Here is a 71431-nt window from a genome sequence, read left to right as displayed (position 1 = left end):
GTATATGGAACTGTACAGGACAGATAACTATCCCCTCAAGATTTTCTCCTCAATAACACAAAATTTTATTTACTCTGGGAATCTCATTTGAGACTTTTGCTGAAAGTATATCAGACAGACAGAATAGTGAACTCAAACAGTATGTCACAAAAGAACATCAGAGAAAGTTACAGATACCGGAATTAACTTTAACAGAGGTTTATCATATCATGTAGCTCGTGTTATGGTGGTGGAGCACTACAAGTGGGTCCACAGTCTCCAAGAGATAATAACAGACTGAGATCTGGAAAGTCTGTAGCTACAGAGTTAATTCATGTTATTTTTCATATTTATTAAATCATAATTTCCACATCATCTTTGATTGCCAGTTTTGTAAGCAGGGTTTCCACCGAATCAACTGCCTTTTTTTTTTTTTTTTTACACACCGCAACATATGGTTCACGTCATAACTTCATATTTTGGCCATTCAAGCTTCCATAGTCCATAGTTCACTTGTTTGTTTGATAGTTCAAAGACTTTTGGTTAAGTAGCCATGGATAGCTACCCCGCCGTCATTGCGGCCATCGCCGGCCATCGCTGGCCAAGTGTGTTCTGTTTCCTCATGATAACAAGATAAATCTTATTTTAAGAAGAAAAGTTTTGTTATCCTGAGAGAGCAATATGCACACATCTTGTCACCTTTGATTTTAGGGAATTTCCATCTGTCATTTGAAGGGTTAAAATCCTGTTTATGATGATGGAGATTATTTTATGATCAAGACTGAATGTGGGAAAAAAAATATAAAAAAAATACACTCATTATATTTTTATTCATATTTATGAATATGTACACAAAATGTATATGAGGGTTTTTTGAGAATGCACTTGTTGGAACTGTGAAAATATGTTCAGGTGTTAGGGTCAGCCTTCATCAGAAAGGCAGAGCAGTAACAGAGTTGTTGAGAGCTGCTGGAGAAGCAGAAGCTGGGGCCTCTGCTAATTAATGGCCCATCAACAGCAGCCAATCAGAGCGCAAGGTGAAAAGTTCAAATCGGTCCTCACTCTGATGGTTAAAAACTTTTTTCCTGAAACTTTGTTTTTCACACAATCTGAACGAATGTATAGTTTGTTGGTTCCCCCTAGTGTTCAGACATATGTTTCCTGTGTTGACATGAGGTCTAGAAATGCCGGTCCTCACTTTGCAGGAAATTCACTCGGTCCTCACTATGCAGCAAGTACAAGAATGTGTGTGTGTGTGTGTGTGTGTGTGTGTGAGAGAGAGAGAGAGAGAGTATTGTAGAGGTCTGAGCTCTAGCTGAAGAAAGGTCATCACAGGGGGGGAGACACTGATACACCTGGCCCCTATCTATGTATCTATGTATCTATCTATGTATCTATGTATGTATGTATCTATGTATCTATGTACTGTATCTATGTAGATAGATAGATAGATAGATAGATAGATAGATAGATAGATAGATAGATAGATAGATAGATAGATAGATAGATAGATAGATAGATAGATAGATAGATAGATAGATAGATAGATAAGCTTTATTTCGGTGTCACTCCACAACACACAATAAAAATCCAGAGACAATATAAAAATACAATATTCATTACAAAATGACCCGTTCCCCCTTGACAAAATTAAAAGTGTTGGGGACCACTCAAAAAGAGAGTTGTGAGACACCAACTAATAAAATCATGAATAAAAACGCACATTATAGTACCATACAAACAAAACAAAACAAAACAATTGTTTTATGAACTGGAACTCATGAGAGAGAGTCTTCTATTGAGGATGAGGTGGCAGGCTTTGGCACATTCGTTAATGCAGTGTTTGCCAGCTAGAAGTACACACAATTTATTCGTATCATCAAGATCATTAAAATTGTATGTATGTATGTATGTATGTATGTATGTATGTATGTATGTATGTATGTATGTATGTATGTATGTATGTATGTATCTATCTATCTGTCTATCTATATATATATCTATATATATATCTATATATCTAATTAGCAGAAAACAGAAAGGACAGCTGAGACATCATTCGTGTTGCTGGTATTACAGTAAAGACCGAGTGCAAGACGACATAAGTTTTGAATCTAAAATGAAGAGAAAACTTAATTTATTATGACAAATCTTAAGTCAATGAATCCACCACATCTCATGACAGTCCATCACAACACAGTGGAGGGATCTGAGCCTGAACCAAAGGTTTTTATCTATGTTTTATTTTATTTTAGGGTTACTACATTTGATATAATACTCACTGTGAGGCAATGTCAACATCTAAATTTGTCAACTGGCAGAAACAGTGCCGCTTTGTTAAAACCAGGGTTAACATATCCCTTCCCTCATATTTCTGGATATATTAGTCTATACTCAACCTTTTCCACCTTAGAAAAAGTTACTAATAATAACACCAACAATGGCTCCACAGTGTCCCAGTGTGTCAGTGAGTCAACATGCACAGTTAGAAGATAAATTCAATTCAGCCGTCATTCATTTTGATTATATGTTACTGCAACATGTCAATTATTTAAAAAATGGCTTATTCTGGGAAATGTTGCAGATATTAGAATAAGGTTGTATTTCATTATGATGATGATTTTACATTACTCTGTCAATTTTGTTGGCAATTGTAGGATTTCATTTGATTCTATTCATTTTTTCTTTAGCTGATTTTTTTTGGTTTATGTTTTGCTTTTCTTTGCTTTATTTCGAACATGTATGCGTAACCATAGTGCGAATTACAGGGGGGTTTGGGGGGGTTTGACCCCCCTAATTACGACTTCAACCCCCCTAAAAGAGGTACAAATAACAGATAGGGGGGGTTGAAACATGTATCTTTCTTATTAGTAATCATAAATACTACAATATACAGTATTTCCATAGTCATGCCAGGAAGATGCTTGTAGTAAAATTTCAGACACCCCTAGTGGACTAAACCATTTAATTGTCTTTGCTAGGGTGTGTGTGCATGGGTCTGAATTTCGGCAGTTTAGATCTAGAATATTTTGTTGGTGACTACAAAAATTGTTTGTGTGGTACATTATGTGCCGCATGAACTGTAAAATTGTGTAAAATTTGGTCTACAGACTGTAGACATTTCATTGAACAAGCAAGATACTGTAAGACTTCTGTTAACTCAAGCACGCGTCTGCGCTGTACTGCGCGCTGTGTAAAATGTTGACCCCCCCAATTGTCATTGTATAATTCGCACTATGTGCGTAACACAAGAAAGTAATGTGAGAAACAAACAAACAAACAAACAAAACCAATGATAATAGTCAAAACAACAATAATAAGATGAACTCAACATGTCAGAAAAGGAGTAGGATGAATCATATGCTTATTTAAACCTACCCCTTCTCCACAAGTCAATTAACAATCAGTCTCCCCAAACATACATATTTACAAAAAATAGAAAATAAATAAAATAAATAAACAGATACATAAATCATTTTTGAAAACACACGACTGTTAAAGCCCCTCGCCTCCCTATACTTTGTGAAAACCATGTGTTTGTACTGCTTTTTGAACTGGGTCATGCTTGGACCTTGCTTGAGCTCCTCATCCAATTTGTTCCACAACCTCACTCCACAAACAGAAACACAAAAACTTTTTGATGTTGTGCGTGCCCGCTGATGTTTTAAGTTGAACTCCCCCTTCAGATTATAACCCCAAACTCTGTTAAAAAACATTTTTTGAATATTTTTGACAAGAAATTACATATAGCCTGTTAGGATTTCATCTATATTTGTCACTCTTAGTGACTTTTGTTCCCTGTTTGAAGTTTGCTTTGTCACATGATCTAGGACAGCACACACTCAAGTTAACAAGTGTGTGCAGCAGTATAATTATTATATAGGTTATGCAGAATTAGTTACTAGCATTGGTTAATTACAATGTCACTGCTCCGGGGATCAACATGATGACCCCCCGGCTGGCTGCTCAGTAAAAGACAAAGAGCCTCAACATGAGTTACTCCTTAACCATTGTCACGTCTGTGGTGGAAACACCCACTTCCAGTGAAGATAAAAGTGGCTTATTAATTCTCAAATTGAGGCAGCCTCCCTTTAGATGGCCGAGATGGAGCTTTTGGTCAGTGTGCTGGTCGAGCTCAGGGGTCCCTTTGTTCCAGCTGCCACAGCAGATTTAGGCGTCTGTACGGAGGCCTGTCAGAAACAGGCTTATCTCTTGGGGGCCTCCCAGCACAAAGACCCATTTAGATGCTCACAGAGAGTGAAATCTTCATTATATACCTCTTGAAAGAGAGACAGACCTTTGCTCTTTAAGAAAATTAATTGGAGACAAGTAGTTTGTTTGGGCTGCGAGGAAAAGCTCCAGAACAAAGAAGGAGAAAGATCTTGTACAGTCGAACACCCCCTCCTTTTTTTATTCTGTTAGCTTGTGTTCATGTTTGCTATCGACTTTTACATAAATATTGTCCTTAAGGCACAAAAGACACTGAAGGATTTAGTGTTTTATCCCTTTTTTGGTCCTAATTGTTCCATTTACACCCCTTTTTCTTGAAGTATCCTAATTACTACATAATCATCACAGGAAATGACGAAACAATATCTAAAAAAAGAAAGAATCCAAAGCATCAATATCAATATTTTCCATCCACTCATGCAATTATCCATCTATCTGTCTCTCTATCATCCCTCCATCCATCCATCCATCCATCCAATCTATCCATCTATCCATCCATCCACCTGTCCATCCATCTGCTGGCCTTTCCCAGCCATGCCTGTAGTAAGAGTGTCAGTATATCTGCCATGGCGTCCTGCTGATGTGTATTGTGATGGAGTTGAATACTCCAGCTACCAATATGGCCCGCACCAATACTGGATTAGCCACAGTGGATTAGCTGGCTGCCCTCCTGCTGCTTATTCAAATATTGTTTCACGTATTGTCATCATTGCGGGCTAGAGCTGTGGCCCAGTAGCCTGCGAGCTACAGAATATACTCAAAGAAAATCACACCCAAAAAGAAAAAGAAAAAATGTCTCCTCACAAAAGAATCTGATTTCATTTTTCAGCGAATGTGGATTTTTGGACGACCGAGCGTTGGGAGAAAACGTCGACGGGGTTTTGGAGAGCGCCGCCAAGCCCCTAGACCGGCGAGAAAAAAGGGAGGATGGAAAGATGATGGAAAGCAACACACACACACAAAAAAAAACCCAACCACGGGCCAAAATCAGGCATGAAAGCGTGCCTTGATCTTTGATACATGGTGTTCTTCTTTTTTTTTTTTTTCCTCCTCTCTCCCTTTCTCTCTTTCACCCTCACACATACACTTGGGAGTCAAGGCAATTGATGTGCTGCCTTTGATGGCAAAGAGAGGCCTATATTAACGGCCAAAAGACCATGATGAAAGGGGCCGAGAAAAAGAAAAGAAAATGGGTAGAAAATGTGTTATTAGAAAAGAACGGCAAGTCGTGATAAAATAGTTGGGATGGAGCGACGGTAACCAGACATCGGAGGAGGAGGCGCCGCCGAGGGTTTGATGGTTTAAACGGCAGCGGCGGAGGAAGAGGAAGAGGCTAAAGGTAGACGGAGACGGAGGGAAGCTTACCGTGCTAGCCCGGCGGTACTGGTGGTGGCTGCGGTTGGCTTGGTGGTGGTTCCAGTGTGTCATTCTGGTGGTCGTCCTCTTCAGAATAAGGGAAGTGAATGATGCACCTGCAGCCCCCCCCCCACCCACCCTCCACCATCCCACCACCCCACCCCTCCCACCCCGGCCCGGCCCAGCTCTGGCTCCGGCTCTGGCTCTGCGTGTTTCCTCCAGAGGTCCAGACTCTGGTGGTGGTGGTGGTGGTGGACGTCCCATAGCAAAGAAGCAGTCGCCATCTTTGTCCCGTGGTTGTTGTCTTGGATATATCCTCTCCTGCGTCTTCATCCCTCCCTCGCCTCCTTTGATCATGCCTCCCTCCCCTTGCTCTGTGCCGTATGACATCATCACGCAGCAGCGGTATCGACAGGCATCAAAGAAACCTCTGGGCAGGGCTGTAGTGTGTATCTGTCCGTCTCTGTGCGTTTGAAACCCTAAATATGGAGCATAAAGAGTCCTGTAACCCCCCCCCCACCACACCACCAACACCACCAACACCACCACACCACCACCACCACCAGCTCCCTGCATCCACTGTTCTCCTCTCCCTGCAGATGGATGGTTTATTAGACCAATACAAAACTATACACACACACACACACACACAGACATGCACACACCCCTACACCACCACCACCACCCATCTCTCAGACGGGTGTGTATCCCGCGGCCCCCTGCTGTGCCTGTAGCGTTTGATGATGTGTTTAACGGCTTCATTCATCCCAAAGCTTGGAGCCCCCCCCTCCCTTCACCGTCTATTCATTTCATTTCATCTTCCTCCCTCCATCTTCCCAAGCTGTTGCAGCACAAACACAAACTTTTTTCTTTCTTTTTTTTTTAAATGACACTTAATTCCCTCTCGAACTGATCTACCACCAACTCTCCTCCTTGAGTATAGCCGAGCCGACCCCTCCTTCCTCCCACTTGTTTGACTCTCATCCCCTGCTCTTTCTCTCTTACCTCTTTACAGCTGGTCGCCACCATTTCCAATCCTGTTAAAGCTGTATGTCGTCTTTAAGGAGCCCCCTTCTGTTTGTCTGTCATCTGCCTGAAAATCACACATACATGTTTCACTGTCACACTCGCAGCGCTCGGCGGCAGCTGTTGTCCGATCCAGTGAGATCTTCCCCCCTCCTGGAAAAAAACACACACATAATTAACAACAGATCAAGCTCAACATTAAATGAATGTACCAGCAAACACAATGTCTTGTTAGGATGTATATTATTGTACATATAAACATTTGTTTTGATACTTAAAGAATAATGCACCACTTGCATACTTTCTGCTAAGTTTTACTCTTTGCTCCCATATCCAGAATTACAATATCATCTTGACTCTAATGAATAATTGTTTATACACCTTCCTACAATAATTTCCAGTTTGTTTATATTGTGAAGGATGCTCCATTTTTTTTTTTCACTAAACTGGACGGTAGGACTTATGTTCTTTCTCAGGACCCAGGATTTTGTAAGAAAGTTAAATTAGGAACATTTGGTCATTAATATTTTCTTTGTATAGTTTTTTATAGCATTTTATATTAAACCACAGTATTTTGCATCAAACCACAGTGTTTTGCATCAAATTAGATGTTTTCCAAATACAAAAAAACTTGAGAAAAAATGTTTTAGCGAAGGGTGCAAGGTAGATTTATGTATATGTCTCTTGTTTTAGGTATCTTAGCTGTTTCCTGAAGTTTGGATTTTCACTTTATCTCATATTTACTGTCAATTTGATTTGCTCCTTTCTCTAAAATGACAGATTTCTTTGGCACATATTCAATACTGTGAATACTGACTCTTAGGTTTAAACTTGAAATTATGCTACACCTCTATGTGTAACTCTGTGTACAGAAACATGTGGTAGGTTTACTATTTGTTTTTATTTTCTACCCTTTGTTTTGTTATTATTTGTATAATTGTAGTGTTGAAGCATTCACTCTAAACATAACTAATTCTATATAAATAGTTAGTTCAAAAATCCAGTTACACCAACACTATCATCTGTATTTCAAGCGAACAAGCTATACAGAAGCAGCAATGCTGAATTTAACCCACCATAAATCTGATTTCTTATTTATAATCCCATATAAGTAACATTGTAGTCTGTAGGTTTGTATAGGTTTAAAAAGACATTTAAAGAGACACGATGAAAAGCTGGTAACATGATTGAAGATGCACCAGCAACATAGCTGCAATGTTTACCAGGGAAATAGATCTTCTTTTGTTTTGTTTTGTTTTTTTTATATTGACTCATATCACATCTTAAAGAGTTTAGTGCCACTACGTCACACACAGAGCTCCCTCCCTGTGTTCATACATGTGTGTCAGGCGAGTATCAGCTCTAATTAGTGAGACGGGGTCTTGATGTCTTCCTTTTAAGCACTGACTGTAACACGGAGAAAAAGAAAAAGAAAAGTAATTACAGCATCTTAGAGTCACACATTGACGTCCCACTTCTTCCTTCTCCCTTGAGCCTCCATGTTCTTCTGTTTTTTTTGTCTCAGAGGTTTTTATTCACATCCCTGCTCCGCTCGCTGCCCTCCTGCCTCTCTGCCCCCCGAGTCCCCCCCCCTGCTGTCTATCTAATTGTCAAGGTCCTTGTTAGCATTATGCTAAAATGCGTCTCACTGCAGCAAAAGCCACACAGTGATATGGAAAGTAACCCCCCCCCTCACCCTCACCACCACCCCTTCCTCAGAGAGGAGTTGAGGACAAGACCGCTGATGAGATTGAGTGAGTAAATGTGAGGGTTTGTGTGTGGACAGACGGAGGATGGATAGAAAACTCCTCCTGAATCTGTTGTTCACTCACTTTCGTCCTTTTTTTCCACCTCCCTCTCCACTAAACTGTCCTAAAACTGCAGCCCCTTATTTTTCTTGTCCACGTTTCACATAAATCACATAAACAGTCATTTAAATTCAAACAGCAACTTCATCCCAGGTATTAAAAAAAAACTAATTTCAACACATTAATAGAGAGGCCTTAAAAAATAACCCACTTATTTCCTCCATAAATTACTTGTACCATAATCCTAATCAACTAAATCCGTCTGCTGATTGCTGCCTTTCTGCGGGGACAAATACGAGTGTTTGGAGTCAATTCGAGCACTCTTGGCCTACCTGTAGGATTGTTGGGGGTAACGGCTAATAGCAGCGAGCTGACAGACTGTAGACGGTTGATAAGCATTTCTCATTATCGAACCCCATTCACAGCTGGCTGCCACACACACACACACACACACACACACACACACATACACACATAGTATACATACACACACACACAATCTCTCAGAGAAACAGATGCTCTCCAGAACATATCCCCCCCTCCCTGTAACAATAGATAGAAATAAATAAATAAATATAAACCAACCAACGTGCATCTATTGACTATGCATGTACGTGACAAAAGCATCTGGAGAGCTACGCACTGATACATACCTAGAGAGGACAGACAAAATAGCAGAAAAGCAGCAGCAGCAGCCGCAGAAACACTACACAATAGCCCTGCAGGGGAAAAAAAGCAGCTTAGCAAAGCTCATAATCACTTTCTGTTGTAGCAGTCAGACGTGTGTGGATTCAACTCAGTGGTCATTTCTGAGGCCGTGAGTTGTTATCAAGCAGAAACCACATTTTGTGTCAGTATTGGTCAGTTTATGAGTTCCTATACGTGAAACTGTTCAATCTTTCTTGATATTTGGGACGACCTTATCTTTCATAGCCTACTGATCTGATCTCCAAATCTCGTTACCAACTTATGCAGATGCTGAGCTACTACTCCTGTATCTCGGCTATTAGAGGTCTGAGGGATTCATGCAAATGAGCTATAGGTAACGCCGGCCACCTCATTTCAAATCTGTTCATTAGTCTGTTCGGTGTGTACAGTGTGTACTTGTTGTGTTGTAGAGGGGAAGACACTTGATGTACTATTACATTCACAATGACTCCGGTCTATTGACGGGTCTCAGTATTGTAAATAAGGACAATGTGGCAGTGGAGCCAGCATCCGTTTCATTATTTACAATGATAATGTGTCCACATGTCGTGAAAAAGGCCCATTATATAGACTAGTGTTTGAGTAAATAGGGTAAAGGTGAATTCAAGTCAAGTCAATTAATTTATAGAGTGCTTTTACAAACAAATGTCAAATGAAATTATTATTAAGATAACTGTATTGATGAAACCAATAAAATAAAACCACAGATATAATTTGGAAAGTACCGTATAAGTAAATTAATCAAATAATGTTAATACACAACATCCTTTTATGCTTGTGCAAATAGTAATTTCATTATTCCTAACGCTCAGCTGTCACAAGATAAAACTTGTGGGATCATAAAACGATTAAGAGGACAAGTAACAAGGAGTTTATTTGTGGTTGAAATAACCCCAACTCAACGTCCACTTATTTATTTGTTCTGGAGATTTTTTAGCAGATAGACTCGTCATGAATGGTGTGGCTCGGTTTATCTCTAAATGCTGCAGTCCGACATTCCTCAGACGTTTTCTTTTTCTGTATGAATGCATTTATTGTGCTGGGTTGGATCACGTAATTTGTGTTGATAAAGAAAAGGATGGAAGGACAAGGACGAACTGTAAATGTAGCTGCGATGCTGAATTATGGCTGAAGCTCCGTCACCTTCTCGTCTCTGTGTCTATTTTTCTGTCAAATTACTGTGTGAGTCTCTCTCACTCCAACACTTAAATACAAATTCACAGGCATCCACAAGGTTATGCTCGTTTTGGTACAGCTTAATGTTCGTATAGCAGCTTTCATACAATACAGACATCCATCATATCCTACTCTCTAATTCTAGATTTCATTCATTTTTATAATAATGACCAGATAAGCCACTCAATCAAGGTAATACAAAGTATTGCAAACAAATGTTATCATCTTCTCTCTATGAATGTTAGTCTCTTTATCTTCATCGTTTTCTCTCTGGCTAGCAGGGGTGAGTGGATCAGAAAAGGTGATCTCTATGCAATCACCTTGCAATGTCAGTTGTTGTTTATGACACCCAGCAACTGTCAATCAAATTTGATTAAACCACACTTATCACTTCGGTTCTGTTGGCTAATTTAGTTATAAATATGGATGGTTATAATGTAATACGTAAAGGGATAGTTCAACATTTTGGCAAATTGGCCCATTGCCATAATTCGTTACTAATGAGGCTAATGGGATTTCTTGATTTCCCTCATCAAACTCATCAAATACACAATCCAACAACTCCAAAACGCTCTCGTGGACAAGTTGTGACCTGCACATTCACCACACTATGAGATAATAACGAAACATTACGAGACGGAGTTGTTTTCAAGGCAAATGCAGAGACTGCTTGCCAAAAAACTGCCCCGACAGGAACGCACATCAGCGGTTTTTCATGAATTTACCTCTAAAACAACTCTGTCTCGTAACGTTCCGTTATTATCTCATAGCGTGGTGAATGTGAAGGTCACAACTTGTCCATGAGAGCGTTTTGGAGTTGTTGGATTGTGTATTTGATGAGTTTGATGAGGGAAACCAAGAAATCCCATGAGCCTCCGTAGCGTAGCTCTGAGCAGCTTGCCGCTCTGCTCTGCCATTCTAAAAATAACTTGCACCGACAATTAAAGGTAACAAACCTATACTCCTAAAACTATAGGGATTATGGCAATGGGCCAATTTGCCAAAATGTTAAACTATCCCTTTAAATTCTGAATGCTAATTTTCAGTGGCTTTGACCACAGTCAGTTTAACCACATTTACGCTCAGTGAAAAATTGAAGCTCATGGTCCTTGAAAACCTTTGAGGTTCAACAATTTGAGCCTCGCCGTGTTCATTCTGCAGCGAGACAGAGAGAGAGAGGGACACGGCTACAGTTGTAAATGGGCTGAGGCCATTGTTTGGGTAAAGTGAGACAAATGAGACCCTGGAGAGCACTACTTATCTACTCATAAAGGTCAGATATGGAGTCACACCAGTGGATGCTAATCCTGACCCCAGGGACCGTGTGTGCACATGCGCCCGTGGATGCAATTGTTTCACAGGCCTGTGACATTTAAACCTGAATGAGCGGTACAGTCCTGGGTGGCAGAACAGTGCGTACGTGCCTCTGTGCCTGGTTTTTTGGCTGAAAAGCATTGGGCTTTCACGCCCATGGAGGTTTAATTAGACATGGCCTTGGGGGCAATTAAAACATCAGAGGCTGCTTTCTCATGTGGACAACACCGAGTGGTTACCACTGTAAATATTGTCTTGATTTTGATTATGCTAAACATTTCAAACTGCCAGCCTCCACTGAGTCTGTTTAACGAACTGAATGTGCCATCTCCCCAAAAATCCCATTGTTAGAATAAAAACTGTTGTTGCATCTATAGCAAATTTTGTTCGTATGTCTTCTATATACTGACAGCAGAGATATCATTAAGGTGAGGGCAATATCATCGCGAGGCATCATTGTACTTTAGCCATCCTGTAGGCTCGACACACAGTCTAATTGGTATTGTACTAATAACACACTGGCTAGGGCTGAAAACATGTAGTAATCCTTTCCCCTTGTGTTGGCGCTATAAGCTCAGGTCACACTGATTGGGGCACCTAGAGTCAGTGGCATTGTAATTTGTGAGTTTTTAGTTGAATGCAGTGGAGATAATGAGTGGAGGGTCACGGCTACAGTCCCAGCCCAAGTGTAATGAGCAGAAAAGGAATTCACAATTCAGTTAATCCGCATGTGTGTTGTTGTGTATGTTGTGTATATTGTGTACTGTATACGTGACCGAGCTACAGAGCCGCATATGCTGCTGCTCCACACGGTGATTATTGCAACCACTGTGACTAAGACATTGTTTACTGCACTGTTATAAAAAAACAAAAAAACAATAGATTTATTATCTGTTTTTAAAGTTTCTCTTAATTTTAGACGTCCAGCTATGATGTGTCTATCCACGAATGTATGAACAAAGCCAAGTTCTCCTGGTGATCTCTTTAAAAAGACAAACCATAAAACCGTCCGTGACCTTTTCTACGGATGGGGCTCGGAGGACGCAGGAGGAGAGAGGCCCAAGGTAATTCAGCAGAAATATGAGCAAATGTTCTGGCTTGAAACTGCTGTAAACTGACAAGATACAAAACTCTGAATGAGCCACAGAAGACGAGACTGAAAATAATAAATGCAGTAAATCTAGTTTGGCTGCACGAGTCACATGGCTCCTGGAGACGGCAAAAAATATCTGCCAGATGGAAAGATCTCAACAGCTATTTCATGGTTTTTGCTGTTAAATTTTGCACAGGTCTTTGTGATGCCCAGAGAATAAATCCTATTTATTATTGTGGTGTCTCAACAACTGCTGGACAGATAAAGACAGATTAGCCCTGAGATATGCCGCCTACAGGATGATTAATAATCATTGAGATGTAGCGCCATCATCATGCCAATATGTATTGTATAAGTCTGTTGACCGTATTGCAAAATTAATGATATTCCCATCAGCCTTAATTAAACTCATTGTTTATTTAAAACTACAATAGGATAAATCTGTTGACATTTTCACAGTGAGCATGTTAGCATGCAGTTATTATGACAAATCACTGCTGTTGTGTTAGTTACAGCCTCAGATGGTGTGAGACTGTTGAACTGCTCCAATTTAAGTGCAGCACTTCCTGATAAATCTAAAAATCTAATGTAGTATATTTTTTATTAACTTTTCCCTATACAGACTTATTCTCTTTGAGTACATTTGTTATTACTTATTGTATATTTATACTATTGCTACAGTACAGAGACCTGAGTACTACATCTCCTTCCTCATGTTTCATGGTGTGAATGACAATTAAAGATCTATCTATCTATCTATCTATAAAACACAGATTAAACAATGAAACATGACAAAATATAACAAATTTTATTAATGCGTAGCGTGTTACCATTCAAGAAAATTAACCATCCCACCCAAAACAAGTCGAGTATTTTGGTATCACAGCTTGTAGCGGCTACCCTTTCAGTTTGTCACTTTTTCTGTCGTCGAACATGTACAAATTCACAACATCTGTCATGATAATCATTATAATCTTTTAAAAACCAATATGATAAACGATACTCTTCACAATCGAAATTGGTAAAAAATTATATGGACAATGGATGAAGCAGCTCAGACAACGAGCACATTTTACTAATATTTAAGGTTTTGTGATGATAATTGTGTGAGCTTGTCTCACGGACGTCCATGTCTCTGCAACATGAGGCATTAACTCCATCTTGTGGTGCAGAGAAGAACTTTCATGGATGATGGTGGAGGTTAGAGCAACACGTCAATTAGGACATTTTTCCAACCCCAATGTGAAATGTAAAAGCCCTGAGAGCCTGCAGGTGTGTGAACATGATATTTACTTCTTTTTGTTAACGTAGCAGGTTGGTAATTCCCTTTCTCTTCGCTGTGGCGACCAGCGAAGCACACCGCATCATTAAATGAGAAAAAAAAAGATACGGCCAAAAAAACACAGGCAGCTTTAATTCAGGTACAGCTTTTAAGAAATAACAGTTCTTACAAAAGTCAAGCATCACATGTGACACACAAGCTGACCTGAGCCAAACCTTGTTATATTTAAAATGTCAAAAATAAAAAGACATAGAAATTCAAAAAATAAAATTCATCGTTAAAAAACTGTGAGCTGTTGACAAAGTTACGCTGCAGACTGTTGATGTGTACAGTTACTTCAAAAAATCACTGTTCGTTGTTGAAAATGGACTTATTAATAAAGTTTGTACCGGTCTATCATGGTTATGAACAACAACAGTAAAAAAAAACAACATTAAATTAAATTAGGATCCTGTTTGACTTCTGCAAGCCTCATCTTGTTGTCGAGTTATGGTATTCTCCCGTTTAAAACAAAATTACTATAAAATGACACAACTTAATGGTCTAAATCAGCTAACAAACGGTTTCTTTAAATATGAACCCTTATTCCCCTTGACCCTCATCCACCTCCTTTTTGATCTCCGACGCATTTTTGTCGTTTTCCTCTTCGCCTTTCTCGTCTTCCTGCTTGTTCTCTGCTGTGTCCTGTTCCTCCTTTATCTCCGGCTCCGTGTTGGTTTCCGTTTTCACCGTTGTCACATCAGGCTTTGGTGCGTCCTCTTTAACTACTTCCTGAACATTATACTTTCTATACAGCGTATAGTCTTTTACCACACTGATGCAACACACGGCCTTGATGACCTCCACAATGATTGTCAGTTCTGGGTTTGTCAAATCCACTTTGTTTTTGGGATTCAGCTTCCCCACAAGACCTGAAATGGTAAAAAAAAAAAAGAAGGTCAATTCAGTTTCATAAATTACTTATCGAGAAGTTGAAATTCACTTTTTTATTTGACATAGTTATCTGATCGATATTAGTTGGATTAAACAGACTCCTACCTGCAATTGATTTGATGATTTCGTCTCTCTTGTTGTGGCTGCTGTTGCGGGCCTTGAATGCGATCTGATAGGTACCACAGTTTGGGGTTTTGAACCAAGGCTCCAGGAAAGTGGTCAGGTACTTCACCATATCATCCTGGAAGGCCTTGCACGTTCCCGTCACCTGGATTAGATCAAAAGAGGGATCACACACACACACACAACGCAGACAACAAGAGTAAACTTACTTTGATTACTGTTGTCTCTATAAATACTCAAACATTAAGTTTGATTGTTAAGCAAGGCTGGATGTCAGGCAAAACTATTCATAAATGCAGCATTAAACATTTGTGTGATTGTTCTAACTTAGATGTGTGCGTCTTTAGAAGTGTCAAATAATGCTGATGTGTCATTTTCAAAACCACTAGCGTACTTCTAAAGGTGAGGCCACACTATACCTGACAAAGTCGTGGAGTGTCGTGTTGTGTCGCTCCCATTGAGAGAGAATACATTGGGTCACGCCGTCGGGTATCCCAGCATGCTTAGTGCAGCGAAGGTGACGTACGGCGGCGCGACCCAATGTATTTTCAATGGGAGCAACGCGACACTCCACGAGTTTGTTAGGTACAGTGTGGCTGCACCTTAAAGGGATAGTTCAACATTTTGGCAAATTGGCCCATTGCCATAATCCCTATAGTCTTAGCAGTAGGTTCGTTACCTTTAATTGTCGGCTATTTTTAGAATGGCGGAACAGAGCCGTGAGCTGCTCAGGGATTTCTTGGTTTCCCTCATCAAACTTATCAAATACACAATCCAACAACTCCAAAACGCTCTGGTGGACAAGTTGTGACCTGCACATTCACCACACTATGAGATAATAACAGAACTTTACCAAACAGAGTTGTTTTAGAGGGAAATGCAGAGACTGCTTGATGAAAAACTGTCCCTGAACGCAACGTGAATTAGTGGTTTTGCATGAATTTACCTCTAAAACAACTCCACCTCGTAACGTTACATTATTATCTCATAGCGTGGTGAATGTGCAGGTCACAACTTGTCCACCAGAGCGTTTTGGAGTTGTTGGATTGTGTATTTGATGAGTTTGATGAGGGAAACCAAGAAATCCCATTAGCCTCCGTAGCGTAGCTCTCAGCAGCTCTGCTCCGCTGTTCTAAAAATAGCTTACACCAACAATTAAAGGTAACGAACCTACTGCTATGACTATAGGGATTATGGCAATGGGCGAATTTGCCCAAAATGTTGAACTATCCCTTTAAGAAGTAGACATGATTATCAGATTTTAGTCATCTGAGAGCTGAGCTGCTCGTAAATCCCTCTGCCTCATGTAGAATAATGTATTTCTATGTATCAAGTGTTAAATCACTGGTGTTATATTAAACACAGTTCTTACCGGAAGCATCCGAAGGATCACACGGGACTTTTTCTTCTTGGTGGTGTGGAGATCAGACAGGATGTGATGAACCAACTTGTCCGATTCTGGGACAAACGCAAAAAACAAAGTCAAAGTAAAGCCACTTTACAGAGAAATAATCACTGTAATCACTGTTCATTCAGTTAAATAATTACCCAGATTTTGAGTTTTGATGAAGATGACATTATTCGCTCCGCTGTCCAACGCCTGGAAGCGCCTCTCCGGTTTGGTTCTGGATGCTTGCAGCTGTGCCACTTCCTTCTTCAGAGCGACATCAACGTCTTCTTCCTCGGCCTCTTCGTCTTCACTGCTGCTCCCGGCATCATCTTGCAACTGCATCAGTCATAAAGATGGAAATTTCATTATATGTACTTATTAATTGTTTTAATGAATTGATAATATGATACAGAAAAAAATCCAAGAGTTCAAAGATTACATTCTCAAATTAATTTTAGTTTTCTCCAAACCAAGTCCAAAGAGACAACACCACATAGATATCATCAAACCAGACAGAGGAAACCATAAAAAACTAAAGCCAGCTCAATTATTATTTGTTCCTACTTATTTCTTTATTATTAACAGTGTCAGCGTTACATCAGCTATTCCTGTGTACATTTTCTTTTTATGACTCAACCCTGAGCAAAGTCAACACTGAAAAAGGAAGCAGGTTGACATGTAGTTTAATTGACATATGTTTAAGGAGCAGTACATTTCAAAGCAACAACACACCCTGGCTACCATAATATAAGAAACAAACACACTTTACAGCTTAATTAATATAAACTAATTTCACAATTTAACTTATATCTTCTACTTCTTTTACTAGCTGCAATTCACTTGTCCAACCTGCTCATGATCCCAGTCTGGACACAGAGATAATCTCAACCTGCAGCCCTAGTATGTAGCTGTACGTAGCTTTCCAACACAAATAATGATATATTTATATTTATATAGCTACTGTGTCCTCCGGTTATTATTATTATTTAGTGTAACTAACTGGACACATGTTGGTGTTTCTCACTCACCTTCTCGGGTCCATAGAGCTTGTCTGCGTACTCATTGAGCAGATTGAAGGCCTCCGCGGTGCACTTCCTCTCGTTCATGTTGCATGTGATGAGGATCCCCTCCATGCCCACCTCCAGCTCCCTGCAGCCCTTCCACCGCTTGTTGTGGTGCCCATACCGCTTCTTGCTCCGCTTCCTCGAGTCGTTTTGCGCGGCTGACATGTTAGCAGAGAGGATTTCGTCCTGCTCCAAACCCCTAACCCTTGTATTTTTTTTTTTTTTAAAGCTCAGTAGCGGCGGGCTACCTTTCTTGTTTTGGTTACTACTCCAAGCGGCTTCGGCTCGACCACGCGAGGTTTTTTTTAAACTGCGACGGCTACGACGTAGGAGCCACGATAAGTTCACGTTTCAGTGCAAACATGCGTTCAAGTTGAAAGTGCGGCTATTTCAGGTTTCAGGGGAACGACCGACGTCTCATTCAGTCACAACATAGCACGCTTTTTTTTTTTATGGAGAGTCCGTACGGCGTGCGAGGAGGGACAAAAGTCCTCGGCGTTCTCGCGAAACAAAAATACAGTAAACTCTTCTTCTACCCTTTATTGGGAGTTTATTGGGGGTTAGCATACCTACAATTTACACTTTCACAGGGTATAATTTAAAAACACCGACAATTGCTTTCAAAATAAGTATAGTTTTACTTGGCATGGATTCAGCAAATTGTTGGAAACATCCTTTTGTGATTCTGCTCCATGTTGATTTGAACGCATCATATAATTTCTGCAAATTTGTCCGCAGTAGCCTACATTCATACTGCATCTCTCCCCCTCTATCACACAAGGATATTTCTCAACTTGCATTCACAAGGAATTTTATTAATTCCCCATCTACAATCCATAATTTTATTTAAAATGTCAGAATATCCATAGAAATCTCTGCACATAGATAGGGACAGGGCGGGGTTTTTATAACCAACACTGTATGCCCATGACCTTTGATTCCTCAGGTAGCGCTGCATATAAAACCTGAAGGATTGTACAAAGGAAATTAACACATAGACTTACAAACTCTTTGGAAAACGGTTTGCCACTGAATCTACAAGTGCAAGTTATTTACTGCCAATTTATTTGTGCCCAAACACATTTGAGATGCACTGAGGCAAAGTGGGAAAGTGTGTTATGATTTTTCTTTTAAATCGTGAACATTGTGTCCTTCCAAATAATAAAGACAAAGAGCATCCAGGATGTAAACACCACAAAGTTGTAACCAAGTTGTACACCAGTTGGAAAGAATTCAATTTTATTATCATTATATAACATTTAATTTCATCTCCAAAGCAATAACATTCTTTATTGTGTTACCATAATTACCTGATTCACACATTACAAATATTTGAGACAAATGACTGTTGCAAAATCATAAAAACAACAAATAGACAGTGAATCGTTAAAAAGAGGTTTAGTTACTATAGTATATAAAATGTTAAATAAAGGCTTTGATTTGATTTATGTATGTACTTCATAAAAGGAGAACTGTCCAATACATGTGAGTGTAAATAAATAAAATATTCTTCATTTTCTTCAAGCAATTCTCTTCAAGGCTTTTTCTTTTTTCCCCTCATTAAATTACATTTAGTCATTTAGCAGAAGATTTTTTTTTTATCAAGGACTTACAATTAAGGGAATAAAGTAAAGCTTTCCCCAGAGGAGACACAGTTTAACCAACAAAGTAGAGTTATACAGGAACCATCTTTGTGGGAATCAGTCATACTTCCCACTGAAAATGACTGTTTCTGTACAACCTTAATAGCTTTTTCTTAGTGTTGACCTTTGTTGAGGATGACAGTTCAGGGCCGAACTCATCTGACAGAGAGAAACTGAGGACCCAACAGCAGGAGAGGCCACTACTGCACTGCTGCTCTTCATTAGCGACGACTCCCATTTGAAGAACTCACATCCCTTCTGGATCCTGCCCCCGCTGCCCGACCGGCGGACCGGACAGCAGTAAAACCCCCGGCCTTGGTTCGGACCACCGTTGGACACGACTTGGCGCTTTGCACGACGGCCGCAAGAGCACAGTGGGGATGTGATCCTCTGTCCTCCTTTCCTTGTCATAGACATAAAGGAATTATTGGTAGATGATGAGAGGGTGTTGGCTGACAAAGAGCGGAGGACGGTCTTAGAGGTGTTTAGAGAAGTACTCGAGGACGGGTGAGTTGGGGCTGCAGTCTGTTTTGTTGGGTCTTTCCTTGTCATAGACATAAAGGAATTATTGGTAGATGATGAGAGGGTGTTGGCTGACAAAGAGCAGAGGACGCTACTCGAGAACGGGTGAGTTGGGGCTGCAGCCTGTTTTGTTGGGTCTTTCCTTGTTATAGACATAAAGGAATTATTGGTAGATGATGAGAGGGTGTTGGCTGACAAAGAGCGGAGGACGCTACTCGAGAACGGGTGAGTTGGGGCTGCAGCCTGTTTTGTTGGGTCAGTGTAGATGGTAAAGAAGGACTTTGGAGTCTCTTTGAACTTTCTGTTTTGAACGCTGACTGGTTTGGGCTTGGCAAACGAGGTATTAGGTGTGGAGGTCTTTTCTGGGATGAAAGGTTTGTGCCTGAGTGGAGAAGGTGTGTTTGTTCTGGAGGTTTGTGGTGCCCAATTTGACTTCTCTTTGAGATGAAGAGAAGTTTTAAGTCCTTCTTCTTCTTGCTTTTTTGTTTTGGACTTCCAAGTAACGGCCTTAGGAACAGCAAAATATTCGTCTGGCTCAGAGATCGCTGGATGCTGCTCCGTCCTCTTTATCTGGTCCGTTCTGTGTGCGGATAAGTTTGTGGAGTTTTTCTCCCTTGATATGACCTGACCCTCTGTTGAACTGTCAAAGTCTTCCAACATATAACACCCACTGTCAAAATCAGACATGTACTCGGTGTCACATTGTCCATCCTCATCCAATAGCACATCATCATACGAGCCACACCTCTCCTCTTCTTCCACTAGAAGTTCTTCACTTTCCTCGTCCTCCACAAGTCGCACTGTTGCTCCCACTGTTTTGGAGAGCTGGTTTGGCTTAGGCAGATGTGAAAGGGAGCCCAACGTAGTAGAACACAGAACAAGGCTTTTATTGATGGCACTGAGTGGTGAAGATCCATTTACGGTATCGGTTGAGGTAGTAGAGGTAACCGACCTCCTGCTACGACCCCACAGTGGTGTACTCGCACCGGTCAGAAGAGTCTTAGGTGATATTATGCTTTGACAGATCTGAATAGACTCCTGAACCAAACCTGGGCCTCCCTTTGTGTCTAAATCCATCATGTTGTTCTTTATTTGACAAGATTTAGATGTTGATGGTTTGGCTGTCGTAGGCGTTTGTTCCTCTTTATTGGGGTCTGGCTTTTCTTTTTTGTTGTTGTCGTCTGCAGTCGTGTTTTCAAACATGGGCTTGACCATTGGTGGCGTCTATGAGAAGAAAATAAGATGAGCGATAAAGTCAGCCACTCACATACAGTAATATACCCCATTCCAGATTTCCTCTGAAACTGTTAAGGTTGTGTTAAAGGTTATTTGGGATTATATTGCACAGCCTTTTGAGCTGCATGTTTAATTATCTTGCTCCGTCTCCAGAAAGATGTATTTCAAATTTCACCAAAAAACAGAATTATAAATATTTTACCACATAAGAATCAGAAAGATCATGGTTTATTAACTGCAGCAGTCCACTTTTATATTTGTTTATTTATATAAAACATCTTTAAAAAATTAAAAAGCCAACATATAAAATTCATGAACATCTCCATAGGTTGTAGTCATCATGCATAAGAAGTGCTGCCTCTGGAGTTAGAAGGAGGGGCGGGTATTTAGGAGCTGGGATGCATCGCTGGACGATGGCCACTCACCCTCTCAAGACTTCTAGTGATCTTCATCACACACCCATCCCTCATCATCCTCGCTGCCAGCTGAGCTGTATTCCTGGAGTCATCCAAACCTGAGGAGAAAAAGAAAAACAACACACATAGGCTGAGATCTATATGTAAAATTATTTGGACTAAAGATTTTTAGTTTATATTTCGTACCTGAATGTTCCCTCCCCGCGAACTGTATTCCCAGATCTTGTAGCGCCCCGTTCAGGCCTTTGGGTTTCCTGCTGTAGAAGAGCTAGAAAAAAAAAAACGGAGTATGGATTTATTACAACACAAAGGCCAACATGATTAGGCTTGGACAAACTGATCATTCAGAAACAAGATAATGAACAATTTGCTTAATTTATCAACTGCTACAGCTGCATCAGCGTGGACTTTGCTGCTTACCCCTACTTACATCAAATTGAATGCCTTAAAGTTGAAAACTTTACTTTAATCTCTTAAATTTTCCAAAAGCATGAAATATAATTTAAAAACAAAACAGAATAACTGCTAGATTAATCAATTACCAAATGTATTGTTTGGTCATAGTCATATAGACAGCATGAAAGAGAGCAGAGGTCAAAAAGAAAAAGCAAGTGAGCTTGTACTTACCCTGTATGTGCTTCTCAGGTCGATCCAGCTGTTGAGCACATCAGGTTTATGGAGCTGTTTGCGCTTACACTCGTACTGTAAACAAACTCCGAGATCCCAGTCTGATACGCAACGCAAATGGTGTCACATTACATTTGTATCAACAGATGCAAATCATTCAAAGTTCTTGTGCAAGAGTTGTTGTGTGAAGACATTTTATGTGATCTTTTTTTTTTCAGCACAGGAAATAATCAGTTTATTAACTGAGCTGAGACCACATGAGTCGGTTTATCAACTTCATTACCTACAATTAATGGCCTCAACAAGCTCAATAAAAACCAATACCAGACTTTTACCTGACCATGTGAGGAAAGTGCACAGTTTCTGAGAGGCTGAAGGTGCAGAACATCTCTGTTGTCTGTTGGGAAACACCAAACCCTTCTCCACCTTTAGATTTTGCAGCCAGCGGGAGAATCGAGAAAGACAGATCTGAATGGGGATCCCTGCCTCTACTTGCACCTGAGAGACACAGAAATGAAGCTGTCAGATGCAACATGAAACCACACAGACATGAACATAAACAAAAAACTGCAGTGGTCTTTGTAGTTGTATATTTATGCCTATGCACAGACACCTGTGTAATCCCGGTGAGCTCAGTGCAGAACTTGGACAGGTTGGGGTGCTCCTGAGGTTGAACGTATGTGTGAAACTCTGACTCCACCTCTCCTGAGGAGGTGTTCAGCAGGACGGCTGGAAACTCAACTACAGGAAGGTGGAAACACAAGGAGGAGAATTGGTGATAAAGACTGGAAATCATTGCGGTTCTATAAGAAATACTGTGGTCTGCAGAAGTTTGGGCAAAATGTCTGTTAATGTGAACAGTTAAGCAAGTGGAAGATTAAATAATGTCGGAAAGCACAAAGTTAAACATGAAACACTTGTTTGCAATATTTTAAGCAATATCAGTGTATTTTCTTTTTGTTTTCTACAATTTTAGAGAGAAAAGGGGAAACAAAGCAGCAGGCTGCAAACGAACAGGAAACCCAGGAGACTTGATCTCTTAGGTAACTTTGACCAAGGTATCAGACAAGATATTTACTATTTACACACTGTGATAGTTTCCAAAAGGGGGGCTACTAGGTACTAACTATGCAGGGGGCCAAAACCTTTGCTGCGTGCCCTTTTCCTTTTCTAAAATGTAAAAAATAAAAATGATACTGTTTAAAATGTAAAGGGATAGTGTCATCTGTAACTTTATGCCTTTTGGAAATATTTCATCTTCCACTTGCTTAACTGTTCACATGAACAGAAATTTTGACCAGGGGTGCCCAAATGTATCTGCACTGTACATATATATATTGAAAAGAAACGAAACTTTACTTACTAATTTCCTGGCTGTAGTTGTTTTTCTCTTGCCAGCAAGTGGACTCAAAGTCAATCACGATAATATATGAGAATATTTGATCTGAAAGAAAGCACACAATATTATAATCATCTAATCTAAACATAAACTTATAAGTTACACGTTTTCAAGTCAGACAACCATACAACTCACTTGACACCAGAGATTTCTTTGACCCAGAGGACTGACTCCGCTGCCTCAACAACCCGAGCTCTCTGTGGAGAAAATAAACCTGAATTAGCGCCAACACGACAACTTCTTTCTTGTACTAAATTACCTTAAAAGTTCACGTTGAATTCGCCAGAAATACGTTAGTTTTTTTTTTACACATTAAACACGTGTCTTTGTCTTTCCAGTTTGTTATTTGGCTAGTCAACAACAGGCTAATGTTTGGGGCTTTATCGGTCACTTACTTGGCCAGTTTCTTTGTCGACATCTTCTTGGATCTAGTAAACCGATGAGATGTTTGTAACTTTACCAGGCAGTAGAAACTAAAACGTGAAATTATTAGTTATCAGAGTGTAACAGTCGCTAATTTTAAAACGCAGGAAAACGCGCTGCTTTTTTTGAAACATAATGATCCACGATGTTGAGCTCGATTAGTTTCGTCTGTGAGGCGTGTAGTCGATCACAGAAAAGCAAACGGAATTGACCGAACTAAACTTCCGGTTTCACTATTTTCTACCAAAATAAAAGCATATAGATGACGCAAAAATACTATAAAGGCATAACGATGTGGCGTCTGTCTTATATATATAAAGTAAAATATAACCAGAGAACATTTAGTAAAGACTGCTCAATTTTAGCGACATATACGGACTCACTAAGGCGATACATTAATTTATTTTGAAATTCAGAAACCGGAAGTCATGCTAGTGCTCATCAACTTTACGTGACACTAGTAACGTACAGTAGCACCGGTGTTGTAGCCATGTGTTTATACCCGGTAGCTAAATAATGTGGATTTGGAACCAGCTGAGCCAATAACATCTGGTATTTATTCATTTTTACCGTTGTTTTTATTCTCAGACATATATTTAAATTAAATATGCTGCACTACTGCATCGTAAATCCAGTTTAAACTCTTCTTTGGACGTGTTGGCTAGTGAGGTATGTAGACTTTCGTGTGTTAGTTACTCCAGGAAACTGACCCCTGAGAGAAGTTGAGCCACTTGACTAGTGAAACCATTTAATCTTTGCTGTTATTAGACACATTTAAAGTTCATACGCCTTGCTTTAATGTTTAATATAGCCTACAAGAAACACACAACCTAGAAAAACATCGAAATCACCTGTGGATACAAGTCAACCTTACAATAACTGTCTATGGCAGCTGCAGCTCAAATATATTAAAAACAACATTATAATACTGTTATGATATGTCTCTAATGCTCACATCCTCAAACCAAAAAGACCACCCTGTTTAAGTAATATGTACTGCACTTGTTTCTATAGCCACTCTGTAAAGACATTTGTATTCAAAAATCTATATACAGTATCAATATCTATATCTTAGTTTTTGTTTTTTTAATCTTTTATGCATCACTTGTGTGAGAAAACTTTACTTGTCTAATTATTAAATCTAAAATACTTTATGTTATTCTTTAAAATACCAATGCAACAGGACAAGGAGGGATGTGTATTTATGATGGTGGTGACAAATAATGATTTAAACAAGTTTATATTAGAACAAAGAATACACAAACTCTGTAAAGGCTTTCAACACAAGATATTAGGAGACGTTTTCTTGGGCTACAAGAATTTACAACAAGTTATTTGTCAGTATAGACAAGACCATTGTGGCTGTTATTGTTGAAGATGAAAGTAATCATTTCTATTTCAGTGCCAACTTTTAAAACATGATTAGACACACAGTCTGAGCCGGCTGAACTCAGGGGTCCAATGTTTTCCCCTCATATGCGCCTCAGAAGGAGAATTCAATTTCAAAAGAGGATTTTGTAAAAACCTATATGGACATAAACCTGTGTTGAAGTTCATTATTGACAACCAGAGCGCCATTCAAGTATATATATATATGTATTTTTTTAAATTTCCCAATAGGAACATCAGCTCAAACATGGACCCTTCATCATCATCATTATCAACAAGCAGCAGCAGCAGGAGGAAAAGAAAGAGCACTGCCCCGACAGCACATGAAGAGGCCAAGAGATTAAAAACGGAGCGGGGGGATGAGAAGCCGGAGGAGGAGTGTGTGCATCCGCCTCGCTCGCCCAGGATCTCTGTGCCGCTCGACCGCCTCCAGCAACCAATTACAGTGAATGAGCTGACAGAGCTGCTGCATTATGCCGCTCTGGGGAAAGCAGGTGGCATCAAACAGCCCAGGTAATGACTTTAGCAGCGAGATCCGATCTATTTCACCAAATAACTCGCTGTAATTTACTTATACTGTGTCTCTGCACATCAACAGTCATAAAGACATCTAATTGAAGTCCTTTATCTTGCACATTACGCCCACTTATATTTTTTAAATCTCTCTCTCTGTCATCATCCTCCTCCTGTTTTTTTTCTGTCTCTGCTAGTTGGTGTCGTCTCCACCACCAGAGGAAGCTCCGAGGTGTGAATGTCGTCGTGGTGGACGGTCTGACCCAGAGTCACTTCTACAAACACTACCTTGTCCTGCGTCACCTCAGGACCAGCTACAGCTCTGTGAGTGTCCAGTGGGGACGTGACGAACATCCTGAAAAAGAGAAATTCTGAGTGTTTGAGGATATTTTTTAATGTCTGCCTTTCTCGGGCTCTTACAGAGGGTCACCTTCACGCCATCATCCAGTAATGTAGCGTCTGAAATCTTCAGCAGTGAAGTCCAAAGTTCATCACCTCCACAAACACACAAGGAAATCAATGAACTGCACAAAGGTGAGATTTTATATAAATGTGATATTAATATTATCAGAATATCATGAGATGAATGTCCAAGAAATATTAATATTATTTGTTAAGTGTCTACTATATTTGAGATTTATTGTCACATTCTACCTTTAATTGCTCTTTATCTATTATACAGCTTCACTTACTTGTCACTTTTTCTATTGTTTTGCATACAAATGGAAAGTTAATATCGACTTAACACATAAAATATGGCGCACTGTTACAGATTAAACTACCACAATATTAAGTAGTTGAGTAGCACCACTGTGAGCAGCCATAACATTAATTTATTAGATTACTTTAAACAACAAAAACTATAAACAAAAGCATTTTTATGATGAATATGAATGAACATTTTACTTTTAAAGGATCTGATACTTGTTGAAATCAGAATATCATTAGTTTATTATGCATTTTATCATAAGTATCTCCCAGCTTTAGTTGTTTTGTCTCTGTATTTTTTTAAAAATCTGTGTTCCTGTGTTTTCTGCTGCAGCTCTGAGGAATCATCCAGTAATCACCAAGTTTGGGACACGGAGGAAAGGACAAACAGCGTACGTCCTCACCGAGGAGGAGATGATCAAGAGACACTTCCCTGTCAGAGGTGAATCTCTGTCCGAACACATCCACAGTAAAACGACTCAGTCTGAGAGGAAAGTTTACAAACTCTCAGCTCCTGAGTCTCAGCAGAAATCTGTCATATGTCACTGTTTCACCCAGGCTCGCCGAAATGCAGTGCAAGTGTTTTTAACCACTTTCACAACTTTTTTTTTTCTTTTTTTAGGTCATGTTGTGCAGTGAAAACATGGACACCTCCACCTTCTCACTTGTTGTTTGTTTTGTTGACACAGGGATAACAGGGTTTGAGGAGTTTGTCAGCACAGACAGCGTCGACTGTGTGACCGACAGCAGCCCTCTCTTCGGACTGGACTGTGAAATGGTGAATTGCTCTTAATTATTCTTTTACTGCAGTTTCAAACACATTCATATTTCATTCATTATTGATTGGCAGCATATGCACATTCTAGATACACTAAAGCAGTTGTTCCCAACCTTTTTTGCTCGTGACCCCATTTTGAGATCACAAATTTCTGGCGACGCTGCGATCGCGGCTGTCAATCAAGATGCGCCAGCTTTTATTTGAGCTGCATAGCTTCCATCAGCATTAAAAGCTGTTTGTAATCTCTATTAGGTCTTTAGGTCCAAGCTAGCCAAGCTTGTCTCGCCATTTTCCGATAGCGAGTCACTTTGCCTCTGATTCGCCCTGAAGATGAAGTGCCACTCAGAGCAGGAATTATAACCTCTTGTTTTTGTAAATGCAACAACAGCTGAAGCCTCTTGTGAAGTAAAGTGACAATAACCACCACCTGCTCCCGACAAGAAAATATCTTCAACGGCAGAGAAAATGTACAAATGCTTGAAGGGAAAATTAAGACCAGTAGTTTAAATCCGCTTAAAAAAAACCAATAAAACCAGTTTTATCAAGTTTTTTTTAACCAAGTGACTGTAAGCTTCTTTAAATGTGAGCGTATTAATGTGACTGGTTGTAGATATCGATATTTACCACCTCACAGAACGAGCTCCGTCACTTTAGAGGATTTTTTTTATTCCATTCTCAGTATTTTATCTGAAGAGCAGCTCAAATTGTCAGACACCTCCTCTGGCTGCAGCTGTCACCCTGCCGAGTCTGCAGCACATCACTGCGTTCTGCTTCACCTCCAAACCTAAACCGTGTTGAGCTGCTGTTTGTGTTTGAACGAGTTTTCTCCTTCGTTTTGCTGCTTCCTTTTTGTTTCCTTCCCTCTCAGCATCCCACATATGGTGATATTATGACTTCCGCTGACAAGATCTTGTCACAATATTGTGTCCTGACTCATTCCTTTAATTTCCAACTGAGCTCCAGATGATGATTGTTGTTGTGCTTCAGTGTTTTACAGAGAAAGGCAATGAGCTGGCACGTGTCTCTCTGGTGGACAGCGATGGGAAATGTGTGTTGGACGAGCTGGTTAAGCCTCAGAACCGCATCCTGAACTACCTCACCCAGTACGCACACACACGGACACACACACACACACATGTTGTATTATTAATAACCAACATTAAAGGTTAAAGGGATAGTTCAACATTTTGGCAAATTCTCCTATCACTATAATCCCAATAATCATAGCAGTAGGTTCATTACCTTTAATTATCGGTGCATGTTGTTTTGAGATCCGCGGGGCAGAGACGTGAGCTGCTCAGTGAACACAATGGAGGTGAACGGTACAGGTCCCCTGTCCCTCATCAAACTCATCAAATACACAATCCAACAACTCCAAAACGCTCTGGTGGACAAGTTGCGACCTGCACATTCACCACGCTATGAGATAATAATGTAACATTACGAGACAGAGTTGTTTTAGAGGCAAATGCAGCCGCAGTTACGTAATTATACATGATTATCTCATAGCATGGTGAATGTGCAGGTCACAACTTCATGAGTTTGATGAGGGACAGGGGACCTGTACCGTTCACCTCCATTGTGTTCACTGAGCAGCTCACGTCTCTGCCCCGCAGATCTCAAAACAACATGCACCGATGATTAAAGGTAACCTACTGCTATGACTATAGGGGTGGTGACAATAGGCGAATTTGCCAAAATGTTGAACTATCCCTTTAAAGGTCATTTCTGCCCTGCGCCTCCTGACAGGTTCTCTGGTATCACCGCTGCGATGTTGCGCCCGGTCAGAACGACCCTGAGGGACGTCCAGGCGAAGCTGAGGGCGGTGTTGCCGCGGGACGCCGTCCTGGTCGGACACTCGCTCAACAACGACCTCACAGCTCTGAAAGTGAGTGACGACCGACACGCCGCTGATCTCTGCTTTTCTTTTTTTTTTTTTTTTTCAACAACTGTGAATTGATCCTGACAAGAGTGCAGTTCGAGGGGGTCTTGAATCTTTCATGAGGACGAGGCAGGTGAAGCTTTGCAAACACACACCGCAGAGAAAATTCAACAGGAGCGTGTGTTTAGTGAGAAAATGTTAGAAAGTGTTTCTTTTTTTTTCTCTCTCTCTCTCTCTGTTCGGCCTGCGAGGCGAGCTCTGATTTTCAGATTCAGATACTAACGGGTACAAAACAGAACCTTAGTAGTGTACGAACAACTCAGGTATTTTCATTCTGGTGGGACTTTATAACAAGCACCAACATTCATTTTTCAATAAAATAAGTTTTTTTTTACCTATGCTGTATGTGTGTGTGTGTGTGTGCATGTGTGCGCTCCCTGCAGCTGATCCACCGGCATGTTATCGACACCTCACTGTTGTACAGGAGAGAGTTTGGACAGAGGTTTAAACTCAAGGTGTTGGCGGAGTCGGTGCTGAAGTAAGTATGTTTGCATCTCTCTCTCTCTCTGTCTCTTTCTCTCTCAGCCGCCATGACTTATTATTCATTTGTCCACTCGTGTCCCAGGAGGCAAATACAGAGTGAAGAGAGGAAGGGTCACGATCCCATCGAGGATGCGGTGGCAGCCCTGGAGCTGGCTCAGTATTTTATTAAAACAGGACCTTGTCAGGTAAAGTGTCACTCTTCTCCCACCACACAAATACAAATACAAAAACACATGCACATACAGAGCTGACACGACATCTCTCTCTGTCAGGTTGTGGAGCATCATATGGAGGAGCTGTGGGGATACACAATAGAGGAGGAGGAGGAGGAGCTCACTGACGCTGCACCTGCACCTGCACCTCCACCAAGTCACAAGTACTGAACCCGATGCAGCCTGTGCACCTCTCTCTTTGTTTCCTCTACATCCACTCACACCATGTGTCCACACTCTGTCTCTCTGAGAACTGATGCGTATCATCCTCACAGTTTCTGGTCTTGGTACTAAGTCAGTATTTTTCACTTCTAAAAAAATGGAGCTTTTTCAAAAAAAGAGCCGTGTTCTGTCCTCTGCCTGAAATTGTCTCCTCACAAGTCTGTAATGGATCATTTCAGCTGCAATCACAGGGTTTGTGAGGTTTAACTGCCCCGCTATCTGAAAATCCAGTTGGGAGAGTAAAAAAAGAAAAATCTTTTATCTCCAGTGATTCAGGTCTGAAATCCTTCTCCTCACACATCCTGGTGATGATACATTTGACAAATTCTCCGCCCTTCCTCTTCTTTGTGCAGGTTTGCCGACATATTGCAGACACTCGGCCGCTCTGTCGCCTTTTTCGGGCGGCGCTCGGACGTCGCTCTGGATCTGTCGCTTCAGCAGTGGCACAACTCTGACAAAGAGGTTAGAGGTTTGATTTGACCTTCACCTGAGTAAACACTGTTTAGCTGGACCCTGAAACTAACAGAGTTTCGTTGGTTTTCCTGTTTATCAGATAAGAATAAGTCTGACTTTATTAAAGGAATAGTTCACCAAAAGATGAAATTCTAGTCCAACGAAATCCTTATATGAGAGTCAATAGCGCTCGACACAAAAAGTCAATAAAACTACACAAAAACCCTGTAATCTTCCTCCATACTGCTCGTCCGCTGCAATCCAAGTGACCTGAAGGGATATAGTCCAGAGTTTACTCAAACTGACGTCATTTAGGACATGCACCGTGCACCCGCTTGCACTACAGAAGCCGCGGCAGTCAAAATTTTTCTTATTTCTTTAAAAGTATCAAATCGCAGATCTCTCTTGTTTTTGTGTGTCGCTTGGTCACTCAGCAGGATGTAAATACCGATGTGTCCCAATCGCGAGTTTTCGTGGATTTTTTTCTGTAGTGCAAGCGGGTGCAAATTCAATACAGGACTGTTCAGGCTGTAAAAATATCCTAAATGACGTTGTTTTGAGTAAACTCTGGACTATATCCCTTCAGGACACTTGGATTGCAGTGGACGAGCAGTGTGGAGGAATATTAAATGTTTTTTTTGTAGTTTTATGGACCTTTTTGTGTCAGACGCTATTGACTCTCATTTAAGGATTTCGTTGGACTATGAACCGGCCTCCCAGGTCTCCAGATGCACTTTGAGGAATAAAAAACTACTCCTGAGTATTCATCAGCATGAGGGTGAGTCAATAATGACAGAATTTCATTTTTTGGTGAACTATTCCTTTAATCCCCAAAGGGAAATTAATTAATCTGGCAACTCATCTAACATTTGCAGAAGATGAAAAAAGATTTGCAGAAGAAGTTATGATCCCTGTGGTATTTAAGTTAACAGTGTTGCAAAGTTTTGATAGAGATTCTTAAATGGCAATTTCTCCTTATTTGAAAAAGAAACAATAAAGTGACAGAGTAGGAAATGATGCGTGAAGTTGCTTGTTTGGTTCAAAACATAGATATATTAGAAATGTCTTATCTTTATTTCCATCCTCCCCTTCATTCTTCATCTACATCTCCTTCTTCCTCCTCCTCTCTCCTCCAGTTGTTGTCGTCCTTCAGGAGACAGACCAAGCGTCCGTTCCTCTCTGTGCTCCACTTCTCTTCCCTGAACGGGTGCGTTTCTCGTCAGGAGCAGCAGAACCAGAGGGTGACCCACTTATTTGAAACATTATACATGTCAAATGGCAGACTATTAGTTTACTGTATAATTTACTGTGTGTGTGTGTGTATTTATCCTGCAGGTGTGTGAAAACCTTGGCGACATGTGTGTAGTGTTTGCCGGGCCGTTACCTGCAGGTTTCTCCGAGAGGGAAGTGAAGCGGCTCTTTTCTTGCTGCGGACCGGTTCGGAGAGTCAAAATGTTGGACACAGCTGTCAGGGTACGTCTCACCTGCGTTATTATCCTCCTTTTCCTTTAGAGAAGCCGTTAGCACCTGACCAACGAACAACCGAAAAGCTCTTAAGAGACGGTGACAGTTTATTTTTTCTGAAAAGGTAAAGGTAATGAGTATTTACAGAGACACACTGGAACCTTTTTCCTTTAGCTGTATTATTGTGTGGAAAAGGAAACTATCTCTTTGATGCCCTGTGACCTTGATCTGGTGATAAAACATATTTCCCGCTGCCTCAGGTTCTATTAAACCTCCTCTCTCTCTGTCTCTGGATGTGCTTTTGGTCTCCAGGTTCACGCAGAGATCGAGTTCGAGCTGCTGGAGGGAGCTGCACTGGCTGTAAAGACTTTGAATGGACTTAATTTGCAGGGACAGTCCATGAAGGTAACTGCCTATTTTTCCCCTTTATGTTGTAGTCAAAGGAAAAGTTCACCAAAAAATGAAATTCAGTCATTATTGACTCACCCTCATGCTGATGAATACTCTGGAGTAGTAACGAAAACTTTATATGAGAGTCAATAGAGCCCGACACAAAAAGGTCCATAAAACTACACAAAGACCTTGTAATCTTCATCCTTACTGCTCGTCCACTGCAATCCAAGTGTCCTGAAGGGATATAGTCCAGAGTTTACCCGAAACAACGTCATTTCAGCAAGTCCGGTCACGTCCGCGTGCATAGCGTGAACGTGAGAGCACGCCCCTGGCAAATTCAATACAGGACTGTTTAGGCTGTAAAAATGTCCTAAATGACGTTGTTTCGCGTAAACTCTGGACTATATCCCTTCAGGACACTTGGATTGCAGCGGACGAGCAGTGTGGAGGAAGATGACAAGGTTTTTGTGTAGTTTTATGGACCTTTTTGTGTCGGGCGCTATTGACTCTCATATAAGGATTTCATTGGACTACGAACCGGCCTCCTGGGTCTCCAGATGCACTTTGAGGAATAAAAAACTACTCTGAGTATTCATCAGCATGAGGGTGAGTCAATAATGACTTGAATTAATTTTTTTGGTGAACTATTCCTTTAAATATATTCCCACCCTATTTCTAACATATCTGTGTGTGTGTGTGTGTGCTGTCTCTAGGTCCAGAGGCCTGTTAATGAGTCAGTGTTGGACCTGGATCTGACTCTTGATGCTTTGATGGATGACGTTCTCAACTCCAATCAACTCTACGCTGTTAAATTAAAGCGCAGTGTCGCCGAGCACATAAACCTTCCTCCAAAGGTCAACGGACACACATTATTAGACGGTGTTAAAACAGAGAACGGGTCGTGGCCTTGTAGAGTGAACGGCAAACAGCTGCCAAAGCTCAAAACCACCAAGTGTGAACTGTCGGAGGAAACGGTCAGAGACACGTTCGGTCACTTCGGGGCGGTGGAGAGAATAATCCTGTCCGCCAAACCTGGAAAACGCACAACAAGACATGCGCACATACGTGAGTGAGAAGCTGCAGTTTTCACTCGTCACTGCTGTAAGTTATTGTGCACAGATTGTGAAACGCGCTTGTGTCTGATCGGCAGAGTTTGAGAGTTCAGAGGGCAAACACGCGGCCCTGAGCTCCTCCGACGACCTCTGGAAGGAGGAGTACGTCATCTGTCCGTCCCTGACTCCGCCCCACTTGAAGTCATGGGCTGCCATGGCAACGGCAGAGACTGCGGTGGATGTTGAGCGGGAAGACGAGGAGAGGACCCACATGCACACCGATCCTCAGGTAAGAAACAGGTAGATGGTGGTTGTACGTTTTTAAAAGTCACATATTTTACACTTTATTTGAAGTTATAAAACGGAAAGGTGAAATCCGGCGATCTGATTGGTTGTTAACCGTGGTATATTGAGCATATACCACGGCTACTATTCTAAAGCCTTATCACAGCATAGGCTATCACTCCGCGTCAGGCACGTATGACTGGTATGAATGGAAGTTGTTGTCATGTATCCATGACAACGGACTGTTGCAATCCGTAGTAAAAGACAGTCGGTGTTTTTACAATGTTAAAAAATGGACTAAAGTAACTTTCACCTCCGGGGAGGGTTAACAGTGGTTGAGGAGAAGCTGTGAGCCTCCCCTCTGATTGGCTGACTGTGTTCTGATTGATTTAATAAAAAAATATATCAGATTTCATGTAGAAGAACACCGCATCCCGTGGGGCTTGAGGTCTTTGTGATGTTGTGACATCACAAAGTTACAGAAGTCCTGACAGCTCATTTGAAGGCCCAGTATCTAAAATCAAAAGTCGCGAAAATCTCACTTTATACAATAAAGGACCTTAAATACAAGTGTGTAAAGTTTATGTGTGTAGCATGTTTCGGTAACACTTTATAATAAGTACACACTATTAAGCATTGGCTAAGCTTTAAATAATGAATTCATCATTTATAACACATGAATACTCATTAGTATGTAGTTTATAAACACAGTTAAAGGGATAGTTCAACATTTTGGCAAATTGGCCCATTGCCATAATCGCTATAGTCATAGCAGTAGGTTCGTTACCTTTAATTGTCGGTGTAAGCTATTTTTAGAACGGAGCAGCGGAGCGGCAGGCTGCTCAGGGCTACGCTACGGAGGCTAAGGGAATTTCTTGGTTTTCCTCATCAAACTCATCAAATACACAATCCAACAACTCCAAAAGGCTGTCGTGGACAAGTTGTGACCTGCACATTCACCACGCTATGAGATAATAATGGAACGTTACGAGACGGAGCCGTTTTAGAGGTAAATTCATGCAAAACCGCTGATGCGTGTTGCGTTCAGGGACAGTTTTTCAGCAAGCAGACTCTGTATTTACCCTGTATTTACCTCGAAAACGGCTCAGTTTCGTAACGTTCCATTATTATCTCATAGCGTGGTGGTTGTGCAGGTCACAACTTGTCCATGAAAGCGTTTTGGAGTTTTGGGATTTTGTATTTGATGAGTTTGATTAGGGAAACCAAGAAATTCCATTAGCCTCCATAGCGTAGCTCTGAGCAGCTCGCCGCTCCGCTCCTCCGTTCTAAAAATAGCTTGCACCGACAAATAAAGGTAACGAACCTACTGCTATGACTATAGCGATTATGGCAATGGGCCAATTTGCCAAAATGTTGAACTATCCCTTTAAAATGTTTACTCATCATTGATAAGTAACTGTATTTATAAACTACATAGTAATGAATATTCATGTGTTATAAATGAAGAATTCAGTATTTATTAATGCTTAATAGTGTGTACGTATTATAATGTTTCACATGAATCCACAAAAATGAGTCTTATTTAAAATCTGCCATTGTGTCTTTTTATACCTCAGCATGCTAACACATTACTCATTAGTATGCAGCGAGCTACCGTTGGGTGGATTCAGGTATCTTCGCTTGTAAGTTAGTTTTTATCTCACACATCTGAGCCTGACAACCGGCAGCAGACTAATCAAAAGCCTGAATAACACCACAGCTCTTTTTTTTTAAATTTTTTCTCTGGTGCCGTCCTCGAGCAAAAGAGGAAAATCTGTCTCTCCACTATTGGCAATTATTGTGTTATACTGTATGTGACTATTGGCTCTGAGGAATAATTTTCTCTTATTTCCTGTTCTCTCTCTTTTTTTTTGGTGTGTTATGACAGAAACGGCCACATGGGGCTGCTGGTGTAGTTACAGTCGTGTATACTTGGTCTGCTTTGTGCCCGTGCTCTTAAAAACACAGACAACAGCTGTTTGGGAGATGTTTGAACATCATAGTTGAGAGGCTGTTTGGGCTTTCAGCTGCCAGCCGCAGTCAATTCTCTCTACATCTGCTCTAGACAAAGATCTCACTTAAAAAACGAAGCTTTTCAGATTAAGGGTGGCTTTGTGAGACTTGTTTCCCCCCCTGGCATCTCTCTGCCTGACAGTGTGCTTGTGCTTTGTGTCTTGACATTTCTTATCATGAACATGTGATTGTTGAAGCCTCTTGAAGCCGGAGGATTGGAGGAGGTTGCGAATAAGACAGTTACAAGTGTCATTTGGTTTTTGAGAATATGCATGATGCACTGGTGAAAACCTTGGAAACTAAAGTAGCTAAATGTTACCTGAATTGTGTCACTAATAAAGGAAAATTAAGACCTGAGTGTAATTTGGCTCCAGTTTCCAAGATACAGCAGTTAAGTTATGATTAAAAGTTCGTCTTAAAGTGGAGATACATTTATAAACTTCCATTCGGTACCATTTTCATTGCTCTACTGCACTTTCGGAGTTATGAGACATCGTGATCAGACACCCCTCCCTCCCTTAGGCAGATATACTCCCCTGTGTAGATAATTATAATCTTTATAATGAAATATCTTGAAAACTTTAGCCAACCAGCACCTTCATCACATGTTTTTTTTTTTAATTCATGATCCAATCGAAATATGTAAGAATTAGCACATCTTATCTCGGAGGTCAATAATTTCCCAAAATGTGTAAACCAATGATGTCTAACAACACACAGTCATTTAAAGGAGACAAATTATTCCTCTTTTCCACAAATTAAAATAGTTCCCAGGTGTCTTAAATACATGTCTGTGACATGCTTTGGTCAAAATACCCCATGGATTCACTTTATTTATTCACTTTTTATCATGCTTTTGTGGTATTTAATCATGCCCTTCTCTTTTTCACTTATGTCCTACTTTTAGATCATGTTTCATTGGCCTTACTGTGTTTGTTTTGCATCTGCCATTGTCTTCATGTTGTCTGATGTCTCTGTGCTGTTTGTCGGCTGTATGTTTTTTTTTTTGATGTGGCGATAAAATAGTTTCCCCATGTGGGATCTATAAAGCTTACCTAACCGAACCTAGTCCCGCTCACCGACTGGACCGGTTCTAATTCTGAGATCGGAGGGGAAAAAAACGCCCCGGTTGCTTGGATGTTTTTCAACCAATCACAATCGTTGTAATGGATGAGGAAGGCAGGACTTCTGCCGGGTGGCTCGTTCCGGCCAATGAGAGGCTAATCGCAGCCGCAAACTTCCTCCAGCTCAGACTAAACCTAACCTAACCTAACGATCAAACATCGCAGCTGTTTTCATCTGCTCAGAACAGCCCTGTTCAGAACGGCTGGTTTCAGTGGCTGTCCCTTTAAATGCAAATGAGCCACTGCTAGCCCCGCCCCCTCTACCGGTACTCACAGGTAGGGGTGGTATTATGCAATCTCGAAAACTAATGACATCATTGGATGACAAGTGAGGGAACAAACAGCTCATAAAACCACACGGATTTCACCTCGGGAGCCTTAAAATTACATTTTTTTTGTCAATTCTCACAGTTTGGGGGCCAGAAGGCAAGACAAACACCCAAACATAAGTTCAAGAGCCTTCAAAAAGTGATATTTCCATAATACGTCCCCTTTAATGTTACCTGCAGGACCACCGCACAGTGCAGCACATGATGGGGAAGCTGGACCGTCGCCTGGGGAAGCTCTTCAGATCTCTCCCAGACTGCACCTTGTCTGTGGTGCTGCTGCTTGGACGCACCGGGTGAGGACTCTGACAGCGTCTCGGGGGACAAATGACCTGCAGCCAGATTAACCATTTCTAATCCGTCTCTCTTCTTTTCCCTAGTGCTCATGGGCACAACTACCCTGGTTTGTGCTTCATGGAGGTCAAGTGAGGACCTCACAGAGAACAGTGCTCCAGCTCCAAGCATAAACCATAAACCATAAACCATACACCTACGCTAACAAAATATCTCCCACTCCAGCGATGCCTGCTTCTGTGGATGAACTGACACAGCTTAAATCAATGAGGACAAAAAAAATAATAATTGCCAGAGACTCTTCCTTCCTTTTTTCTGTCAGAGCTGAGTGTATCTCCTTTGTGGCCTGGAAATAAACTAAACAAAGCAACAAAGTAGCTTCTGGCTTTGGTACAAAATCATTTTCATGACAATAAACCTCCTAATTTGCAGGAGCATTGTTGGAAGCATGGCTTTTGATTTTGACTTGGATTGGCTTTTAATTGGAAACCAACAATCAGGTTGTTAAAGAAACAGTCGTGGAAGTTGGACGCAGCACAAAACTCTGCAACACAAGCTGGAGAAGAGTTAAAGTCTCGCACAGACCGTTTGTTCCACTGGAAGGAAAAATGTGACAATACCATATGTCGTCAGTGTTATTATCATCACACAATCACCTATAATGGATGCCATTAATGTTATCAGATGAAGTGTCATTTTTATAAAGACTACTTTTACTATGGAGCAGTTTTTATCATATAGGATCTATACATTTTGTGTTAATAAAAACAAAAATTCATGACAAACTTTGTGTTTTCGTTATTGACCTTGAGCAGTCACTATAGAGCATGACACCTTCATGTCAAGGACTGAAACACATCATGGCATGGGCATGGCATGAATTGTCCCCCCAATAAAAGTATTCAAAAATTGAACAAAGGTATTTTCAGACTTCACACTGTTCACATTTTAGATTCACATCTAAAAAAGAAATGATTGAAATGGTGGAACAAATAATGTTTGGCAAATATATTTCTGACTCTACATTCCACCTCTGGTTTCCTCCACTACGATGTTTCTTACACAGACGCTGATGACATTAGCAGGCTTGAAAAAAAAAAACAACTCCCTCAATCTTACGGCTTCATATTTTGATATTCATCCATATCAATCAATCATGCATAAAGTAGTCCCATGCACTGGGAGAAAAGGAAGATGGTGAGAAGAATTGGGGATCTGGGAGGTCAGAGGGAGGCCTGAGACCCTTAAAGTTATGATTTACTATAACAGTTAAGTAATCAGCGACACGCGCTGTTGGCTGTTAGCTAACATCATTAGCACCTGCATCATGGTTATATAGTTGAAGCACATGATCTAAAATGTAATATTTCAACTGGTAGCAGCAGAGTCTGGTAGCTCAGAGTTTTTACTCAGGTTTTTGTCGTGCTTTGTCAGTCGCTGGTGGATACTTCTGTGGGGAGAGGAGCTTTTTTCATTGAAAACAGAGCAGGTCTGGAGGAGGCCAACCTGTTTCAGCTGAGATGAAGAGGTGTGTTCGTGGGTTGCGGTGCTGCTGCTGCTGCAAAGGTTAAAGGCTTCGGAAGTGGAGATCGTTTCTGCTGTCAGTCATCATGAGAAACACCAACTCTCTGCCCAACAAGACCAATGAGCTGGAGATATTGGTGAAGATTCAGAAAGTAGACACTTTTTCATATCATAACAACACTTGTGTATCGTTACCACCAATGTCGTCCGTCAGTCAGAATACTTTATTTATCCCAAAGGGGCGATTCATTTCTCCAGTCAGCCCATCCATAATAAACAGTAGATATAATACAGTAAAAAGCGAGATGTGCCTACAGCCACTGGGCTTTTTAATTCTTCTGCAAATGGTGGACGAGCTGCCAGATAAATGAATTTCCCTTTGGGGGGTTAATAAAAGTAATTCATATTCATACATTGTGTGATATATCAAAAAATATTTGATATTCATGGGCTACCAGGAGAAAAAGATACTCATCTGAGATATTATATGGAAGTAAATTAAATTAAAATTTTAATTACTCAAGTTCAAGAACTTTTTTTTTTTTTTTTGAGAACCAAGAGACTCGTGAGAAGTCATAAATTAAAAAAAAATGTTCTCAGATGCTTCGTTTTAAATCTCTACTGAAGTCTATTAAAGAGGAAACGTGGAGAATGTCTTCGGTGTGTGAACAGAGGATCCAGAAACAGGAGATTACTAAGAAACATTCTTTAATTTTTTCCCCTTTCCAAGGAAATATTTAAGGATTCTTAAACTTTATCTTATACAAAAATGTACACGTCTTTTTTAACGTTTATACCTTTTGCATTAGAACATACTTTGACATTGTTGCAGGGTTGACACAGTTACAAAACATTCAACACAAAGAAAGAAAAAAAAAAAGATCTGTACAAAAAGAAAAACAAAAAAACCAAACAAGCACCTCATCAAGGGTCAAAACGCCACCAATCATAAATATCACATTATCATTGATGAGCTTATATGATAAAACTGGAGGAGTTGACAGAACTTACATCATTTTAAAATGGAAAAAATAATATCTGACTGCATTAAAATACTAAATTACCTTGACATTGTAAACTACAGGACCTGTCGTGGTATTTTACCTCTCACAATTTATGAAAATGGATTCACAGGGATACAAAGACTAGAGAAAAAAAATAAACGGTACATGTTCCTCACATGCACGAACTCGCATACAACTCACGCTCACAAAATTTAAGACTGAGTCGAGGTGACGTGTCGTTAAAATTGATCAATGATTCCAGAATGATAGCATGGCTGTGGTGGCTAAATCCAGTCTGGACATATCAGAGGATCAATGGACATTTCTGTACTTGTAAGATTTTCTTCTTTTTTTTTTTTTAAGATCTCATGGTTTACATGTGTTTTTATGCGTGTGTATGTGTTTACCCAGAAGAGTTTCCTGCTCCTCCCGTGGTACAAGATCAAAATATGGCAGCTGTCATTATGGCTTGTGTTCTCGCTTTCTTTCTTTCTTTCCACAGTCCAGTCGAGCAGTTTGGCTGGTAGCTTCGGACACGGTATCCACAGCTGTTGAGTGAACGAATGAATTTTAAGGGGCGTGCACCACTCTCCCGGTGATGGACGACCTTACGGGAGGTTTCTCCCCCCCTCAAGTGCTTCTGAAGAGACTCTGAGCAGGAGCGCGGCGTGGGACAGCGGCGGCTCCGCTCCCCACCGCTCGCTACCAAACCTCTGGGACTTCGAACAGCGACGCCTTGGATTCAGCTGCTGCAGCACAAAAAGAGAAATGTGTTAAAAAGAGTATGTGAATCCATCACTTTGGGTCATGTTAAAATATCTAAAAAGTTTAAAGGGATAGTTCAACATTTTTGGCAAATTCCCCCTGTAGTGGGAACTTTAATACACCCCCCATTGCCATAATCCCTATAGTCATAGCAGTAGGTTTGTTACCTTTAATTGTCAGTGCAAGCTGTTTTTAGATCGGCGGGGCAGAGACGCAAGCTGCCCACGAAACGGTACAGGTCCCCTGTCCCTCAAAACTCATCAAATACACAATCCAACAATTCCAAAATGCTCTCGTGGAGAAGTTGTGACCTGCACATTCACCACACTATGACATAATCATGTATAATTATGTAACATTACGACATATGAAGCAAATACTCGGAACTACTTGCGCTTTTGAAATCACTCCGCCCAGCAGCCTTGTCTGGAGTGTAGTTCAGGCTTAATTTGCCTCAAAAACAACTCTTGTCTTGTAATGTTACATGATAATCTCATAGCGTGGTGAATGTGCAGGTCACAACTTGTCCACCAGAGTGTTTTGGAGTTGTTGGATTGTGTATTTGATGAGTTTGATGAAGGAAAGAAAGTACAGCACGCCTCAAATTGTGTTCACTGAGCAGCTTGCGTCTCTGCCCCGCGGATCTCAAAACAACATGCACCGATAATTAAAGGTAATGAGCCTACTGCTGTGACTATAGGGATTATGGTGAGAGGAGGATTTGCCAAAATGTTGAACTATCCCTTTAAACTTTGTACAGACATCCGTGGTCCCCAGAGCATGAATCCAAACAACTTGACGTCTTTTCCAGTAGAGCAACCATGTTTATCAACAAAAGCTATTGGATGGAGGACTGCTATGAAAACTGGAGCAGACACAATCAATTCACCTAGTGTCAGCCTGTCAGACAAATTCATTTTCACAACATCTTCAGCTCCATTTTGCGTCAAGTTTAAGACGATGTACACGTTAATATTATACCTGCTAAAGTTCAGCATCCTACCATCATCAGTTTGAGTCTGTTGTTGTACCTCAAACGGCTGCCATTATGGCTGTCAAGTCTCTGTTTCTTCTAGGTTGGTTTTAAGGATAAAAGGATGAGTTGGCTAATTCAGAAATGCTGCCAATTTAGAGTTAGTTGTTGTACATACCGGTAATGTACATTGGCATTTAGGGGGAAAAAAAAAAAATACAGGCTTTCAAAAGGCAATTAATAACTTGTTTGGAGAAACACAGAAGAAGAATTAAAGAACAGTAATGACCAATAGTGTGTGATTTTACCAGATATCTATATTTTGTGAGATCTATCTGCCAGAGAGGCTTCCAAGAGTTAACGAGCCTGAACAAAACGCACCTTTTTTTTTCTTGTTCTTTTGACCTTTCCTCCTGTTGCCAGACGGGGCTTGTTGCCAGGTGACCGTCCCGTCAGCATCATCAGCTGGTTCTGAGCCCTCGGGACTTTCCTCCTCGTCGGGGACCGGACTTAACCCTGGTGAATGTGACGTATCTCTGCGGGGCACAGCGACCGTTAGGAGTTAAATCACAGCAAACAGGACTGATAGTCAACAGGATGAAGGATCGCCTTCTCTCCCCCACTTACGTCGTCTTGAGCCACCCCTCTGATGTCTTGCTCTCCACAGCCTCAGCGTTTGCCTGTGCACTTACATCTGGGGAACACAATGACAAGAGTGAAAGACTAGATTAGACATATCCAAAAGAGCCTCTGCTGCTGCGTATTTTCAGGATTCAAGATGTGCGACCACTGTGAAATTGTGGTGATAAAATAAGACTCGATAGCAACGTCAGGATGGAGCCACGTGTTGCAAAACTCTGATTTAAGGCGAGACACTACAGGCAAAAACACTGTTTTTTCATGCATTTTGGGCAGTTTTATTTACTTAACATGTATTCTTTCAGTAAAGTGGAAACAAAAAGGTAGTCTTTAAAGGCCGTTTTCTCAAAATTAGTTTTTACTCTGACTGAGCTAGAAATCTCCACTTCAGCAGCACTTACAGGCACCAAACCTTCCAGTTTTATTCCTGTCTATATTCTGAAGGTTTTTACAGAGGAAATTGTTGATATATCATTCACAGCCTGATTTATACAGCATTTTATTCCTAAAAACATGGCAAAATTAGACTTTTTGGGGGCCAGTGACAGTATTCTCATTTACAGAGTGATGTCAACAAAATAAAACAAGAATTTTGAAATGGGCTTTTTCCATTGTTCAGATTTTGGTTCTGGAAATGTATGCAAATAAGCACAAATTTCATTAGACATTGTCTCATTTACATATCTAAACATAAAATTTGACAAAACTTGTAATACAAAAAAATATTTGTCTTATTGTTAGTGATAAACTTGGGAAGTTTCATGGTGATATCTATTAGTTACCCTATTCACCTGTAGTGTATCAGGACACATGACTGAAATCTGTGCTTCCTCAGTTGAAAGGAAAAGCTAAAAATATGAAGTGAAAGTGTGTGAGGACAATGCTGTCAATCCAGAGAGCACCCGACCCGTCTGTTGTGGAGCAGGTGGCTGTGAATAAAATATGAAGTCTGATCTTCAACTAATTACTCAGCCTCGGTTGTGATGATGATTATTCAAAATGCCACCTGCACCTCTTCCTCGGGCCACGACGACGAACCTCTGCTAAAGTACTCTCCTACAGGAAAACCTGCGAGTTGCCAGGGAAAGTAGGTTTGCGTACACACCGTCAGTTTTCATCTTCTTGCTGCCCGTGCTATCCAGGTACGAGTAGTGACTCCAGCCGTCTGTAATTGGAGCGTCTCCACTCCCTTGCTCTCCCTGAACTGGACTGATGCTGCGTTTCCTCAAACCCCTGGAACAAAAGAAATAAATAATTTAAAAAAAAAAGGTCATAAATATATACAGCTCAACAGAAAATGCTAGGCAATAGGTAAACAGACAATAACTAGCTGAAAGACAATATAGCACAGTTGTACCTGGGATATCCAAACCCACTGGAGGTGGTGGAGGTGTAGTGCGGTTTCACCCAGCCGTCCTCGCCCCACGATCTGGCGTTGTGGCCGACCTTCTCCTTCTCCTGCTGCTGCTGTTTGCCCTGGATGTACTCTGCGTACGTCTGGATCCTGTAGCTCTCAGCATAGCGGCTGGTGTTCATGGCTGCGGGATGAGAGGAGCATGTCAACAAGCTGCACCAACCTTTTGTTTTAATGTAAGATGACAGGAGTGTAGTGTGGTGTGAGGAGACGGAGGTCAGACTCACCTATCTGCACCTGGTCTGTTTGACTTAGGGACACGAATGCTGATGTGTCGTCTATCCATGAAACCTGGATGTTCCCTGCACGGAGGAGGACACAGAGTAGAAAAGTGAGCGATACGGTCTTGTTCACACTGCCATTTCAAATCCGATTTTTGTCATATCCAGATTGTGTCTAGTTTGATTTTTTGACAGTCTAAGCAGCCAAAAACCACATGACATGGATTTGTAGAGATCAGATTCAATGCGAACAGTGTCGCTACTCAAATTTTGTGTCACTCGCAGCGCAACAAAGGATGGACAACATAATTCTGGAAAGACCGAAGGCATCACCGATCTGCTGGCACCGAACACCCCGTCGTTCCACCGGTGATCGCATGGAAGGAGGCACAGCTCCGCAGTCCACACGAAAACGTTGCGACATGACAAAAATATAGAACGTCCCTGGTAAAATATCCGTTTATCTTGCCCACACGTCAAAACAAATATGGCCTTTTTAAAAATATTCACTGTGGCCGGAGTTTTTAAAAATCTCTGTTTTAAGCCGTTTTCAATACGTTTGCGTGTGTACGGACCCCAACCCAGATGAAAAAAAGCTGCGTTTATCAAAATTACGTTTTCGTGTGGGTAGAGCCTCAGTTTCTGTTGCTTTCATGCAATTAGCAGTTTATTTACGCCACTGCTCCACCTAACAAATTGGGACATTAACACACACAGTTCCCTTTATGACAGTTTTTACGACAACCTGTTTTATGTTTCTATGCTTTCATGTACGAGTTTTTTTTTTTTTTTTATTAAACTGTGTCTTTGTTTTGTACTATGTTTTCTGCTTCTGATTCTACTGTGAAGCAGTTTGTGAACTCCTGTGAAAAGTTCTAAAAGTATTTCCCACTCATGCATTTTGTTTGATTGATTGTTTGTGGGCGTAGTTTGTTACCACAGAAACCATTGTGGATGAGATGCATAATATGGACACATGCAGCTCGAATCTGATCACTTGCAACATGTAATGTGGACCGTCAGTCAGTGAGATCGGATCCTGGTCAGATTTCTGCTGCCGTCTGAACGAGGCCTAAATCCTGGGAGTGGTATCTGTTTTCCAGGCTGAACGCACAAAGAGCACATCTTACCAAAGGCACTAAAGAGCTGGTAGAGGTCACTGGTCTTCCATTCTTTGGGGAAGGTGACGTACAGGACGTGGTCTCTCTTCGGCTGCACTGTAGGAGCAGAGGAGAAGAGAACGGCAAAGAGAAGAAGTGAGGAGTGATGTAGAGAAGTGGCGAGAGTGATTTAAATTAATCTTAATGTGACAGTCAACAAGCACAGCATTAGCATCAGGCCTGTGGCTTCATTTTGTATTTTTCTGCCCCCACACAGCCCCTCCCTCCCTCCAAAGACTCCAAAGATCTCAAAAATCACTTCAAGCTGTGTTGGGAGTGGAGTTCTGCGCTCTTGTAACCTGACTAGCAGGCTGAATGCATTATGTCCTCATACAATTTTAAACACAGTTTAAATTGTGCATTGTTTACATGCATATTTGCTTGCTTGCAGTCTTAAGTCATCGGTGCCTTTTGCAAGTGCGTTGCTGCATTTCTCTGCCCCTCCACCAACATCTACATCTGGATACATACATGTATCGCACCGCAGAGTTACTGTTAGTCACAAACTTTATAGAGCACCTTTAGCAGTGGTTAACAATCTCTAAAGAATATACAGGTGCATCCTAAATAGAATAGAATAGAATATCATGGAAAAGTTTATTTATGCCAGTACATTATATAGATCCATTCCACACAGAATGAAACATTTCATATCTTTATTCATTTCTTCTAATTGTAATGATGGATTACATTTAATGAAGACCTAAAATTCAGTATTTAAAAAAATTTAATATTACAGAAGACCAATTAAAAAAGCGTTTTTAATATGGAAATATTGGCCTTCTGAAAAGTATGCCCATCTACACTGCCTATAAAAAGTATTCACCACCCTTTGATGTTTTCCCCAAAGTGAAGCTGGATTTTTATAATGTCAATTAATCTTAGTCTATTATGTACTTTTAGTCACTACGGACCTCTGGTTTGTGTCCTTAATAAAGTCTTTATATTATATTATCAAAACTATGTAAAATGTCAAATAAATGATTGCATAAATATTCACCCCCAAGTTACTGTAACATTGAATAGATGCACCTTTGGCTGAAATCACAGTCTGTGTGGATAGGTCTCAGTCAGGCTTGCAGGTCTCTGCAATGTTTGTCAATGTTTCCTTGCAAAACAGCTCAAATTGAGTCAGATTGTTTGGGGATTGGGCGTGAGCAGCTCTTTTCAAGTCGAGACACAAATTCTCGATTGGATTGACGTCTTCTTGGCTTTGACTCGGCCACTCCAGACCAGTCACATTTTATTTCACATCATATAGTTTTAATTAATTGACATCACTTTGTAAAAATCCGGTTTCACTTTGACATTTGAGAGTTATTTTTTTGTAAATTCTTGTCAAGAAAGCCAAATCATATTGGGGAAAACATCTGAGGGGGGTGAATACTTTTTTTTTTAATAGGCAGTGTATATGCACTCAATACTTGGCTGGGGGCTATGTGACTGGAAATGGACTTTTCCATGTTATTCTAATTTGCTGAGATGCCCCTATATAGTAATTGTACTCACGATCTGGTCCTGTGATGTTGAGGTAGGGAATATCTATTATTCTCATCAGGAAAAGCCTTGAGAGGAGAAAGAGGGAGAATTATAAAAACAGTCATTTCAAGAATTTTAATTGTTAAGAGAATTAAAATTATTTTAGGAGAGCAACTTACTTGTTGAAGAAAGGCTCAACGAGTTTGGATCGAGCTGAGATGTAAGCTTTGGGTGGAGTCAGGAAAGAGCCTGAAAAGAGAAAAGTGTCAATCACACCGACTCAGACTGATTTTTTATTTATTTAGACACATTTCTTTTTTTCTTTTTTTTTAACATTTGCAGAAAAGAACCAGTGTGATGGTGCATGTTGTTACCCAGGTAGTTGGCCATGGAGATGAAGCAGAGGCCGGTGATGTAGGCGTCGTACCCAGCCTCGTGGAGCTGCTCCTGGGCTGTGTCGTAACTGAGGAACCCTTCGGCTGTTCCTGGAACAGCGCGGAGGAGAAGAAAAGGCGTCAGACGACAGGAAGGATTTTAGACCGAGGAGAACATGACAGGGAATTTGTATCGGGTGTGTTTTCTCACCGACTTGCGGTGACTTGAAGGGAGTCTCCTTCAGCTGTTTCTCCAGCTCGGCCAGAGAGGTGTTGGTGATCAGCTCCTTCACCACAACAAGGTAAAACACAACTTGTTAAAGGGATAGTTCAACAATTTGGCAAATTGGCTTTATGCACTTATTGGACCAACTGATTAATCCAGGTGTGTCTGACCATTATTGTGAGGTCAGACACACCTGGATTAATTAGTTGGTCCAATAATGTAAGACAGGAAATAAAGGCGCTGGCTTATTTCAGGAAATACTTGGAGCTGTGCATAAAGCCCATTGGCCCATTGCCATAATCCCTATAGTCATAGCAGTAGGTTCATTACCTTTAATTGTCGGTGCAAGCTATTTTTAGAACAGCGGAGCAAAGCCGCGAGCTGCTCAGAGCTACGCTACGGAGGCTCATGGGATTTCTTGGTTTCCCTCATCAAACTCATCAAATACACAATCCAACAACTCCAAAGCACTCTCGTGGTCTCTGAATTTGCCTCTAAAACAACTCCGTTCCGTTATTATCTCATAGTGTGGTGAATGTGCAGGTCACAACTTGTCCACCAGAGCGTTTTGGAGTTGTTGGATTGTGTATTTGATGAGTTTGATGAGGGAAACCAAGAAATCCCATGAGCCTCCGTAGCGTAGCTCTGAGCAGCTCGCGGCTCTGCTCCGCCGTTCTAAAAATAGCTTGCACTGACAATTAAAGGTGACGAACCTACTGCTACGACTATAGGGATTATGGCAATGGGCCAATTTGCCAAAATGTTGAACCATCCCTTTAATGTTAGAGAACATATTTACTGAACAGACATAGAGAACAAATACAAGTGAACATTTATACCTTGAACGGCTGAGTGGAGGCCATTAACTTTGTGTCCAGAAGTCTGCAAGACAACAGGTAAACAAGATAAATAACACTGAACAACATCTGTTTTTAAGAGATAAAAACACACTTGAGGTCAAACTACTAAACTGTCACTTTTAAATGATTGTGAAAGCTGTGGACTATTGATTTATTTATTTATTTGTTGAGGCTTTTTATTGTGTATTGCTACTGTTTTTATTTTGCCATTGTTTATCATATGTTGTTACTGTTGTTGTTGGTTTTTATTGCACTATTTATAGGTTTTAATGGCTGAGAGAGAGCCAGGGCAGAATGCATTTCATTGCACTTGATTCTACAAAGTTGAAAAGAGTGATGCGTTACCTTGGAAAGACACACATCGTGACCTCTTTGAAATCTTGAAGATCCTGGAGAAAAGAAAAAAAAAAAAAAAAGGAGTCACAGCCGTAGTAATTATGCATAGATCACATTACTCAGCTCCAAGTTTGTGTAGCGAAAAGGTTCAATATTTAAAATCTCCATGTTGAGTCTGTACCTCTGGGAGCGGGCAGTAGAACTGGTGGATGGTGTGCATCACGTCCAGCAGCATGTTGTGGCCAACAACCAGTTTGCCCTGTGTGTGTTGGACAAAATATGTTACCAGTGAAATTTAGCAAAGACATTTAAAACAACTAAAATTGGCTATATTGGCAATAAAGACATGTCATGTAGTAAAAGACGAAGTAAAGATGGATTATCTTGACAGTTGTGATTGATGACAGTTTATACTTCCGAGGTGTCACTGTGTGTTGAGGCCGACTTACGGATTTAGAGATGGCGTGGATGACCCTGGAGAAGCCAACGGCATCATTTAGCTCCTCCTGTTGGAGAGGGTAAGAACAAAACCTGTAGTCAGACAGGAGCTCAGTCTCGAGTCTCGAATGAGGCCAAGATGTTTCTATACAATATTGGGATAAATAAAAAATAAAAAACTGAGGAGTGGTATATCTGATTTTTGTCTGAAGCTCAAACTCACCTGCTCTCTCTCCAGTTTTTGCTGCTCCCTCCTCTTCCTCTCCTCATCATCTACTTTGCTAACCTGGATGAATCGCTCCTTCTGCAAACAAACAGAAAACACATCAATGATTCCACAGACATTTAAAAATATATTATATAAATCTTGTATATAAAAGATCACAAAAAATAAAAGAAATGGAACATAATCCAACCTTTTCTGTTTCCAAGGTTTCCACATGAAGGCCCTTGGGAAACCTAAGAGAACAAGAAAACTTCAGAAAAAAGAAAATCTACAACAAACAATCATAATAACAGCCCAGTTTCAAGTGCCACTCACTTCCAGTTCAGGGTCTGGTAGATCAACTTTCTCTGAAACCTGGTAAGAAAAGATGAAAAGGTTCAGATTGAAATACAAATGAAATACAAATGAATCTGTATGAAAACACAAACAACCTCGATGTGGCCTTTTGAGAGACGGGCTCACTCACCCGGTGCACGGCTCCAGGTCCAGAGTCTTCTCTGAGTTTGTGAACAGAGCCTCAACTCTCTCTCTGTGTGCAGAAATCAAAGTGGAAAAGATCAAAACTCTACTGCCAACATAACTGTTTATTTGTTTTGTTGTTAGGAAGTTTCATCATCTCTCCTTTAATTCATCATCACATGAGTCGGAGCCACAGTAGAAGCTTTGTAACAACAGCAACCTGACAGTTTCTTTCCCCCCATATGTGTCCTGTTCTTTGGTCTGAAATAAGAGCCACTACTGCTTCTTCTCTTCTGTGTACATGTTTTACTCACATCTGGACTCGAGGGTACTCTGCACTGCACTGTAACACTTACACCACCCTGTTGATGAAGTCTTTGTGCTCCTCTGGTACATTTGCGCAGCCTTTGGACGAGGGGGAGATGTAGGACGGCGTCCCGACACCGTTTGCATGTTGATTCCTCCTCTCCTCCGTCTGCTCCCTCAGCTGGGCTTCCTCGTCTTGATTTAGGTACGGGATTCCTTTGAAAACCAGGAGGGGACGAAAAAAAGAAATCAGTATTTTATTTTATTTCATTTCATTTCTGTGTAGTGAGCTGGAGCTCTGTGTTTTTTTGCTCTTACACAGTGACTTAACTAGAACAGCTGCAAAACTAAACAGTTTACTGCATTCCTTCAAATTAAACAGAGCCTGTGTTCTGGAAAGTCTAGTGCGAGATGAAAAGGAAAGTTGCTGAACATTATTCTCGGCATGATTCATGCATTTTTTAGAAGATACTCAATGTCAACATCAACACAGAGGAGCGCGCAAGTGAACCACAGCAAACGACGCCGTTGCAAGTTCTTCTAAGCCTGTATAATGTTTTATATGCAATCACACATTTTGAAGCTGTGAACAAGTGGGAGTGTAACCGTCGTTTGCAATGGTAAAACGGGCAATATAAAGAAACAAAAAGATTTAAAAAGAGAAGAAAGACTTTCCCATAACTGTTAGTCACTGCATCAGCGAGCCAATAAACAGGACGCAAGCGGCATTTCGTTTCGTCAGAGCTCTGGAATCAGACTAACCAAAGATCCCCATCACAAATCTTCGTGAGGAGCTACAGGCCCAGCTGTTCAGCGCTGGTGACAGATGACAGCTTTTCTTACACAACACATGAACCCGTGTTGAAGTGCAGATTTGAAAAGGATTCCTTCTTCAGTTTTTTTACCTACAGATATTCCTTGAATAAAACTGTCCAAATGTTGTATAACAAAAAATATATTAGAAGTTTTCCTAAGGATTATGTGTTAAATATGTTCAAAAAAACAAAGAACATCAGGACAAACTAAGCAAACACTCACTACCAGCTGAAGTAAAAGTTTGATACTTGGTGCTGTGAGCTTAAATAAGTTGGTAGTCAGGACAGATTCATGACAGATGCCTTGCAGGACACATAAGAGTGGACATCTCAGTGTTATTTCATTACACTCACCGTGACAGAACACCTTGTTGAAGTCGAATCCCTGACTGGCCAGAAAATCAATACTGGAGCTCTGAAAATGAAGAAAAGTGAACCTCAACTTTCAAACTTTCAAACAAAACAAACTCAAATATAATCTTTTCACTGCTGACTGAGCAGAAACTATTTTAAACCATTTAAATCACAGACCCCCACAAGTCATCTGTTGTTCACAAAAGAAATTACCCCAGTGAATAATAATAACGCCGACTTACTTGGCAGATGAACTTAATGTCAGGGGACGTCCTGTTGAACGGTTTCGGGAATATATAAAAATTAAAAGGCTTTGTGACATACCTAGGGAGACATAAGAGGAAACAAAAGAAAAATGAGGATAATAGCTGAATCACTTTCATCATTAGCTCTTAGCTGGCAAACATGTTTTTTTTTGCATAAAACCCAACAATGGCATCGGCAGTGGAACTTGGGATAAATCAGTCACTGCACAATAAATGTTCTGGGGCCCTGAGGCTGTTAGCCACTTTGTAATCCAGTGCTGCTTTAATGCAGGAGATGGCACAGGGAGTAATTGTTATTTGTCCGCCCCAACAATACACACAAATCTATCCTGTCCAGACACTGTGTCCAACAACTGTCGCCCAGAGGACTCGCAACAAGTTGGCCCCTGTTATCTGCACCTGATGGAAAAACCGAGCTGGCCTCAAAACACTGCATCTTTTTTATGGATGTAACAAATAACACATTTGAATAATGAGCCAGTGAGACAATCTTGGGATTCCTTTGGGAGAGATGAACGGTACATTTGATTTTCCTCACACAATACAACGGTCAGAAGCTGTACGTGGTCAGTGGATGTTACTTACTTTGACTTTGCCTGGTCGTATTTGAAGGTACACAGTCCAAACTGGAACAGCAGAAAGTCCATAGAGTGCTGTCAGACAGAGAGGAAGAGGTTTAATGAGATTAAAAACAAAGAAACCAATGTCAAACGGCTGCAGGACCATAGTGGAAAACTGGGATGCACTGGTCCTACAGGAGCTGCAGCCGCTCCACCTTGTGTGCATGCTTTGGCACAACTAGACTGTCTTCATTGTTGTCTTCCTTGCTCTATTCTGCACACATGCCATCTAGTTTATGTCTGTCCGTCCTCCTCTGTTGTCCCCTCAGAGGTTACTAATGTATTTTCTCAATTTATGACCTGTTCTGTGGAGTTTAGAGTGTAGGGTTCAGGGACAGAAGGTGTTGCATCGCTGTGCAGACTGTAAAGCCCTTTGATTTGTGATACTGGACTCTATAAATTAAATGAAATCTGGCTGAAGATGTGCAATAATTTAAAAAAAAAAAAAACCCTCTGCTGACCTTTTTCAGTTTGGTGTACCGCTCCTCTGGTGTGTCCAGCCCGTTGGTTAGTGCACTGACATTAGGACCGTCACTTATCCCTAAAAGAAACACACACATGTCACCTTTCTACAGACACAACATTTCAGTTTGGTCAGTCTCCACTTCTGCTTTAAAAAACACTCTGCACATCGTCACCTGAAAACTCCCCATCGATGGCAAGGAAGTCCGCATCCTCTATCGCGCTGTACACCGCGTTTAAGCTGTCCTTATAATCTGGAGGGGAAAGAAAGAAAGCAAAAGTGCCATTAATACCAGTGAGTTACCGTGCTGCTGCTGCTGCTGCGGGAAGCGTGCTTGGCTTGGCCCGCAGAGGAGCTCACAAACCCCGCAGAGGAGCTGGTTTCCTCCTCGCTGCTGCTGCTGCTACCTAGTTAGCTAGTTAGCTACCTAGCAGCAGCAGCAGCACAAACAGAAAAATTAAAAGCGCCCGAAGCGTTTTCAGTTTAATACACGTCTCTGCTCGGTTGTACAGTTTCGTAATGTCCACATGCGAATGAAAACAAATAGCAGTGTGCACTAGCGTGTGGCCGGATACTTACTCTTTCGTGTCACCTCCATCCCTGCACAATGACTGAACCGGGCTGACAGCTAACGACAGCTAGCATCAACGGGCTTTTAACCGTTTTACAAACACTTCCGGGCCGCTCGTGCTGCCGCGAGACAAAGTGCTGCTGTGAAGCTGCGGCGAAACTACACGATGCAGGCTGCTGCTGCTGCTCACCTGGATTTGGATTCATTCAACATAATTTAGGTACAAAATTATAATTATTTTCATGAACATATCTGCAGCAATTTCATAGACTTGCTCAGTTACAAATATACAGATATTTTACTATTTTTTCATTCCACTTTAACACATCTAGCTACTCTTTTATATTCAAAGTATATTTAATTATTTTTTTCAATCAAATATATCTGCTTATTATTACAGACAGAAAATGTATAGGCTTACTCAATTACCAATTTTAGGTAGGCTATTTTAATCTATTTTCATTCCACTAACCTATATTCAAAGGGAAATGTACATAGGCTAGTTTTTTTTTTTTTTTTTACTCCACTACTTTTTTCTCTTTTGACTCAAATATTGTTGCTGTTAATCTGGCTTGTAGACTATAAAATATGTTAAAATATCAATGCTCAGGTTTGTTGTCCATGTTTTTGCATGCTCCTCCTATTTGTTAGTGTATCCATGCACACTGTTATTTTCTGTAAGTAGCCTAAGGCTTTAAGTTCCAATAATCAATATCAAATTGTTTGTAATACCAAACCAAGTTCTATCTATCTATCTATCTATCTATCTATCTATCTATCTATCTATCTATCTATCTATCTATCTATCTATCTATCTATCTATCTATCTATCTATCTATCTACAGTATCTATCTACAAAACAGTCCTGAAACATTACAGTTATGGGACTTTTTGTTTTGTTTCTCAGACAATCAAAGGTCATCAGGTCACAAAGTTATGGACCTCTTACACTTTCCAGTTGTAAGTTTTCAAAAACAGAAAGCAGCACATCCAAACAATGTGGTACACTCTAAAGAGAAAGCTTGTCAAAGGTTATGTTTATCTACTTAAATTCACGTGTAATTCTTATCCTGTGTGATGTATTATATCTGTCTCAGGCCCTGTGTTTGTTGCTGTTGTTTCATGTTTTTCTCAATAATCTATAATTTTATCACAGTTTGCACCTGTGGTATACCAAATGTCATGCTGTTTAATACAGCTATATCTACGATACCAACTATCCACACAGCCTCTCTTCGCCTCACTATCTCTCTGCCTGTATCACTGTGTCCTTTTGTGCATCCAATTTACTGTAAGCAGGAGGATGCGTCCAAACTGCAGCTCCACTGTCAAACCATGTGGGGAAAATAAAAGAATGGCTCAAAGAAAACTCCAGAGAAATGGTTTACCCGAAGACACCAAAAGTGTTATTTCTTATACCGTTCTTGTGCCCAGAGTTATTCATTATTCAGTTATTCATTTCCTTTGCTTTCTACAGGGTGGCAGGAAGCTGGAGCCTGCAAAACACTGACACTACAGGGCAAAGGGAACTGGATAATCTCCTTCACAGCTACTCACATTAAAAGCGGCCATTCACAACAACAGGTTTTTGTGGTTCTCGATTGTATCCGCTACATCTTTGAGTCCCAAAGTTGGTGTTTCTGAAGTCTGCCCGTCGGTGCACCTGCCGCTGGGTTTGATCGAGACCGAGCAGTTGCTGCAATCATCATACACTTTGCATTGTACAATGAATATAAAAAAAGTATTTTTCAGGAGAAAATGTCCCCTGCAGTAAAGGCAGGGGTGAGTTGTTCTTCTCTCCAGTGAAAGACGACAATTCAAAAACTACAGAGGGGGATTTTTTCTTTCTTTAATGAAGGGAAGCAGACACAAAAAGACTTCAGCTTTTATGTCAGCTGCGGGGGAGTAAAAATTGTAGAATTAAATATTATTTGACAGAACATTATGAATGGAAATCGAAGTCTTTGCTATTCTTCAGCTTTAAGGGTTTTTAAACACAACAGAAATCCACATTATCTCACTGTAAGTCAAATACAGCAGTGTATGCAGGCAGTGAGTTTTATTACCTTGAAAGCAGGCAGGCTATACACTCTGTCTAGATTATTATTGTGTATATATATCTTTACAACATGAAACAAGAAGAGAACAAAACACAGAAGAAACATGGAGGAAACAAACAAACATCAGGATGACAGACGATTTGATGTAAACGATGGTGTTGAACCTGCCAGGCATCGCTCTCTGCAGAACCTCCACCAGTGCCTTGGGTGGAAAACATCAAAAAACAAAACAAACAACAAAACCAGGTGCCTGTTGTAAGCCATGCAGGTAAATCATCTGGGACCAACCAGCCACTGATGTTTTACTCCTTCAACCCCCAGTACATCTGGTGGTCGAGTGGTAACAGCAGAGATTTCTGTAGCCTATGCCAGTGGTTCTCAAACTTTTTTTTACATTAAGGACCCCTAAATTGACACAAATCAGACCACGGACCCCCATTGGACAGAATTTTGAAGCAAATACACAAATATTTGTTATGAGACTGAAGAACATTACATTTTTAGTCAATGTATGTTCCAATTAGGGCCGATGGCAGGAATCTTTGGAAATATTGTAGATACATTTCTGGAAAATAGAAAATCCTAGAAGAAACTGGTAAAACTTCTTTTTAAAAAAAGGAAAATAAATAAATGAAACAATCTAGAAAAAGTGGTCAAATTTCTAATTATATATTTATATATAAATGTTAAAAATAATAATAATAATAATAAAAAACTTGAGGACCCCCTTGAACCCTCTCAAGGACCCCTGGGGCGTCCCCGAACCCCACTTTGAAAACCACCGGCCTATGCTTCCCGTTGCTGATGATGCCCGAGGTGTTGCCTGCCTGCCTGGCCTCCAACTCCTCAGCTGCAGCCAGAATCGGCCTCCTCAGCCAGATCTTTACTGTAAAATACCTTGATGCTTCTAGATGTTGAAGAGCTGAAGAAGGAGAAGGAGAAGACCTGGCATCCCACCTAAAAGCCCTCCAGCCATGCAGCCTCTCATACCCATCCAACAGGTCAGAGGACTCTTTCCTCTCAGGCAGCCTCTATAACCTCTCCTCCTCCTCCTCCTCCTCCTCCTCCTCATGGGGGATCCTGATTTATATGAATGGGATGTTCTTTGGAGCACATCACTTTTATCTACAGCCAGAGTGTTACAGAGGTTATCTCCTGCAGGAACTGAAGCTATACCTTCTCTTTCCCATCTGCAAGATTCGCTGAATCTGTCAGGCGGAGACCTTTTGGCGCTTTCTCCCCGGATGCCTGCATGGTGAATAGATGAAGTGCCTGCTGTTTGTATTCTGTCCTGTATCTGTCCAAACTGTTCAGTGAGTTCCCTCAGCGTGGGGTCATCTTGCCACCATCTGCAGCTCTTCGTGGTGGCCTTCAACCAGAGGAGAGGGGCCTCACCTCACCCCAGGCCTGCATGCTAATAACTTCTGCCTGGACTCTGCCACCAACATTGCGACGTCTCAGTGTGTCGATTGCCTCACTGACCTCCGTTTGCTCCTTCAGCTGCCTCCCTGTGCATATGGGGAGATGTGCAGCTCTCACCACCAGCTGGTCAGTGGACCTCATCTCCAGGACCAGAGGCTTGTCGTCCTCTCCTCACGTATACCCCCAAGCAGATAGATCGAAGTGGGGGATCTGCAGGGCGTACTTTCCTAAAACACTTGTCTCTGAAAACAATCCTGGCAGCCACAGCCACTCTCTGATGTAGGAGTTTGAAAGTCGATCCATCCTGCATCCTGCTGCTGAGGAGGGGATTTCAGAGGGGTCACAACGCTATAGCACCCTACACTTGCAGCATGCAGAACAACTTTTTTTTTTTGTTAGACTGACTCATTCAGGCTTGGTGTGGCTAACATTTCAACAAAGTAGGTGTGAGAGAAAAAAAAAAAAAAGAACTGAACAAAATTATCCATTTACATATCAGCCAGTTGGGCTTCTTTTAATTTTATCTATTCTATTAAAGGAATAGTTCACCAAAAAATGAAATTCAGTCATTATTGACTCACCCTCATGCTGATGAATACTCTGGAATAGTTTTTTATTCCTCAAAGTGCATCTGGAGACCAGGGAGACCGGTTCGTAATCCAATGAAATCCTTATATGAGAGTCAATAGCGCCTGTATTGAATTTGCCTGGGGCGCGCTTTCAAGTTCAGGTGCGTGAACATCAGAGCGCAATACAGGACTGTTTAGGCTGTAAAAATGTCCTAAATGACGTTGTTTTGAGTAAACTCTGGACTATATCCCTTCAGGACACTTGGATTGCAGTGGACGAGCAGTAAGGAGGAAGATTACAAGGTTTTTGTAGTTTTATGGACATTTTTGTGTTGGACGCCACTGACTCTCATATAAGGATTTCGTTGGACTACGAACCAGCCTCCCGGGTCTCCAGATGCACTTTGAGGAATAAGAAATTACTCTGGAGTATTCATCAGCATGAGGGTGAGTCAATAATGAATTCATTTTTTGGTTAACTATTCCTTTAATGCCATAGACAGAAAATACTGTATAATGAGATGCAATATAAAAAGTACATCGACACATAACTAAATAAACAACCTGACCTTACTGAGCAATATGTTGGAACCACTTCCCGTCGTTGGTGCGTGGCGACTTAGTAACACCACACTTGTACTTGGCAAGGAGCAGGCTGTGGTCAGTCCTCGCCAGGCCATCTGAGCTCCTCTCACCATCTGCTCGTCCGAGAGGAGCTCTGCCGTGAAAGACCGTGGACAAGTAGAGGAATCTCTTTCCCCTACGCCTACGGTAAAGATGGTGCCTGTTGCTTCTGATCCCTTTCCAGAGAGACAGACAGACTTTATAGCCCACACGTTCACAAGCTCATCGAGTAGCCGTCTTGATGGGCCTGCTGCTGTCTAGAGCATTAGTTGTGATGTCGCCCATGTCGCCTCTCAATGGCAGTTTCATCTGCCTTGCTGTAAAGTAAGAGAGAGGAGGAAGATGGCATGCAGATCCCATCGTGATGCCTCTTCTTAGCTGTTGCCAACTTGAGGTGAAAACCTGGTAGGTACGACACATTCGAATGTCCTTGAAGTGTTTTATAAGGAAGTTGGTCGTCTTCTCTGGCTCCTTGTCCTTCATAATGAACTGCACTGGCTCTGTCTGTCTGATTGATGGGATGTGTTGATTTTTTCATGCAGCTCTGATGAGGTTCAACAGGATTTTGAGGAGGACGCCCTGCTGAGGGAGGCTCTTGTAGAGCTTGTACAGTGTGGTACAGTGTGGTATATCCCATCCGTGCTTGGAGTTCCTGCTGCACTTGCCTTTTGTGACGACCTCTGTCACCTTTGGAGCTCAGCCATAATTGACGTGGAAAAACAGATTACAACAGAGCACATCATGGTGACAGATGCTTACGTAGGTGATAGATGGCAGGGCAAATTAAACAGATGTAACTGACAAGTGGGAGTGAGAAGTTGTGAGTGTTTACAGTATGTGCTTGAGAGGGTTCAAGGGGGTCCCCAACCTTTTCTTGAAATTTAAACACTTTTTTCCAGAAATATTACGTTTTTTTCCCCCAAATATTCTATACATTTTTCCAAAAATTGGCCCTCATTTGAACGTACTGTAGGCCTATATTGTCTAAAAAAGTAACATTATTCAGTCTCGAACAAATATTTGTGTATTTCTGGTGTTTGTTTCAAAATTGTGTCCAGTGGGGGTCTAATTTGTGTCAGTTTAGGGGTCTTTGATGTAAAAAAGTTTGAGAATCATATGATCTATGGGATGCCTTTATGTTTGAATGACCGCTAAGGTGTCTACTGTTACGGTTTTTCCCACAGACACTCTGCAGCGGAAAACTCACGTATCATTGAAAAACTTCAAACATACTCAGGTTTCAGTCACACTTTTACTTTGATTATTCATAACGTTGTGGCTTTAAGATCTGTCACACATATGTGAGCAGAAATGTCACATCTTAGAGCCAAACCTACTTTTTTTTTTTGAGAAGGAAAAATATACCCTGGGATGTTTTCCCATTCTCTTCGCCACCAGACATCACAGAGCTGTTCTGGTCAGTGAGTAAGTGATAACACGGCTGCTTTAGCTTGACTTGGCCCCCTGTTCCATATCAATCTCAGGAAATCCGTTTCTCCAAATGACTTTTGCTCTTTGTTGAGCGAACTGCAGAAACATTTTTTATATTGAGAAAAGCTGAAGCGTTGAAAAATGTCAAGGATATATATTTTTTGAACTCCTAAAACGATGACAAGCCCATGATCTATATGCCCTATACATTATAATAGTTTTTGGTTGTTGTAGCTGCTCCTTCTGTCCATTCTAGCTGCAAAGAAATCCATTTTAGACTATGTAGTGGAAATAATTCAGCTGAAACTAATAGGACGTTTCTGTAATCTGTGTTATACAGGTGCTTTGGGGCTGAGATACAATGTTTCAGTCTGAGTCTTACTCTTTGAGTTATCCCTCAGCTGCAGATCTGCAGGTAACGCTGTCTGTGGATATACAAGGAGAATTTCATATTAAAAACTCTGTAACTTTGCAAGACACCCAATTTACTGGCTGAGCTTAAAAGGAGCTATTTGTAAAGTTTTCTCTGCCGCCACTCAACGCAGTTTCTTGTGCGGGAGACGTGTGAGGTACGTGATTGATGCTTGAAAAGAGCTGTGGCCATTGTTACATCTAAGAAAAGATGTTAAAACACATCATCTTCTGAGCTGCAGCACATCTTCAGGGCAGATCACAGTGAGTCGCTGTTTGAAAGTGACGAGACAAGCTATGTAGCTGGTTAGCATGTTCACTTCAAGTGGAAGAAGGAATGAAGTCTGATACTGAACTCACACTGTTTCGTACTTGTATGTAAAAACTGTGGTGGCCCTGAAGTGCAAAACACAACGGCAAATCAGACAACAACGGCAAAAGAGAAAACACAACGGCAAAAGAGAAAACACAACGGCAAAAGAGAAAACACAACACAAACAGAGAAAACACAACACAAAAAGAGAAAACACAACACAAAAAGAGAAAACACAACACAAAAAGAGAAAACACAACGGCAAATCAGAAAACACAACGACAAATTACTAAACAACGGCAAATCAAAAAACACAAAAGCAAAAGAGAAAACACAACACAGAAAGAGAAAACACAACGACATTAACCAAACCGGAAAAGGTAGGTACCCTCGGGCTGGTTTAGGCAAAGACGGTTGGTTTAGGCGTGTGAAGGGAGTGGTTAAGGTTAGGGTAAGATGCAGGGATAGGCTTAGCCTTGCAGAGGCAGCCAATCAGAGGCAGAGTAAGGCGGGTCTTGGCATGGCCATAGTAGGAAAAAAAGTATCGCAAGCGGGACTAGCACAGAGGCCGCTATGCCCAAAATGTTTTGCTTTTGTGTTTTCTGATTTGCCGTTGTGTTTTCTGTTTTGTTGTTGTGTTTTCTGATTTGCCGTTGTGTTTTCTCTTTTTGTGTTGTGTTTTCTCTTTTGCCGTTGTGTTTTCTCTTTTTGTGTAGTGTTTTCTCTTTTTGTGTTGTGTTTTCTCTTTTGCCGTTGTGTTTTCTCTTTTTGTGTAGTGTTTTCTCTTTTTGTGTTGTGTTTTCTCTTTTGCCGTTGTGTTTTCTCTTTTTGTGTTGTGTTTTCTCTTTTTGCATTGTGTTTTCTCTTTTTGCGTTGTGTTTTCTCTTTTTGCGTTGTGTTTTCTCTTTTGCCGTTGTGTTTTCTCTTTTTGTGTAGTGTTTTCTCTTTTTGTGTTGTGTTTTCTCTTTTTGTGTTGTGTTTTCTCTTTTGCCGTTGTGTTTTCTCTTTTTGTGTTGTGTTTTCTCTTTTGTGTTGTGTTTTCTCTTTTTGTGTTGTGTTTTCTCTTTTTGTGTTGTGTTTTCTCTTTTGCCGTTGTGTTTTCTCTTTTTGTGTTGTGTTTTCTCTTTTTGTGTTGTGTTTTCTCTTTTTGTGTTGTGTTTTCTCTTTTTGCATTGTGTTTTCTCTTTTTGCGTTGTGTCTTCTCTTTTTGTGTTGTGTTTTCTCTTTTGCCGTTGTTGTCTGATTTGTCGTTGTGTTTTGCACTTCAGGGCCACCGTAAAAAACAGCTACTAATGCTAACATTGGAGATGTACAGTAGTAAAACCTACACATAGGCTTTTCTCCATATTTTTCTTTATACAAAATGGGAAGTGTGGGTTGCGTCCCCCAACACTTAGACTGAAATTACTTTAGGGATAGAGGAGGATCACTTTGTCCAGTTCAGTTTTAATGTAAGATTCACAGCCTGAATATGTGATTTGTTCTTTTACTCCCTAAGATCCAGAGAGCACATTACCATTCAGAGGCAGCTCGATATGTTTATGTATGTAAGACAAAATCCCTTTCTTACTGCCTTTAGTTCTATTAGTATCCTCACAACATCGCCCACTCAACTGCAGTTGTTCAGTTTGGTACAAAACACCCAATACAACCACTGCAAATAAATAAGTAAATAGCTCAACAGCAGCTTACTATTATTTTAAATAATAATCATCTATGACTTTGAATTTCTTTCAACCAGAGATGCAAACAACGTCCTTCTCTCCGCCCATACGGAGCCTCTTTGATATATAACAGCTGCTGAACTGAAAGCTACTTGAATGTACAAAATGGGCACGTCACTTCTGTTTTAGGACAGACTTCAACAAAAACAGCGGAGCCGTCCTTTAATGGACTGTGACAGTGGAGCGATGACAGGAAATAAGAGGAGAGAGAGAGTGATGGAGAGTGACATGCGACAAAGGTTTCTAGTCACACTGATACGTACAGCCTCCAAACCTCGGCCCTTTTCACAAATTAAGGTCAGTAGCAACAGTGCCTACAGTGGGTCAAACACAAGGCCAGGATTTAACATATTATGGGACCTCAGGCGGGGAAATAAGAGGCTGGGTGCAGAGTGTATGTATACAACTGGGAACCTGTCACTCAATGTCAACGTACACGCGATGGCAGTAACATTATATTTTGCCTGGAGTGCCACATCCAGCCAGTCTATTGAGCGCACTTCCCACATGGTGGTAGCAATAAAGCAGCAGTTATTGTGTATTAAATCAATGAGACAAATACTGTATGCCATTTTAAAGCTTTGTTATTTATGAAAGTTTACCTTGCAACTGTTTGTGTAGAATAATCAATTTCATCCACAGCTTTTTGCTTTTTCGTTGCACTTTTCCCCCTACTGCTATATTGTTTAGGTTTCTGGCTCTGGAAGGTGACACCCCAGCACAAAATCCTGGCCACTAATCTCTTATAGGTTTGGTTGTTGTTGTTCCTTTTCCCTAGGACAACACCATTCAGTATATGTTCAAATTGTTAAAAAAAACACTGGGATGTTATACTAGGCGGATTAGGGATATTTTACTGCACCGGGTTTGTGAATCTGCACAAATGATTTCATGTTGAGTCAGGTGGCGGAGGTGCAGATAGGGCTCTTCAAGACAAGGCAGGTTGGATTTTGACAAACTGATAATGAAACAGCAATCTCCGGGAGTTATCAGGGGGAGAACATCAGCAAAGCCCCACTCGGTAAAGGTGAAACACTACAATGTAATCTTTGACTGCGCTTTCATCCCTGATCAGGACGAGCAGTTTAGAAATTGGATAGATTAAAAGATTTAAGTTTCAGGGCGGATTTTTTGGGGGGAGGTGAACATGCAACAATAAAACTCTTTAATCTGAACAAAAGTGGCGACTGTTGGTCGTGTTGTCGATTTGGATTTCTGGTCCATATACAAATCTCTATATCACCTACAACTATATCTGCCTGTTAAGTTTATGATTCACTCAAATCCACAAAAACAATCACAACACTATGTTTTCTCATGGGCTCTGGTTTGTGAAACATAAACTACTGATGCTACATTGAGATCAGATGAAAAATACTTAATAATACATAATAAACCAATGTAAAAAAGTAAGAAAATAAATAGTGGGATGTAATCAGTGGTGGTGCACTTGAGTATTTCATTTTTATTATACTACTGTAGATTCATTTGACTCCCCAAATTTAGATTCCTTTTACACAAAGTTCTGTCAAAAAGATTTCAACCCTTGTTCTTCTGAGACAGCCTCACTCACACGGCTCCTCTGAGGCCGTCACAGAAAAGAAAAAAGAGATTAAAGAAAAAATGAAAACAGATTTGTTTATTAGAGAACTTATTTGCTTTTTCCCCCCAACCACCCAGATCTATCTGATGGGGACATTTACTGTAGCAAGGGACCGACCCCTAGTTTTGGAACAATCTGGATTTAATTCGAGGGTCTAATACCCAAAGAACAGACTGACTACACCTTGACCTATTACTTTGTATGTGTATGATTTAATAAAAGTCTACAGGAGTTACAGCGTCCAGCTTGCAAAAACCTGCACTTATAATTCTGATACTTATATGATACGTAGCCTATGTGTGTTTTTACATTCTTATACTGTCACTTTTACTTTTACAACGAGCACACTCAACTTGAACATCACTTTTGTCATAGACTTCTTGTTTTGCTGCAACAATTTCACACCTAATTTCTCTACATCCTACATCCAGTCCTCACTGTCATCAGTGTTGGTGAAACAACTTCCCCCAAATCTGCCTCCTATATATAGGTTAATGTAAAGATGGCCACCACAGGAGGGCGCTCTCCTCCACTATTTCTGATGAATTGTTATCTTATTATCATCTGGCTTTTCGAGAGTCTCTCCCCTCTTTCTAATTACACACACACACACACACACACACACACACACACACACACACACACACACACACACACACACACACACACACACACACATAACCACATGTGGATGCTCGAGCTCGCTATAAAAGCTCTGTGCTCCCTCTGTGTGTGTTTTTTTCCCTTTCCTTTTTCATCAAAGCACATCATACCTTTTACAGTCAAAATGAGCACAATGGGGAGGCTGAGGACTGGGTAGAGCCAGGAAGTGCTATGAAAGAGGGAGAGAGAGAGAAAGAAAGAAAGAAAGAGGCAGGAGAGGTGGGTGAGGGAGGGCAGCAACCACAGTTTATAGAAAAAGCAACCTGAAGAGAGACCATTAGCATCTGTCAAGTGAGCATGACCACTTGTGTGTGTGTGTTTGTGAGATGGGACATCTTCACAATCAACCTCTTCTAGAGCGGACAAAGAGGCCAGCGGGGACGGAAGAGGAGAAGACGGATGATACGTTAGTCAAAGAAGCAATCAGGGAGAGACGGACGAAGGTCAAGGAGGACGGAGGGTCAGAGACCTGTGATGGAGCAGGATGTGCGACACACTGGAGACTGAAGGAGCGCACGTCGACAACAGAAAGAGAGGGGTTGTAATGTGACAGTTATAGTGGTTCAATAAACATTTTCTCAGCTGTCACACACATAAAAGCAAACACACACACACGCACGCACACATATACACGCACAGAGGAGCTCCCATTTTTATAACCTGCTCAGACAGTCGTGTTATTGCTCTCCTAATCATGCGTGAGATTAGGTGGCAACACACAAGCAAAAGCCTGCTGTTGACACGTCCTATGCCATTTCATCTCGCACACACACACGCACACACACTCTGTGTTTTAACTGGTCCTCCGGTGAATAGAAACTAATTTGCTTTCAGGCCAAACAGAGGAATGAATAAGTATGGTTTATCACTGTTTAACTGTGAGGGTGGGGGCGGGAAGGGAACAGAGACGTAACCGTGAAAGGGATAAAAGTTTTTCCGAGTCGTGGAAGTGTAACAGATAAGCAAGAACAAAGAATAAATTGATGGCAATTTAGCAAGAGAGGAGCTTTGCTGGCTGCCTCTTTCTGGTCTGCTTCTTTGTCTAAAAGGAACTTCTGGGAGGATGAGGGGTTTGACTCGGATGAAAAGGAGAGCTGGAGTGAATCTCAGCTGTGGAGAGGAGAAGGAGGAGGAGAAGGAAGTCTCACTCTCAACCGTTTCCCATCGTCGGCGCACTGTAATGGTTTTGTTTATCACAATTCTTTGGGCTGTAAATATACCACACATGATCTGAGCTGTGCTGCTGACTGTGGTTTCCATGTGTTTGCTGCCGAGGTCGACTGAGATCTCAGACCAAACACTTCATGTAAGAACGTTTCCAGAATCCAAATTTGTCTTGGTCTTGGTTTTGGAGCAGAGACGTTCTGTACTCAAAGGTGATAAAGAGACACAACATTAGCACACAATAGGTAATGCATAGTATCTATCATCCTCATACACACCATAGTGTATTGTACAGTATCTTGATGCCAAGGTGTAGTTTACAATACTACAATAAGAAATGATTAATCTTAAATTTAAAGCTGCATTAATCAAGATTTTTATGTTGAAATGGGTCACAGATGTGATAAAGAGTCATCACCAGACTTTCCAACATCAGCTCTACAAAGCATTTTGAGCTGATTGTTTTGATTTTATAGACCACCACAACAAAATACATGAAATCAAAAATAGAAAAAGAAAAAAAAAAGCTGTGATGATTTCCCTCAGGAGGTTGTGTAGACCAAAACAAAACTAAAAAGAAGGTGAATATTGAACTTGCATCACATGAACACAAACATGACTCCAAATGAATGCTGTGATATTTTCCCTTTGACAGCCTCTTCCTCTTAATCTTGCATTAATGATGTGCTGCATTGGCCCTAAATTAAAAACTAAATAATTACAGTTTTAATCGTTTGAACACTTTGAATATTGGAAGTTTTTAAGTGCAGACACTAATGTAATGTAATGTGTCTTCCTCCCAATAGACTGTTAATAAAGATGAACACGACGTCCTGGACAACATCAGCCATAGGTTTTGAAGCCCCGACTGAGCTGTGACGCTGTCACCATCTCATTTTGCCTTCACTGTACCTGGCTAATCCAAAAATGTCCTACGAGGAGGGTCACGTATGGAGCCCAGGCTTCGGTACATGCTGGTTTTTAGTTCATGTAACTGTCACTCAAAGCAGCACGGAGTCAATTATAGCCTACTGAACTTGGAGCCTTAATAGAATTTGAAGGAGTAAGCTTTACAAGAAAACAACCCACATACACTTGTCACGAGGGAGCAAATTAATACCAGCCTGTGAACGTTGGTTGGGCATTTTGAAGGGGGAGCTACAGTATGCAAGATTTTTACCTTAATTAAACAGCTTCAGAGTAATTGTGATGGTTAAATGACTTGTTACAGGGAGAATGGAGGCTCTCTGCCTTCCACCTATAGCGTTGTGGCCAAAAACCAACCTTGCAAGATCAGCGCCTCTCACCTGGTGTCCCAGATCTCGTCTCGACTGCTTTACAGCACTATGATACCAACACGCCCATTAATCCATAATCTCTTGTTAATGTTACCCACCTAGGTTGCCCTTTCATTGAAAACAAATGCACATGGCCAGGGGGCAGAGGGAGGACGAGGGTTAGCTGTGAGTTTTTACAACAGTGAAAATATGCACTTGAAACTGTAGGAGGAGCTCCGTTGAGGAAAAAAATCATCAATCATGTTGTAACTAAGATATCCGCTGGAAAAAATATATTTTCATGGACCATTTATTGAGTCACTGAGCTATTAAAGTTAAACTGGTAACGGTTAGCCCTGCCAATTTACGATAACCATGACTAATTACATAAACATGCACACAGAAATAGTTCTGTTTGTCCAATCATTGGTTTTGTAGACTTTACAAACATCAGATTAGTCTAAACTGTGATATAGTGATGTGAAAAATGAGATATACATAGCGAAACTATCATCCGTCTCTATTGTTCTCATGCTGGTTTTTCAGGCTTTTTTATTCTTCTGCAAATGGTCGATGAGCTGACAGACAAATTAATTTCCCTTTGGGAATTAATAAAGTAATTCGTATTCTTATTTGTACTAGTTAATGAATGCTCCTACATAGCCTACTTCTAATAAAGTCAGTATCAGTGTTGACATTTTTGCTTGTTAACAAGCCATTTCTTGACATTGTGCTGAAATGCAAGCGAAAGTGGATAAACTCAGATTTTGTCCAATGTTATTGAGTCTTTGTAAAGACACGAGCAGCAAGAACGTCATCCAACTGATCCAAACATATCCATCAACGTCTATGATGGAGGCATGATGATGACTGTTAAACTTTATAATTACAATATTTGGTTTTGTTGCTTATATAACTCAAAGTAATGCAACAAGGCCAAAGGAGAGCATGGCTGCAATGTCAAGGTCAAAATCTTTAGAAGATAGCTACAGATGCAGATGGATCATAATTTATACCGAGGAGTTTTTATGTAACAAACTCAAGCGCTTAGCCTATGATGTGCGATGACACCCTGTGAGTGTTAGCCTTGTTATATATCTGGTATTGTTTCTTTTTTCTTCTCCACATACAGTCGGGTTCAGAGGGTAAAGAGATAAACTGGCCTCCTCCTATTAACATGTAGGTGTTAGCAGCTGTTCTCGCTGTGTTACATATGAAAAGTAGTCATCAACATCGGCATTTTATCGACTATAACCTATAATAGAACCCACACAGTGACAGACCTTTACACACGCACACACCCGCAGAGTAGACGCACACACTCACTCACTCAGAGCTGAGCATTGGATGATGATAATCTCAGCCTGTGATGGCACTCACTGCCACAGTAATTTTATGAATCACTTCCAATTTCCCAGGCCTCTGACTCTGCGAGATAGGAGGCAGTTACCAAGAGAGAGAGAAAAAAGAAACGCTTACAGTTTTCTAAAAAAGTGTGCGTTATCCCCCCCAATTTTAATGTCCAATACTATCTGCGAGATGAGATAGATAGATAGATAGATAGATAGATAGATAGATAGATAGATAGATAGATAGATAGATAGATAGATAGATAGATAGATAGATAGATAGATAGATAGATAGATAGATAGATAGATAGATAGATAGAGGTTACACTCTCTTTCATCATTCAGCTGTGTGAAAGACGTAGGAAGCACACACTCTTGTTCAGTTTCTCTCTTTTGGTCTCAGTACCTTTTGCACATGCAGGTATGAACAGTGATGTCTGAATATAACTACAAGTGCATTACCTGTATGTATAATATATATTAGGTAGTAGATTGTCTTCTGCTATTTGTTTCTGAGCAGCTGTTGGTTTGAAAACAGAAAAAACTGAAAATCAGAAACAATGAACTGAAAGATGTGAAAACGGTTTGTCACCCATTTGATCCACGACAACCATATTAAGTACAGTACATATTTTAATGTGTGTTATTCTACATTAATACAGAAACACAACAGGCAGCCTTTATCAGCCACATTTATCAATATAAAACTATTGTTTGTCTGCAGCAGCTGTGCAGATCTCATCTGCAAAGACTTCATCAGCGGACGGACACAGAGGTATTTTTTTTTAATACTTCAGCGCAGTTGTTTTCAGAGGAGTGTGTGGGTTAGAATTATAGATTTGTTTATAGAAACCTAAGGACTGTTTCACACCCTGACTCTGACTCTGGAGCCACGACTCAAAGTTTGAAGCGAGAGCGTTTAAAAGAAATACTTCTACAGAGATTGAAAAGAAAAAAAAAGTTTCTGTGTTGCCACTTCATTTCACTGAAAAATGGCTTTCAGCAGTGCCTGAAAGCCATTTTTCAGTTAACTAGATTTCCTGCTTGTTCTGACTGGATAGATTTGATGAATTAATCAATTTTTCATCCAAACACATTTGAGACAAATTGGTGAATTTGAAAAACGGCGTGGACGAAAATGGATATTTTTTCATAGAAGTCCAATTGGTAAACCCCCTTAAAGACATGATTGAACACCCCATTTTAAAAGGTTTCTGATTTAACATATTAAGTGTAATTACTTGATATTATTATTAGTAGTAATAAAAACACCACAACTTTAGTTTATATCCTAAACTGAGAAGATGATATCCACACACAGCCATCACTTCACATTTATAATGTTCATTAAGGGAGAGAAATAAATCTCCACCCACAGTAGAAATTATAAACAGGCTACCTTTCAGCTCAGTGCTTTGATACCTCAAACTACTGCCTCAGAAAAATGACAGAATCAGCAACTCTCTGACAGTGTGTGAAGAAAAAATGAATTAAAGCTTGCTCACAACAGACAGTATCCCAGCACGGTTAATCTGCTCATGCTTTGGAAATGGGTGGTTCTTAGCTTGTTGACATCAGGACTATTTCCAAGGCTGCAGGGATAATGCATTTTTGTAGGAACTTAGCAACAGTTTGGTTCCTTTGACCAAAAGTCAATGGATTTTTTTTCAGTTACAGTCTTTGGAAAGCAGAGGCAGTGTTGTTAGCAACTGGCCTTTCTTTTTAAAAAACCATAACAAACAAAAAACAAATCACAGCAGTAGCTAGTATTCAATCTTCTAGAATTAATTTGTAGCCATGGTTACAGGTAAGTGTGACATCATTCACTCAGTGCCACTCTAGCTGTGTAGCGTGAACATTCCGCTACTAACGTAAAAATCCGTAAAGTTCCAGAAACGTTCATAAATCGACCTGTCGATGAGGATGGTATTTACAGTGGGTACGGAAAGTATTCAGACCCCTTTATATTTTTCACTCTTTACTTCATTGCAGCCATTTGCTAAAATCAAAAAAGTTCATTTTATCACCCCATCTTGACAGAAAAAAACAGAAATGTAGACATTTTCAAGAGTAGCCTACCCGTATGCAGGGACATGGGCGCCGCCATTAGCCCAGATCCATACCGGAAGTCACGACCGGAAGTTGCTCTTCTTCATGTGTATCATTTCTATGTAGATAAAAAAAATAACTCAGTAACTCAATGGTCCATAATAAAATATTGTTTTCCAGCGGAAATATCTTAGTTACAACATGATTGAGCTATAAAATATTTTTTTGCATGGATCGTTTATTAAGTTATTGAGTTATTTAAAAAAACGCTGCTAACGGCTAATGGCTAGCGCCGAACTGCTAGCGGCTAACGGCTAGCGCTGCTCCTGCTGACAGCAGACCAGGAGAGAGAGAGAAACAATAAATGAAATGTCGTTGGTGGGTGCTTTGGTTAGGGTTAGGCAATGAAGAAAGGAGTTGGTTAAGTTTAGTAAAAAGAGCAGGTAGAGGCTAGACAGGCCAGAGAGAGACGAAGGAGAGCAACTTCCGGTCGTGACTTCCGGTATGGATCAGCTGGGCTAATGGCGGCGCCCATGTCCCTGCACACAGGTCCCTCTCGAAATTTTTGCCAATTTATTAAAAAAGAAAAACTGAAATATCACATTGTCATAAGTATTCAGACCCCTTTATATTTTTCACTCTTTACTTCATTGTAGCCATTTGCTAAAATCAAAAAAAGTTCATTTTATTTCTCATTAATGTACACTCAGCACCCCATCTTGACAGAAAAAAACAGAAATGTAGAAATTTTTGCAAATTTATTAAAAAAGAAAAACTGAAATATCACATGGTCATAAGTAACCCTTTGCTGTGACACTCATATTTAACTCGCATGCTGTCCATTTCTTCTGATCCTCCTTGAGATGGTTCTACTCTTTCATTGGAGGTTACAAAAGAAGGTGACCAATTGCATTCGAGCACTTTGATTGAAAATATTTTTTTGGATTGAGGTCATCTTTTTTGTATTTGGGCCATATTGTGGGTAGGATATTTGTGTCTTTATTATTCAATCCAAAAAAAAAGTTGATTTCAACAAAAAAGATATTTTCAATCAAATAACAACTCACTTCAATTAAAAAAAACAACCTTTTCAATCGAAGAAAAAAGGGTTAAAATGCAATTTTTTGGGTCTCAAATATTTTTTGCATTCAAACCATAGACTGTAAAAAGAATGGACGTAGCGTCCGTGACGTCACCCATTGGTTTTGGGGAGTCGTTTTTGTGACTCAAATATGGCGGCCTGGACAGCGCCATGTTGGATTGGCCGGCCGAGAACCCGCCCACTGGCCTCGAAGCAGCCTGTCTCCGGAGCTGCTCGGACCTGTCACTCAACGTTTCCGCGCCCTAATTGGTCAGAGTTTTAACCTTATAACAGTAAAACGGTGGAGTTAAAAAAAAATTCACCCCCCTCAGAGTGTGTGCGGGGGTAGAAACTATCGATTGAGACGAAAAAACGTTCTGACACCAGGCTTTTAACATGTTTACTGAGGATGTAAAGTCGGCGATTTTAACATGGGGCTCTATGGGGAATGCTCCCTTCTGACACCAGCCCCCAGAGGAATTCGAGGGGATTGCAGTTTTTTGAACGCGGAAGTGAGCTTCACTTCTCAGACCGACAACTGCCCCCTTGATTCAAACACTTTTTTTGTGATTAATTGAAGTGAAGTTTGTTTTGATTGAAAATATCATTTTTGTTTGAATCAATTTTTTTTTTGATTGAATAATAAAGACACAAATGTATCTCCATATTTAATTTAATGAAATTTAATTTCATTAAATTTAATGAAAAATATCTGATACAGGGTATAAATCCTTTACATCAGACTCAAATAAATAACAACATACAAAAATTAAACACAAATATACCAACTCATACATAA

The 71431-nt window shown here is 40.7% G+C and overlaps 4 protein-coding genes across 4 annotated transcripts; 1 reads left to right on the top strand and 3 right to left on the bottom strand.

Moving 5' to 3' along the window:
* Positions 1-13474: 13474 nt before the first annotated feature.
* On the bottom strand, positions 13475-17966 carry thumpd1 (THUMP domain containing 1). The gene is made up of 5 exons (XM_085784509.1): positions 17447-17966; positions 16577-16754; positions 16401-16486; positions 15011-15173; positions 13475-14883 (listed from the first exon to the last, which is right to left on the bottom strand). The coding sequence occupies exons 1-5, from the start codon at positions 17645-17647 to the stop codon at positions 14555-14557; spliced, it is 957 nt and encodes a 318-aa protein (XP_085640635.1). The 5' UTR covers positions 17648-17966; the 3' UTR covers positions 13475-14554.
* A 915-nt stretch (positions 17967-18881) lies between these two features.
* eri2 (ERI1 exoribonuclease family member 2) lies at positions 18882-23921 on the bottom strand. Its single transcript, XM_085784494.1, has 9 exons — positions 23721-23921; positions 23461-23522; positions 23290-23370; positions 22540-22667; positions 22262-22424; positions 21927-22027; positions 21486-21567; positions 21309-21397; positions 18882-20871 (listed from the first exon to the last, which is right to left on the bottom strand). The coding sequence occupies exons 1-9, from the start codon at positions 23741-23743 to the stop codon at positions 19225-19227; spliced, it is 2376 nt and encodes a 791-aa protein (XP_085640620.1). The 5' UTR covers positions 23744-23921; the 3' UTR covers positions 18882-19224.
* A 1453-nt stretch (positions 23922-25374) lies between these two features.
* Positions 25375-38182, top strand: rexo5 (RNA exonuclease 5). Its single transcript, XM_085784480.1, has 18 exons — positions 25375-25650; positions 25848-25974; positions 26073-26184; positions 26693-26800; positions 27048-27136; positions 28124-28239; positions 28886-29024; positions 29462-29556; positions 29644-29746; positions 29834-29937; positions 30349-30457; positions 31585-31689; positions 31784-31921; positions 32225-32317; positions 33019-33370; positions 33456-33646; positions 37289-37401; positions 37486-38182. The coding sequence occupies exons 1-18, from the start codon at positions 25385-25387 to the stop codon at positions 37532-37534; spliced, it is 2409 nt and encodes an 802-aa protein (XP_085640606.1). The 5' UTR covers positions 25375-25384; the 3' UTR covers positions 37535-38182.
* A 2084-nt stretch (positions 38183-40266) lies between these two features.
* parn (poly(A)-specific ribonuclease (deadenylation nuclease)) lies at positions 40267-52964 on the bottom strand. The gene is made up of 26 exons (XM_085784469.1): positions 52901-52964; positions 52497-52574; positions 52320-52399; positions 51824-51891; positions 51215-51296; positions 50973-51033; positions 49854-50019; positions 49505-49567; positions 49354-49392; positions 49229-49271; positions 49036-49116; positions 48824-48880; positions 48556-48633; positions 48384-48427; positions 48018-48060; positions 47164-47239; positions 46953-47063; positions 46758-46827; positions 46609-46664; positions 45070-45156; positions 43946-44020; positions 43662-43842; positions 43410-43537; positions 42293-42359; positions 42038-42201; positions 40267-40673 (listed from the first exon to the last, which is right to left on the bottom strand). The coding sequence occupies exons 1-26, from the start codon at positions 52917-52919 to the stop codon at positions 40630-40632; spliced, it is 2061 nt and encodes a 686-aa protein (XP_085640595.1). The 5' UTR covers positions 52920-52964; the 3' UTR covers positions 40267-40629.
* Between the last annotated feature and the right edge of the window lie 18467 nt (positions 52965-71431).

Source organism: Trachurus japonicus, chromosome 1 (genome assembly GCF_045865225.1).
Source record: "Trachurus japonicus isolate A0001 chromosome 1, Traja_1.0".
Taxonomy (NCBI): Eukaryota; Metazoa; Chordata; class Actinopteri; order Carangiformes; family Carangidae; genus Trachurus; species Trachurus japonicus.
This window is presented reverse-complemented; position numbering and strand designations above follow the sequence as displayed.

Excerpts from the sequence above, each read along its gene's own strand:
- eri2 (XM_085784494.1), bottom strand. The coding sequence starts at position 23,743 with ATGTCGACAAAGAAACTGGCCAA. Across the intron at positions 22,668-23,289 it reads CAACTACAGCCAGGAAATTA|TTGAGTTTCCAGCCGTCCTG; the intron begins GTAAGTAAAGTT and ends ACCTTCCTGTAG. Across the intron at positions 22,028-22,261 it reads CACTTTCCTCACATGGTCAG|ACTGGGATCTCGGAGTTTGT; the intron begins GTAAAAGTCTGG and ends GTTGCGTATCAG.
- parn (XM_085784469.1), bottom strand. Across the intron at positions 49,568-49,853 it reads GACTTCATCAACAGGGTGGT|AGAGAGAGTTGAGGCTCTGT; the intron begins GTAAGTGTTACA and ends TTCTGCACACAG. Across the intron at positions 44,021-45,069 it reads CCAGCTCTTTAGTGCCTTTG|GGAACATCCAGGTTTCATGG; the intron begins GTAAGATGTGCT and ends TCCTCCGTGCAG.
- rexo5 (XM_085784480.1), top strand. The coding sequence starts at position 25,385 with ATGGACCCTTCATCATCATCATTATCAACAAGCAGCAGCAGCAGGAGG. Across the intron at positions 29,747-29,833 it reads TTAAAACAGGACCTTGTCAG|GTTGTGGAGCATCATATGGA; the intron begins GTAAAGTGTCAC and ends TCTCTCTGTCAG. Across the intron at positions 30,458-31,584 it reads GGCACAACTCTGACAAAGAG|TTGTTGTCGTCCTTCAGGAG; the intron begins GTTAGAGGTTTG and ends TCTCTCCTCCAG.
- thumpd1 (XM_085784509.1), bottom strand. The coding sequence starts at position 17,647 with ATGTCAGCCGCGCAAAACGACTCGAGGAAGCGGAGCAAGAAGCGGTAT. Across the intron at positions 16,487-16,576 it reads CATCAAAACTCAAAATCTGG|AATCGGACAAGTTGGTTCAT; the intron begins GTAATTATTTAA and ends CGTTTGTCCCAG. Across the intron at positions 14,884-15,010 it reads AATCATCAAATCAATTGCAG|GTCTTGTGGGGAAGCTGAAT; the intron begins GTAGGAGTCTGT and ends TTACCATTTCAG.